This window comes from Protopterus annectens, chromosome 2.part0 (genome assembly GCF_019279795.1).
Source record: "Protopterus annectens isolate FY-2018-M chromosome 2.part0, PAN1.0, whole genome shotgun sequence".
Lineage (NCBI taxonomy): Eukaryota > Metazoa > Chordata > Ceratodontiformes > Protopteridae > Protopterus > Protopterus annectens.
The window spans coordinates 158,674,892-158,746,980 of NC_056728.1; positions in this window are offsets into that span (position 1 = coordinate 158,674,892).

The window sequence follows — 72,089 nt, forward strand, 5'->3', positions numbered from 1 at the left end:
TAATGGCTAGTAGCTATATATTTTTAAATGTTAAATCTACAATTTTTATAACAAAAATATTCACTTTATGTAAACGTTGAAATTTCTGTATTGAATTATGTCTTTTCATTTTTGTAACATTGTGACAAGCCAGTTGCAAATATCATGGAACTTATCTGTAAATGTTTAATTAGCTGTATGAACTATGTCCTTTTGTAACATGTGAAATGTAACTTGTAATTATTGTGGAGTTTTTCTCCTCGGGCCTCCACTGAAAATGGGCTCTTCTTGGCCCAGTGGACTTCCCTGGTCATCAAACTTAAATAAAATAAATAAATAAATAAACGAATAAATAAATAAATAAATGAAAGATTAGTTGATTCAACGGTAAATTTCTAGATTGTAGCATTTGGGATAGGTTTGAGTGAGAGTGATTTGGAATAGAACTTGGGGGTATGGTGGGTGCAGTACTGTCAACAGAGGTTGGGAGTGAAAAGAAAGGCTACTGTTTGGATAAAGTATGAGATAAATCAACCATCTTAGATGTCTCTTTGATTAATTGTAGTGGGAGAAGGCAGAATTGGAGTATCAGATTTATCAGTTGGTTGAGTGTGGACAAATAAACTTTAGGGTTTGTTACAATTTGTTGCCTACAACTTAATAGTAATTTTTTGCAAGATTTGGTTTAGTTTGTGTGGTGCTTCTAAGGTGTTTATAGTGCTGACGTAGAGCTATTGTTTGGTTTTGCTTCCAGGTTTTCTATGCTTTAGCCCTCTCTTTCATGAGCTGTTTAGTTGCTTGTGAAAGCCAGGGTGTTGGATTTGATTTAACTCTTTTTGTTGTGATTGCTGCTTGTTCATTTAGTGTATTAAGATAAGTTGAATTGTACAGAGCTACAGCTTCATCCAGTTGATGTGTTTGTAGCACTTCTCAGTTTACAGATTTTAACTTTAAGATGAATAGGCCTTTATTGTAGGATGAGGGATTATGAGCAAGGTAATAGCTATATTGTTTTTGGTCAGATTTATGATTTCTTACTGAAAAAATAGGTAAGTGACTGCTTATGGTACCAGGAAGGGAACCTGTAGAAATTATTTATTTGGGGAGTTGATAAGAATCTACTCTAAAGCAGAAGTGCTATTAATAGGTGTATTATACCTGGTGGATGTAAAGATAAGGTCAGTAAACCTATATAGGCTAATTAGCCAACACTGTAACAGAACCAGATAAACTGAAAGTGAATCACTGCTCGTACGAAGGATGTATAAATATTTTATTCGAACCCAATCACGACAACAATTCCTGGTTAAGCGCTTTCAACTGTACCACAGTCTTCATCAGAACATCTAAGAGCTATGACAACTTTCTATATATACTCTTCTCCTAATTGCTTAATGACATAATTAATTTGAAAAAATCGCCAAAAAGGCTTAAAGATACATTTCATGAACTTCACATATATAATATAGACCTATCCAAATATATATAAATAATAACTAAACATTTCCATATTTGATATTATCATGTTAAATCCCTACACTAAATAATGCATATAAAAACATTCTATACTATATACACATATAAATATACATCTAAATACTCATAATATTGTAATATGTAAGGTAATACATGAAAAGTTTATAGACTAAAATGCATATAGGGTGATACATGAGCCACTTCATGTAAAGGTGTATAAGGAACATATGTATAGTATATACCCTAATGTTATAAGTAGAAGATTTAATCTAAATATCAAAAAAGGGGGTTACACTAAAAACATCCACTAAAACTGTAAAAATTGTGCAAACATCATCATACATCTATAATATAATAACAATAATTATAAATATAAATATTAAACTACTATCATAAACATTTTTTAATAAATACAAATACCTATAACCATCCTATGCAAGTGCTAAAAAAGGTTTAATGCTGATAAATTCATTTAAACCTGGTGTTCTTGTAGAGTCAGTTAAAATTTGCCATCTACTCTCGTATTGTGCTAATTGCATTTTCCAATTTCCTCCATGTGGTGCACAAATCACTTGATCGATTATAGAAAACACAAAACTGTGGTCATTACCCTTTTCTAAGATGTGTCTATACAATGCATTTTTAGTATCACATTTACGTATTTTGTATAGATGTTCATATATACGCTTTTTCAGCTGTCTTTCTGTCTTTCCAATGTAATGTGCATTGCATTTTTTACACATCGCAATATAAACCACCTGTTTCATGTTGCAATTACCTGTCCTACATTTGATGATAGTGTGACAGATGTCATCCAACTTAATAACCTTTGCTAGGTTTATGTGTTTACATTGTTGGCAACTTCCACATTTAGATGTACCTTTAAATATATCACTTACTTCCATTTTGCCGCTAGCTCTTTCTAATAAATTTTTTAAGTTTGGGGCTGTCTTAAATACACATTTCGGTCTCGCTCCTAATATTTGTTCAACATCCATTGTGGTTACTACCTTCCAATGTCTTTCTAAAATTTCTCTTATAATATATGTACTGGGAGTATATGTAAGTATACATACCCTTCCGTTGGATACTCTTTCTAAACATATCTGTTTGTCCATTTTATAACATCCCAACAATGGTTTATACTTAATTCCCCACTCTTTTTGTACATACTTGATAACATCAAAAAACATATTTTCAGGATAGGCTCTGCTAATGAATAGATCCTTGATAACATTAAGCTCATCCTCCATGATACACTTAGTGGAAGACATTCTTGCTGCACGTATACATTGCCCTTTAATCACATTTTTGAATACGTATGGGGGGTGGTTACTATTATAATGGATATAATCATTCAAGAATGTAGGTTTTCTATAGATTCTTGATGTAAAACCTTGCCCGTCATGACTCAATAATACATCCAAATATGAAATTTCCTTAAAACTATAGTTATATGTAAATTAAAAAAAATCTACAGTATTATTCAAAAATTCCATAAATTTATGTAATCTGTCCACCGATGCATTCCATAATATAAAAATGTCATCCAAGTATCTGGCATAATATGCAATATCTTGAAAAAATTCACTCTTAAATACATGTTCTGACTCCTATTCCAACATCACCAAGTTTGCGAAAATGGGAGCACACGCTGCTCCCATGGCCACTCCCTTTGTCTGCCTGAAATATTCCCCTTGGAATAAAATATAATTATGATCAAGTACTAGTGACATCATATCACATATTAAACAAATTTTATCCCATGAAAAATCTGTATACTTTCTCAGACTCTTCTCAAAACAATCTAAGCCCGCCTCTTTCGGAATGCTGGAAAATAAGTCAATAACATCCACAGTAAGATAAATCAAATTTGGACTCCATTTGTCATCAGTAATTTCTCCCAAAAATCTCCATGAGTCCTTCATTATATGTGGAATGTTATTGTAAATTTTCTTTAACCATCTATCTATCAATTTGCCAATATTGAATGTTTTAGACCTAGATCCTGACACTATAGGTCGGAACAGTGGATGTTCTATTGATTTATGTACTTTGGGTATACCAACCATCTTAGCCAACACCAGGTAATCTGTTTTCAAAAAAGAGTATGTATCATTCGATATTCTATTGTCAATAAGATATTCTTCTATTATTAAGTCTATACGCTTATGTCGTATATTGATTTGATTTATGGAAATATTTTCGTAATTACCTGACTCATATAATAGGTTATGTATGTCCTGATAATATTCATCTGTATAAAAAAGGGTGAAGTGCATAGATTACTTGTATTAGTTACTAATTTAGTAACTAATAATGGCGAAGGAGCAGAGTCTCGTGGGTCCATGGAGGTTTTGGTATCCAAAGACGTTCCTTTACGCCTTTGCTCCCATTTTCGCAAACTTGGTGATGTTGGAATGGGAGTCGGAACATGTATTTAAGAGTGAATTTTTTCAAGATATTGCATATTATGCCAGATACTTGGATGACATTTTTATATTATGGAATGCATCGGTGGACAGATTACATAAATTTATGGAATTTTTGAATAATACTGTAGATTTTTTAAAATTTACATATAACTATAGTTTTAAGGAAATTTCATATTTGGATGTATTATTGAGTCATGACGGGCAAGGTTTTACATCAAGAATCTATAGAAAACCTACATTCTTGAATTATTATATCCATTACAGTAGTAACCACCCCCCATACGTATTCAAAAATGTGATTAAAGGGCAATGTATACGTACAGCGAGAATGTCTTCCACTAAGTGTATCATGGAGGATGAGCTTAATGTTATCAAGGATCTATTCATTAGCAGAGCCTATCCTGAAAATATGGTTTTCGATGTTATCAAGTATGTACAAAAAGAGTGGGGAATTAAGTATAAACTATTGTTGGGATGTTATAAAATGGACAAACAGATATGTTTAGAAAGAGTATCCAACGGAAGGGTATGTATACTTACATATACTCCTAGTACATATATTATAAGAGAAATTTTAGAAAGACATTGGAAGGTAGTAACCACAATGGATGTTGAACAAATATTAGGAGCGAAACCGAAATGTGTATTCAAGACAGCCCCAAATATGAAAAATTTATTAGAAAGAGCTAGCTGCAAAATGGAAGTAAGTGATATATTTAAAGGTACATCTAAATGTGGAAGATGCCAACAATGTAAACATATAAACCTAGCAAAGGTTATTAAGTTGGATGATATCTGTCATACTACTATCAAATGTAGGACAGGTAATTGCAACATGAAACAGGTGGTTTATATTGTGATGTGTAGCAAATGCAATGCACATTACATTGGAAAGACAGAAATACAGCTGAAAAAGCGTATATATGAACATCTATACAAAATACGTAAATGTGATACTAAAAATGCCTTGTATAGACACATCTTAGAAAAGGGTAATGACCACAGTTTTGTGTTTTCAATAATCGATCAAGTGACTTGTGCACCACATGGAGGAAATTGGAAAATGCAGTTAGTACAATACGAGAGTAGATGGCAAATTTTAACTGACTCTACAAGAACACCGGGTTTAAATGAATTTATCAGCATTAAACCTTTTTTAGCACTTGCATAGGATGGTTATAGGTATTTGTATTTATTAAAAAATTTTTATGATAGTAGTTTAATATTTATATTTATAATTATTGTTATTATATTATAGATGTATGATGATGTTTGCACAATTTTTACAGTTTTAGTGGATGTTTTTAGTGTAACCCCCTTTTTTGATATTTAGATTAAATCTTCTACTTATAACATTAGGGTATATACTATACATATGTTCCTTATACACCTTTACATAAAGTGGCTCATGTATCACCCTATATGCGTTTTAGTCTATAAAATTTTCATGTATTACCTTACATATTATAATATTATGAGTATTTAGATGTATATTTATATGTGTATATAGTATAGAATGTTTTTATATGCATTATTTAGTGTAGGGATTTAACATGATAATATCAAATATGGAAATGTTTAGTTATTATTTATATATATTTGGATAGGTCTATATTATATATGTGAAGTTCATGAAATGTATCTTTAAGTCTTTTTGGCATTTTTTTTCAAATTAATTATGTCATTAAGCAATTAGGAGAAGAGTATATATAGAAAGTTGTCATAGCTCTTAGATGTTCTGATGAAGACTGTGGTACAGTTGAAAGAGCTTAACCAGGAATTGTTGTCGTGATTGGTTTCGAATAAAATATTTATACATCCTTCGTATGAGCAGTGATTCACTTTCAGTTTATCTGGTTCTGTTACTATATAGGCTAATGACATTAGAAGGGTATTACTATCTAAGGTTTCAAGTCAATATTTAGGTCACCTAATATAATATTCTCATGTGAGGGAAATTCTTCAGCGGTGTCTATGTTATTACCAGAGGAATGTAAACTTTAGAATGTTAAGGAACATTTTGGAAAGTTCTGTCACAACTTCATCTAAGAAAAGATCATTTAGATTTGCCATTCACAAAGTTGTATATTAAATTGCAAGGAAAGGGCTACAAGTATGTCAGCTTTAAAAACTGGGGGAGGCTGAAGTGATAGGTTGAAAAATTAAGATTATTTGTAGATATTAGCCACCCTGCTCCATTTTTATAGGTTCTGTCTAGTCTTAACATGTTATAAACTTGTGGTATTATAGCATACAACTTGTATCTGGCAAATCTATAACACCATCACTTAGATGATGTTGTTACAGAATTCTCCAAAATGTTCCTTAACATTCTAAACAATTTAATCCCCTCTAGGAACAAAGTGTGTAAAGGCCATACCAGTCCTTTGGCTATCCAGAACCACAAAACATCTAATGAAACTCAGAAACAAGGCCTGGAACTCCTAGATAAAAAAAATAACAAATATTTCAGCAACTCAGAAATCACACCAAATAACCAAATCAAAATAGATAAAAAAATACTTCATTAACTTACAGTATTGCTGCATTAACCAAACATCTTAAAACCCAAATGCATTCTGGTCAATTATTAAGAAAATCCTCAACCAGGCCATGCTACCTAACCTGACCCTCTAGTGCCCAACAACACAGAAAACACCACCACACTCTTTAATACACACTAAATAAACTTAGTTACATCCCTAATCAAACACCACACCCCTGCCATCAGCCCCTCCCTCCCCAGCAACTGTGACTCTGCCCTGCTCTCACTGTAATCCGTTCCTACCTCCATGATTAAAAACAATCTCTTAAAACAAAAATCCACCAGTCTAGCAACCAACAATCTTCCCACTTGAACATCTAAAAATGGCCGATGAGGCTAGAGTCCATTCCATTTCCATACTCATAAACTGGTCTATTACAGAATCTATATCCTGCTACTACATAAAGGAGGAAATAACACAAACTTAGTAATTACTGCCCTATTGCTATCCTGTCCCCTTTTCTAAAATTCTTGAAAAATTCATTTAATCACAGCTATCCTATTACTTCACCAAAAATAACTTCCACTTCCCCCTCCCAAAATGGCTTCTGCCCCATCATAGCACTACTACAGTCCCCTGTATTTCACTAATACTACAACTACCCATAGTAATGATGGAACATTAGTAACTGCCCTCTTTCAAGACCTTTCCAAAGCCTTCAACACAGTCTCACACCCCATCCTACTACAAAACCTCCCAATTCTAGGATTTGTGAAACAACAACCCTATGGTTTAACAGCTACATTGCTAACTGATCACATGCCATAAAATGGCACAAAGACTTCTTCACTTTCCTCCAAATCTCCACCAGTATCCACCAAGAGTCCATTCTTGGTCCCATTCTTTTCAACATCTTCATTAATAAACTCCCAGATGCCTCAACATCAGCCACAATAATGCAGTATACCAATGACTCCACCCTCATATGTAGTGTCCATAGCAACCTGCAATAAATCACTCAAGAATCTTACTCCTTTACTGCAGCCTGGCTAATTGACTCACAATGTTTTCTTAACCCTAGAAAGAAAAAGAAACAATCTCTTAACCCCAGAACACTGCTCAAACCAGAAACCCTCCTTTGATATTCTCTTAGCAAGTAACATTAAAACTGACATTGCCCCACATGCTAAACTGCTTGGCATCAGCATTGACAGCAGCTTAAAATTTGACTACCACATGCACCATACAGTAAAGACAACTCACCAGAAAGTTGGGTTTCCTATACAGAGTCAAAAATTACCTCACAAACCCAAATAGAAAGCACTTAGCCTCTACCCTACTCTTCCCAACACTACTCTACTCAGCCCCAATTTTCACCAGTTTACAAGTCTCCAAACTTTCCAAGCTTAAACAGTGCTATTACAAAATAGCTATGTTTGAAGTTAATCACTCACACAAATCCAGCCAATGTCTAGCACTTAAAGAACTAAGCTGGCTCTAAATACTGCAATTACTATCTTACTCCCCAATTTGTGATTACTCATAACCTCATGAATAAATCTACAAACTGTCCATCCCTATCAGCTTGAAACCAGCCATACAAACCAAACAGACCCTCTTGCTGAATCCAAATAAAGCACCTCTTTGTCACTAAATCCAACAATACAGCTGGTGACAGTCTGTTTTCAAACTGCATCACCAAAACATGGAGCAAGAAACCTGCTTCTTTAAAAATAGAGAAACCTCTCTAACATTGTAAATCGAAGCTAAACTCACACCTTCAAAATCTCTGGGCCCTGCACTAACCCTGGATAAATACCCTCTAGACTAAACCATAATGCCACACATTTTTCTAGCCTTCATCTGCTTCTCTTTCATTTCTTTCTCACCCACTCACCATAACTAACCACTCCCTTTCCTTCTCACTTCATCTTCCTTACATTCACCTATAGAATCTTTCCCCATCTCCTTTTTTATTCACACTTTCATGCCCTTCAAGTCTTTTCCCTCTTTGATCAGTCTTTAGTCTACAGCACCAACTGGTGACTAGCAAAAAAAAAAAATCTGAAGCATAAAAGGATACTGCTTTTCTGCAACTTTGTCTAATTTATGTCTTAATTGTGAAACTGCTTACTGAAGTATACAATGCTACCGGTCCGTTGAAATTTATGTCTGTATATTGTAAACTGTCTCTGTGCCTTATCGTACTATCTGCAGTGAATCCATTACTATGCAGACATTTCAAAAAAATATTGAATGACTTTTCCGTACCATGTCTTTATTCACTAGACCATTTATACACTTGTAAAATGCTGTTTTTATATACTAGGTATAAATCTCCCTTCAAGGATGTATCATTTAGAGCTTTTCTCCCTGGACATCTACTGAAAAGGGGACTCTGTGACCAGTCTGACTTTCCCAGATAGCAAATGCAGTTAATAAATACATAAAATAGATAATGTCAAGTTTTTAATCATATGCTGCTGTAATACTAATCATGCAGGAGTGTTGTTAAACTAAACTAGGGACATAACTCAGGGAAGGGGGCGACAACAGTGCATGCTTCTGTTAAACAGACTAACATTATCTTTACATTGTCTTGAATACTGAATGCATAGAATTTTACACATTTAATTCGTGATTAATTTAAATGCTCATTATAAAGCCATTTTATGAGCACTTATAGCACTGAACCTTTGAGTGGAGCATAAAATAGTTGAGCTATAAAAGCATCTTCTGGCAACAACTATGCCACATGTTTTTGGTAACAGGCCATTATCTAAGCTACTTAGTACTGTTACATGAACTCACAAAGACTGCACTCCTTTAAAAGAAATGGGGATAATAATAAGATACCTAGTTAAAGCAGACATTTTAATATACATTCACAACAATTACCATCATACAACCTGAAAATCTATGCAGTGGAACTTCCATCTGTTCATTTTAAATGGGTTTGTTTCACATCTTTTAATTGCTGTTGTAAAATACAAAGGCACATCCATTGCTTCACAAGCTAATGGCACATTGGTTTATATAATTCTTTCTCCACATGACTTTATATAATGCTGTTAGTCATGCAATGTAGTGCATAAGATTTGATGTACACATGTAAAATGACATGTATTCTCAGTCAGTAAGTGGGCATTCAGCATTGTATCTTCCGGCATTCCAAATGTGGTGCATAAGATGTGACATATACACCTAAAATGGGGACATTTAGCATTGGCCTTTCAAACCTTCCAAATGTAATGCATAGGATGTGATGTGCCCAATCAAAATGATGTGCTCTCAGTCAGCAGGTGGGCATTCAGCACTGGCTCTTAACACCACCCTTCCCAACGTAGTGTAGAAGATGCTATGTACATGTGTAAAGCTCCTGCGTGTCATACTCCATGAGATATATTGTGCTTCACTGGTTGCTTACCTAGAAACTAAGGGAACTCCTTCTACAAAAAAAGTGCATTATTGGATCATTTAGTGTTCATTTCTAAACAACTAAACTATAGAAAGGACCCTCTTGTAGAATTAAATTCATAGGATCAGATAGAAATGAAATTGGAATATAGTTCCAACTCAGTATTATATACACCCTCACACAGAAGGGGCTACACCACAAGGCTGCTAATATTGTCTTCCTCTAGCCGCATGATGTTGTACTTTATGTTTAAGAGGATGGATGGTGTTTGCCCCAGTGTCTGTAAGAGCATGTGCAGTTATAGTAACAACCCATCAGTAAATAAATATATAACTATGTAAGTGTGGCCTCAGAATGTATATACCTGTATGACGATAGGTCAGAAGCAGAAAAGAAGGATGATGTATAAATCCCATATCTTATAAAGCATGACAAACAGCTGAATATTTACTCCTATATATTGCTCTCAATGTATATAGGCTAGTTTTTAGGTACAAGTGAAAATGTGTAGCTCTGCATTAAAAAGGTGTAACATGAAACATTAGTCCTGCTGCTGCACTACTGCTCTCACAGTAACTTTCTAAGTCACGCTTTAACAAAAAAATCTGTGAAAATCTCTCTGTAGAAAATAGGACTGAAGCATTCACAAATTCTATTAGTGACTTTTTGCCATGTGCCATCTGTCTAAATAAACTTCACTGACATATATTTTAGCAGATTTCTTTTTAGTAGGAGATGCTTGTGTCATTTTTAGGAAATTACTCATAATTTGTACTCTCTGAAAATAACCTCTTTAAGGGACTGCGACTGTACCATTGTCCCGTTCACTTAGTAAGTACCTGTCTTCAGCTCACATTTAGTCATACTTTTCTCTATAGTCATTTATCAAGCATTTGGCTTCAAATCAAATAGACAGCACTTCAGTGTTTCCTTAGTGAAAGGAAATCAATTAACTTGTATATGCTTTCCAAAAACAAATGAAAAAATTGCTTCAGATTATTGTGCTATTCCTGATGAATCGCTAAAAAGTGAGCTATTCTATTTTCCCCAGTCCTATCTTACATGAATTGATAGTAATATAAGTTGATCTTATGTTAATAAGCGCATTTGATTTCCATGTATGTGTAGCAGAACTATCCTGCTTGCTTGAAAACTCAAAATATGTAAAAGGAGCTTGTCATCTACAGGGCTATAATACACTGTCATTCAAAGCGTTAAAATCCTGAATGCAACAGTATGTTTCTTTGTTAAATAAATACATACTAACATTTATGTAAGTAATTATTATGAATTTGACACTTGTCCATGCAGATTTTTATCTTATTTCAATAAAGAAAAGGAGGATGTTTTTCTGACAAAATGGTCTCAATTTATACCAAAGACTAAAGCTCTGACCTGTCATGAGCTCCTTTCTGTGTCTAAATAGAGGGCTTGATTCTTTCCTCTTTCATCTGCCAGGTGTGCGACACTTAACTAAACAGTGTGCCCAGGTCACCCTTGAAAAGGGGCAATTGTATTCAGTGGAGTTACCCAATCCACACATAGGTAAAATAAAAATATTAATAAAATAGGAAAACTTCAGTGTATGTACTCTACTAGTAAGAGTTCTTTGTTTTTTTCTTCTGTCATCTCTAATTTTCTATATAAGCATCTACATAAGTAATGTTTCTGCGATTTCCACTACACCGACATTGTGGTCATTCTGGTTTTGGCAGGTATTTCAACAGGTACATATTGAAAGTGGCATTATACTTAATGATCTGCTGAATTTGTGCCTTGTATAGTGAAACAGTTACATCCTTGGATCTGGATGCAATACCTTTACTAGCTATGGGAGGAAAAAGCACTTTTTACAACAGTCGATATATGGTGTTCATTGTTGACATAGGTTCCTAGATCTCTAACTATGGAATACATTTTTAGTGGTGTCTTATCAGTATAATAGTTACAAGGGGACTCATGCTTGCCAAAGAATATGATTAAACATTTATTTGCATTTCATTTTAGTCCATGATTTGGATGCCAGCTATTTGTTCTGCTCAGGCTCTCTTGGAGGATCTTAGTGTCCTCTAGGAAGTTTATGACTGCAAACTTGGTCAGCCACAAACCTTAACATTAGCTTGCACCTCTGAGATATAAATGCTAAAGAGGAGTGGCCTAAGGTCTGGACCCTGGGTACAACACTAGTGAGAAGTCACAAATTCACCACAGAAAACAAAAAAATCACCACTGCAAGCTGTAGAGTCAGTCAATAAGTGATTGTTATCTCCAAATAAGTCCAAAACTGCTGTTCATAAAAGCAAGCAATATTTATTGTGGAACACAAAAAACTCGAACAACTGGGAGTATTAGTAACTGTATTAAATTCTGGGATGTCAGTTTAGTAAAATTGCTTACATGCCCCTAATAAGACCTATAAAACAATATGGAAATAGTTTATGTTATTCACTTATTAAACCAGCCAAAAGAAACTGGAAAGAGCATAAAGTAGATTTATAAAAGTCATACCTCTCAACTTCTTAACAGAAGAAATGAGGACAAAGGCTAAAATAGTGGGGAACAATGGCCCAAAAATAGGGACGGATTTTAAATATTGCTATTATAAACTTAGAAAGTTGCTAGAATTATAGGATTTGGTTAGTGCACATTTTCTGAAGGATACGAAGTCTGAAACTCAAATGAATATCATTATTTAGTAACTTCAATCCTCAGTTATTTCTCAGAAAATCATAAATTTTATGAGGAATAGACCAAAAATATGAGGAAAAAAATCTGTACATTCTGCGGAAATCTGTACAGTTAAGAGGTGTGATGAGGAAATCTGTTTTCTATTCAATGAAGACAGTGAAGAGGTAGTGTGATTTAAGTCCATAAATCAATTTGTGACTCCTTCTTATGGGAATGCTTTGAATTGAATTGAAGTAAGAGCTCTAGCTCATCCTGATTACTAGGAACCTTCTAGAAGAAGAAGAATGTCATATCCATCTGATTGCCAGAGTCAGAGGATTGGAGGACTGGAATTCCATACCAAAGATGGTTACATGCAGTATCAGTATAAGTTCTTATAAAAGTGTCCTGGGTCAGTTTTTTGGAGGTATCTGTTATGAACCTTAAGACTTAACAAAAAGAGTAGTCTATTGTATTATAATGTATAACTGTACATCCTACAAATTGAAGATCACAAATTATCTACAAAATGTACATAATATTTGCTTTTAGAAAGCAATGCTGACCACATACCTATCAGGCAGACACCATTCTAGTAAATTTAGGAATTCTTCTCAACAACCTATAGTTAAAACCATGGAGTGAGTGATTGGCTTTTTAATTCTGCATTGCCTAGCTTTGCTAATACCAGTGCTACCATTTAAGTAAAGTAGATGATCGAAAAAAAATTTGAACAAATATGACCTCTTTAGTGAAAAACATTGCGCATTCAGATATGGTTAAAATACAATGACAGCAATCTGGGAAGTTACAGATGTGAAGCCATGGGAAATAAATACCTATGGATCACATTATATTTTGAATCTAAGTGAGCATTTGAATCAATTATATCCTTCTGAGTTGCTTCTAACTCCTAGATAGCCTAGTACCAACCTATGAACCTATGAGACATGGAGGAGCTCTCAGATTATGTAACACAGGCAGGTATGACCCTAGCCCTTAGCAGCATCCTACCATCACCCAGAATGATGCCGCAGTACAAGGACAAAATGATTGACTTCAACAATTGGCTAAGCTTCTGGTGCCATTCTAAGGGGATCCAGTATCTGTCTGCCTGGGACGACATGGTCAACAGACCATGATGCTTTGCCAGAGATGGCCTGCACCTGTCACCCATCGGATTCTGGATACTGGCTAAGGGTCTTGCCACCCCTATAGTGCCTTTTTTAGGCAAGGTTCAAATGACAAATTCACCACCATAACAGGAACAGGCAAGCAAAAACTGAGGGTAATGCTACTCAATGTTAGAAGTCTAAATTTCAAAATGTACTTACTCAAGGCACTCCTTAAGATGGAGAACATCGATATCTGTGCAGTGATTGAGACCTGGTTCAAGGCTCTAGAGAGTACCCCTGCATTACCAGGCTATAACTCATACCATACTTTTCGGCCAGTTAACCTGGACCAGAACACCAAAGGCGGAGGTGTGTCCATATTCATTAAGGATATTCACACCTCCAGGCTAGTTGCACAGCATAATGCATCTGAGGTTATCCAAGTGCAACTAACTTTGGGCAAAACTGCAATCCAAATTGTAGCTTGCTACAGATCCCCCACCATACCCCAGGATTCCCCCTCCTCTTTTCTTGCTATACTGGAAAATATTAGGGTTCAACCAAACACCCTAATAATGGGTGATTTCAACTACCCTAACATTAACTTGGAAAACTAATCATGTACCAACTCCTTTGCTCAACGCTTTCTGGAATTCATAAATTCCAATGTCTTGGAAGAACTGATCCAGACCCCCACCAGGGGCAACAATATCCTAGACCTAGTCATTACCAACATGAGTGACCGGTGTTCCACACCTGAAGTCAACTCCTCTTTGGTCAGATCCGACCATAAGCTAATCAACCTAGATATCCGCATCCCACCATTAAGGAAACCATGGTAAAAAAATTCTCCAAAGCCAACTTCATGCTTCTTAAAACAGAAGTGGTGAACTTCATGACACCCATGCAGATGGACAATACAGTTATGACTACTGAATCCTACACAAATGCACTCTATAAGTGCTTACACAAGCGCATGGATTGTGCTATCCCAAACAGAACCAAGACGTGATCCTCCAAAAAAAGGAAGCCAATCTGGTGGTCCCCTGCCATAAACAAACTCTACAACAGAAGGAAAAAACTGTTGTAAAAGAGAGTAAAATCTCATGAGTGGAGGAGCCCTGGTCAGCCTTAGTAAGAAGCTGAGATCCCTTATAATATCCTACAAAGCTAGCTACAAAAAAAAAGTGCCACTGATTCTAAGGGCAACCACAAAGCCTTCTATAGCTATGTCAATAATCTCAGTGGCAACACCCAGATCTGCTCTGAGTTACAGCACAAGAGCATGAAAATTACAGAACCAACTGATATTGCCATCCTGGCAGATAGGGTCAGTGCTAACTTTACCCACCTCTCACCCCCTAAAGGGCCCATATATTTACAGGAAGAATGCAGAGTCCCTGTAATCACATCTATGCAGGTAAAAGCTGCACTCTCTAAAACAAAAAACACATCATCCATGGGAACGGACAACATCCCAGGCTGCGTTTTACATGAACTTCAGAATGAACTGGCTCCCCACCTAAGCACCATGTTCAATCATAGTCTCACGTCAGGCTTTGTGCCAACTGAATGGTGCACAGCAACGGTTATCCCACTCCACAAAGGGGGAGCCACCACTGATCCTGGGAACTATTACCCTATTAGCCTGATAAGCCTGGTCTGCAAGGCCATAGAGCGTATCATCATGGAATTCATAAACAAAGACATTGGTAACCTCCAAACTTTGGAACCCACCCAGGTGAGGTTTGTGAAAGGCAGACCATGCCTTCTGAACCCGATTGACATCTTTGAGGCAGTCACCCAAGCCTTAAACGAAGGTAAGGTGGTTCACACAGCCTATCTTGACCTCACCAAGGATTTTAACACCATCCCTCATTCTGGAATTATAGCTAGACTCACTAAACTAGGTATAAATCCCTATGTCACAGGATGGGTTGCCAACTGGCTCACTGACAGAGCCCACACTGTAAAAGTTGCAGACTCCAAATCTGACTTCAAACCAGTAACAAGTGCAGTACCACAGGGTTCAGTCCTGGGACCTCTCCTGTTTGGTATCTACTTCTCTGAAGTACAGGCTAACACAGAAGGCCTCTGGCTAATGAAGTTGGCAGATGACTGCATATTAAGAGCCATAGCTGAGTCCCCAAATGATGTGGACATCCTACAGAAGGGCCTCACTGAGACAGATGCCTGGTGTCAGAGGCATGGCCTCAAGCTCAATGCCAAAAAGTGCATTGCTATCCCCTTTGGTAAAAACTCTGTACCCATGAACTACCATATAAACGGCAGTCTACATAATGCCGAATGTGTGATAAGAGACCTTGGGACCCAGGTGGACAGCAGTCTCTCTTTTGATAATCACATCACCACAGAAGTCAGGAAATCCTTCTATGTGGCACACCTCATCACAAAAGGGTTCTCATCCAGGAAAAAAGAGGTCATTGTTCACCTCTACTCGGCACTCATTAGACCCATTATAGAGTACAATGCCCCTTTTGGAATGTATCTCACAAGACATCTGCAGCAGCTGGAAAGGCCACAGAAGTACCTCACAAAGGGGATTACTGGCCTCAAACAGATGCTCTACACTCATCATCATCATCATCATCATCTTTCGGCTTTTCCCGTTAGGGGTCACCACAGCGGATCATCTCTTTCCATTTCTTCCTATCCTCTGCATCTTGCTCTGTCACACCAACCACCTGCATGTCCTCTCTCACCACGTCCATAAACCTTATCTTAGGCCTTCCTCTTTTCCTCTTACCTGGCAGCTCCATCCTTAGCATCTTTTTCCCAATATACCCATCATCCCTCCTCAGCACATGTCCAAACCAACGCAATCTTGTCTCTCTTGCTTTGTCTCCAAACTGTCCAACATGAGTTGACCCTCTAATATACTGATTCCTAATCCTATCCATCCTAGTCACACCGAGTGCAAATCTTAACATCTTTAACTCTGTCACATCCAGCTCTGACTCCTGCCTTTTTGTCAATGTCACTGTCTCCAACCCAAAACAGATGCCCTACACTGACCGTCTCAAAAAACTCCAGCTTTACTCTGTAGCATATCGCCTACTCCGAGATCTCTGCCTAACATATAAAGCTATGTTAAACCCAGAGCTATTGGACATGCTACAACTAAAGAAATCACAATCCCTTCGAGCTACACGCCCTATGGACCTAAACCTTGTCACCACAATAAACAGGACATGCTGGAGGGATAGATTCCTGTCCCAGAGACTTCCTATACTCTGGAAGAAGCTACCCAGCTATGTCAAGCAAAGTTCCTCATTAGCACTCTTGAAGAAAAATCTTGATGAGTGGATGGGAAATAGGAAATACACCCTAGGGATCACTTCTGTGGCTCTGATTGACAAGGGCACAGGAAATTAACTTTCTTGGGTGGCATAAGCCAGGGAACTTTGTTGGCTAGGCTTACTTAGGCCCTTGGGCTGATAGCCTATTACCTACCTATGAACCTATGAACATGTATGGTTCAGTCTCCCTCAAGGAACCATTGTGCTTTGATAGGCAACTGGAACTGGTGTAGTAAGGTATATAATAGGAACCATGAGAGGGGTGAAAAGACCAGTGGGGTGCCTCAAGGCTCCATCTTTGGACCCTTCCTATTCAACATCTTTACAAATGATCTATATACCTCCTGCAAACAATCTATAGTAGTCCAATATGTCGACAATTCACCTCTTATCTGCACATCCAACAATATCACTGACCTTCACACACTCACCCAGGACACCTTTCTTTCTGTAGAAAAATTGCTTGCTGAAAATCTTCTTATCCTAAACCCCAAGAAAACCAAACTTCTGTTATTCTTCCCCTGGACTCTCTCTCACCTAAAGTTGGACTTTCTTATCTCATCCTCTAACACCACCATTCAATGTGACTCCCACACAAAACTTCTAGGAGCCATCATTGATGATGAACTTAAATTTAACCTACACATTCTTCAAAGTATAAAGAGAACTCACCAAAAACTTGGTATGGTCTACCGAAATCTTAGATTCCTAACCTATGATGCCAGACTGTCCCTGTCACAGGGTCTTCTTTTCCCCTCCCTACTCTTTGCCACCCCTATACTAACTAATATTCAAGCAGCTACCCTGGCCAAACTCCAACAAACGTACCACAAAATAGCAAGGTTTATCACAAACTCCCCTTATAACTCACACCACTGCATCTCACTCAACTCACTACAATGGCTGGAACTCCCACAACAACTTCTACTATCTCAGTTACAAACTATTCATTCCATACTTTATAAACCATCTTCATGCCCTGTCCTGTCTTCCTTGGTATCTATCTACACACCAACTCGCACACTCCGGACATCTAACCAACAACTCCTTAACATCTACCAACCAAAAAAATCTATTGGTAGATTACTTTACAAATCCACCCTATCTCAGGCATGGAATAATCTCCCATCCCAATTACGCTCCATCTCACACCCTTTACAATTCAAGAAAGAACTCAAGCTACACTTTTTTTAGAATCAAAAGTTGTTCCTGCCATGACCTTACCTAGCTCCACTTTCTCTCTGTAGTGCACTCTTCATTATAACTTCACAGCACACTTTCTTCTCATTCCAGTACAATTTCTGTTGTACCACCATAAAATACATTCCTCTCTGTATCCTATTTCTCTCACATCTACTTTTCGCCAACATCTTTTTTCAATTCTAGACACTCTTTTCACCCCTCTCATGGTTCCTATTATATACCTTACTACACGAGTTATAAAATTAGATACTTACACCACTCAAACATTGAAAAAAAAAAACTTTTTTGTTTGGTGTGCCTTTGTAATTACAGAATATATTTGAACTTGTACTATTTTAGCCAATTAATGATTGTTTTAATCTCTTATGCATGTCATTATTGTACTCTTAACTGACATGTATACTTAATATCTCTCTGTCTGTAATTGGAGCTTTTCTCCTCTGGTCTCCACTGAAAATGGGCTCCTAGCCCAGCTGGACTAATGCGGTTAACAAATGTCAATAAATAAATAAATAAGTAAATAATAAATAGGAGCTTTCCATTTGTGATATCCACAGAGGGCAGGCAGTTGTTGCAAAATAAGGTATAATTTATCTGTAGTACCTAGTAACTGCTAGAAGAGCCTTCACCTGCCTTTTATTGAAGACTAGAGGCCAACATTTTATGGCCTCTGATTTTTCTAGTTTTGGTCTTGCCGCCCTTCATCTTATAATGTATTCCAAATACTTGGTTTCCTCTATTCCCACTTTACTTTTCTTAGCATTCGCAGTCATACCTGCCTATCTTATAGATTTTCTCATTCAAGCCTATAACACCATTTTGAATATTTCTAGTTAACACCTATAGCTCCTCATGGCGTCTAGATCTTTTTGAGTTCTGATTTTTTTAATTAAGTTACTTATCAGCTAATAATAGGCAGTATTAGAAAGGGAAAGGAGTTGCTAACAAAATGACATTAAGGTTGTTAATCAAGCATGATCTGCAGTGGAAAAATTGAATCACTGTTTACCACTTATTATTTATATTTTTATATTTATACTCATATTTTTCATAACTGAGAAATGTACATGCTATTGATGGGTATGGTTTGATATGTCACAGTAGGAGACTGGAAAATTCATTGTTAATGTTTATTTATAGGAAACTATGTCAGAAATATTGCTAGTTGTTAGTATTTATGAAAAAAATGTTTCCATATGCAATCAATACTGCAAAATAATAAATGACTTACAAATTGTTGCATGATATCAGGTGAAACCTTAGATATTGTGGAATATTGTCACTGATATTTGCAGTGTAAGTTGCACATCTTGAGAGACATTTGGCATTATTATGTTGCTAATTATAAAATCAAGCATACATTTTTTATATTTCTGCAAATATCTCAATAAATATATACCTAGAGAGTAATTTCTTGTGTCATTAAAAACTTATGTCTGATTAAAAAAGTGTTTTAACAATATATGCTTAGGTTGTACAGTTCTCAAGATATAACCGTTTATTTGAGAACATTTATAAAAAATATATAATTTGGGATTTGTGTGCATTATAATATATTATAGTATTTATGGAATGTCTATGAATGTGCTGATTATTATCAGTGTAAACAATACTTCTTCCTGGTAACATTACTATTTGTGTAGTTTTAAATAGATTTTATTCTTCACAAAATATTTACATGTTTTTATCTTATACATTTTTGAGTTGATTTTTCAGAAGATGCTCTGGAATACCAGGATGCTTGTAGGGTGTTAGAGGTGTGACATTCCACACGACATAGGTTTTAATGAGTTTTAGAAAATGGGTGACCACTACATCAGCACCTTGACTGGAGAGCGAATGTTTTCCAGTAGGTGTTAATATACAAATAATGCCCTCTGGAAAAACAAGTCCACCACTTCTTGGCACCGTATTAATCTGCAATGGATCTCAGACTGAAAGAAAGTTGACGGCTACCATTATTTTGCACTCACTAAGCAGCTCATTTGCTAATAAGCGAGTATAAAATTAAAAAAAAGAAAAAAAATCAGGAAAGTGTTTGCATGTGTGTGTCTTTATGTCTGTGTACGTGTATACGTGCACGAGAATGTGAGCGAGATCGATAACACCATTATTTTAAACTCACTAAGCAGCACCTTTGCTGTTTACTGAGTGTGAAAGTAAAAGAAACATAAAAAAGAAAGAAAAGTGTGCGTGCATGTGTGTTTGTGTATGTACTTATGTTTCTGTCTGTGTGTGTGAGTCTATGTGTGCTTGGGTGAATGAGAACAAAAGTGTGTGTGTGTGTGTGTGTGTGTGTGTGTGTGTGTGTGTGTGTGTGTGTGTGTGTGTGTGTGTGTGTGTGTGTGTGTACGCACGCGCCATATGCATGTATGCATATGAAGCATGAGAGTGATTGATAGTGGCAGCAGAAGCATTTAAAAGGTTTGCATACTTCTTGACCTCTTAGCTCAAGGTATCTGGACACAGCCTAAAATAAAGGAGGTACAATGGTTCAAACTAATAACAGATATTACTCTTATATAACTACAAACTTGCTTGAATAACAGGATTTGTGTTAACATGCATTTTCTGAACCACAGCTGTGGTTCAGAGTGGTGGTAAGATTGAGAAATGGCAGCACGAGTTAAGAGGTTTGCATACCTCTCCACTTCTTTGCCTTAAGAAATTTGAATAGACCCTTAAATAAAGGGGGCACAAAGACTCAAAAATAGGAACAAATAGATATTGTGCTTATAAAATTACAAAGTTGCTTCAATAGATAAAAAGCAACCTGACAATGTTACTAAAACAAACAGTTTGCTTTTGTACCATTGTCAGGTTCCTTTTTATCTACTGAGATTCTACTTGTGAACTGGGACTTTACTCTATATTTTGATTCTACTTGGAAAGTTGCTTCACTAACAGGATTTGTTTAGCATGCATTTTCTGTGGGAAATAAAGTCTAAAACTCAAATGTTTGTCATTATGTAGTGACGTCAATCCCCAGTGACTGGAAACAACCCACAGATTTTAGGACTAAGGGACCCCCCTCCCAAATAATAAAGTAAATATTTGGATATTTTTTTTGAAAACATTATATTTTGGAGGTAAAATACTTCCATCACCATTTACATATACTACAGCAAGTTTGAAACATTAGGCAGAAGAACTGCTTTACATTAAAAATATATAAAAATATAGTAAAACAAAACAATTTTACAGGCAACCTATTGCCTAAGCACAACATTGCCCTCCAAGGTATGTGTTACTGAGTAAATAATGCCTTTCCAGTAACACACAGCCTGCTGGGCATTATTGCTTGTATAACACAACTTTCCATTTTTTGGTAAGTGAGACCTCTAAATGGATAACCATATAATCCAGGTATGCAGCAGTGCATCATAAGTGGAGGATCAAAACTTTATCCATCAGTCTCTGAATTGTAGTTGGAGCTCTGCGTAGTCCATGCAATAACACGGTGCACTGAAAAAAAACTCATTGAAGATTATAAAATTTGTTTTTTGCATACTGTATAGTAGCGACTGGTCCCTGGTATTCCAATCTGCATTGTTAACTTTTCTTGTAATAGATTTAAGTGTTTCATTGAACCTCTGTACCAATCCATTGTTCTGCAGATTATAAATTGACATTTCCAACTTTTCATTCATTACTACTATATACTGATACTCCTTACTAGTTTTTACTAGTGTCCTTACATTAGCCATGGAAATATGTTCAAATGGCACTTTCATAAAAGACATTGGGGTCAATGGACTCTTAAATCCAGTATTTGGCTGCAGTTTTATGACATTCTGTACAAAAAGCATATATAGTTTCCATCTCTTTCATTATGACTGGTCAGTAAAATTTAGGTGGTAGTCATGCCTTAGTTTTGTCTATGAGTTGATGCAGAATTTCCCCCTTTCTTTACTTTGATCTACATAACAGGTCATCTTTTAAAACTAAATCACCTACGCTGTAATGGAAATATTATGTTCATTGTCCTACTTAAGGTATCATCTTCCAATTACTTCTTTTTAAGATTTATGTTGCTTATCTTTAAAACCACTGATTCAAGGTTATGTTCCTCACTGATGGGTCTTGAGGTGCCCAAAACCTGGACACTCCAGCTTCTTCTGTGTCCTCCATTATTTTTTTTAACGTTTCTACTATCAGAACAAGTCTCTTAGGAGTTCCCTTTTTTAGCTTTCTTTTCTGATTGAACAGAAGTGGGTTTAGAACTCAGGATTTTATTAGTTGTGTCATTTATGTCTGCTGGTTATGTCTTCTGTGTTCCTGATACTTCTTGTAAGTGTCTCTGCAGACCTCTGACTTGTATTGATTTATATGTTAGAGTTTTTTTTTAGTCCACCTTCAATTCCTATGCTGACCTCTCTTACAGGATTAGGTTTCTGTTACTCATATCACTGAAGCATATTTTTGTTAGAATGCAACATCATTTTTACCATCTGATCACAACCAGATTCTTGCCACTTTTTTAGCTTTTATTTTAAGTCCTTTCTGGCTTTGATTCTAGACCTCTGAATGAATGCTATCCCCCACTATTCTTTCTTATACTTAGTGGTCATATTGACATGTTGTGTACCTCTTTATGACTAAGTATGGATTCCCTATTCTTTCACATTTTCTGTGTTTTTTCATAACAGAGAAAATCTTTTTCTGAGTTATGATATCATGAATCAAATTAGGGGTTACAGCTACAGGATGTAAAAGCTTTCCTAAAACCTGATGAATTGTTGCATGCATGTTGGGATATTCCTTTTGATCACCATAAATGCATATAGTGTCCTCTTTTTGTCTGTTATTAATCTTACTGGGTGAGTTAGAATATGATCTCCTTCTGTATGCTGTTGCCTCTAAAAGAAAAGCATCTACCGTTCAAACAATTTCAAATGCTATATGTAGATTAATAACTCTCTCCCACAGAAAGGAATGCCACTGCAAAGCCTTTGAAAAGCTAAACGGTTACCTGTGTGCAGAAATTTTACTCACCTATCAGCTGTTTAAACTTACCCAGAATGAGATCTTTCCTCCACTAGCCACCAGATTATTCAGAGATGCAGCAACATACTTTAGAAGTCTTCACCACTTGGGTCCTCTGCTCTCCTTCTAGCCGCATCAGACTAAGCTTTGGTGTACAAACCATTCTTTTCATCCCTTGGTCTTAAACTTTGTGACTCTGTCATCTTTTCTTAAAGACCATTCTTTTTTACCCCATTTACCAATCAGATATGTACGCGCATTACAAAATATAATATAACTGCTCTCTCTGGTCATATAACTTAACCTCCTCCTGTCCTACTTCCCTCCACATAGCTTGATCTGTCTCTGTTATCCACCTCATTTCCTCTCCAGAATTTAACAAGGAACTTTAAATGGGTTTTCTTGAATCTTTAGAACTTGGCTCATTTCCATACTCCGTACTCCCTTTTATGATACAACTATGTCTGTGTATATGTTATCTATTTACTCTATTTATCAGGATGAGTAATGATATCTATATCTTTCTATCTTCATATATATATATATATATATATATATATATATATAGAGAGAGAGAGAGAGAGAAAGAGGCATATAAATACATGGATACACACTTAAGCTTCCATCCTCAAGATTTATATTCTCTATATTAATCAAATAGTCACCTGTCTTGAAGTCTTTCTACAGTGATTTATTACCATACTCTATCCTAAGGAACCAATACAAGGATTTACTGCTGTACATTGAAGTTGGGCGTTGGGCTGGAAACTCGGCACCATAAAAATCCACTGCCAATCATTAGCGGACTGGAGTTCCGCTGCGGCGACCCCTAACCGGGAAAAGCTGAAATACATTACTATCCTTTACAGCACTCAGCATTCTGGCAGTCATTTTCAAAGCTGTGCCAATTTTCTGTCTAGTTGCTAATGTTAGTTATTGCTAGCTAATCCTATGTAGTGCATGACAAATGACCAGTCACAAAGCAATCTGTTTGTATTTCTGGTATTAGTGGATTCTATCTGAATTCTTAAGGCTGCTATTCAACCTATTACTCAGTGTCTTTTGAAGTTTTTTTTTACTCTAATGATTCCTGTTAACCTGTATTAAAATTCTTTGATATTGAACTCTACTGCAGTATTATAATCAGGCCATCCCTCATGATAGTGGCTAGTTCTGCCAGTCTGATGTAACGTTCTAAATTTACTTAACTTTTGTTGACAAGGCTAGGAGCCTGTTTTCACTGGACATGTGAGGTGATATTTATATTACTAAGGGAAATTTGGTCAGGGCATCAGGGAACTCCCCCTACTCTTTTTGGTCACATAGCCAGAGGGCCTGAGAATAGAAGGAAGTGTGATGGAGGAAGGAGAGGAGGACTGTATTTGAGGTAACACATATGTACTGAGTGAAGCTGCTGTGTTGGTCAAGATGTAGGAAGATGAAGTTTTGAATATAGAAGTTGAAAATGATGTTGAAATGGACATAAATAGTGTAGGTAGTGATGTACCCACATTAGTATAACTGAATTAAAGCAAGATGGTTTGGGAAATGTCGCCCTAAAAGAAATGACACAGGAAGCAGAACCAGCTGATGTTAGTGCAGTCACATGGCTGGCCATAGTAGCTGGGGATTTATTAGAGAAAGAAGAAATTTTGTCTGATTTAGTAATGGTACAAGGAACTAATAAAAAATATTTGCAATTTAAGAAAACTGGTGAGAAAAGAAAGACACCAAACTGTGAGTAGATATGAGATTGTGACTAGAAGCAATGTGGGATGGGGACCCGCCTCCACCCCCACAGTGTGTAAAAGGGTGAAAATACTTTGCAAGACAGAAACCTGTTATTAGAATAGAAACATGGAATTGAGGATGTTTGGGACAATATTGCTAGCATGCTGAGTTTTCCCCCAAAGGACATTAAGAGTGTTTATACGGCTTGGTAATAAACCTTTTGCAGAAGTGTCTTTTGAAAATTATGAAAAAGCTGAAAACTTCATGATGGCATTTGAAAAAAAATCTTTTTGTGTACACTGGAATGAGTATGTAATAAGTAGTCATGAAAAATTGTTTTGAAGAAAACTAAAATTGCAGTTTAGCTCTGATGACATTGATGAAAGTCAGACTAAATGTTTTTGAAAAGAACTGTAAAAACTGTATATGAAATTAAGAAATGTTTTACTTAATGGAACCTGTGGAATGGGGCATGGGATATATTTTAGTGTGCTTTGAAAATAATAATGATCATATTGTTAATTTACCTACTTCTGTCATGACTAATGGGGGAAAGTATGTTAAGATATTTGGGAGATCCTAAAATCTGTTTTCAATGTGGGAAAGGAGACCACTTAATTATTGCACTAAAAGGCATTGTTTTCAATGTCCTGATCTTTTTCAAAACATTCAATTAAACATTGTAAACTTTATTGTAGGAAATGTAGGGGTGAACATCATTCTGGTTTGATTGCAAATTAATTGAGATGGGAAAGGAAAAGGATATTCAAGAAGAGAGTGTCCAGGTTGTGGAAAGTGAAAAAAAGGTAATATAGAGAGCGCAGATGAGGAAGTAGTGAATATCTATGAAAGAGATGGTGGAGGTGGAAAAGATGATAATGATGTCATAAAAGAAAACAGATTTGAAGTTTTAGAAAAAAAAATGAAAGAATGAGAAGGGGAGGAGATGTGTACTATAAGAAAGAGGGTGAGAAAGAAAAAGATAAAATTGCAGCATAAAAAGTTAAAAAAGCTAAGAGATAAAGTTAGAGTTTTATCATTAAATGTAAACAGTATTATCAGTGTAAAGCATAGATGTGAGCTATTTAGTAGATGTTAGATTGTTAAATGAAAAACAAAGGCAAACAAAATCAAAATGGAGACTCTACTGATAGAATAAAACCAATAATCCAAAAAAAAAATCAGTTCGAAGAAGACTGCAACCACTCGCTTTATTAACATTAGCAAATTACAAAATAACGTTTTCGTCAATGTTATTCCTTGACTTCATCAGGAAAACAAAGGCAACAAGCTGGAACAGTATGGGGGAGGGAAGAGATTATTTGGAGTTATGCATGAGATACCTATTTTTGACTAGCTGTGTTGTTAAAGAAAAACATTAAGAATGTGGTTGATGTTATAGTGGTGAGGCCTGGGAGATGTGTTATATGTGATGTGAGGAAAGGGGGTCAATTATGAAGAGTGCTAATGGTATATGTTTCTACAGCACTTTGACATACAGTTTGTTCAAAGAAATAATAAAATATATGCTGCCTATTGTAGATACTATTGTGACAGGGGCCTTTAATTGTAATCTGAGGAAAAAAGGAAGGGAAATTAAGAAAAGTGAATGAATTAGGATGTTTAAATCTAGGAACAGCAAGAAATATATATATATATATATATATATATATATATATATATATATATATATGATTTATATATATATATATATATATATATATATGATTATATATATATATATATATATATATATATATATATATATATATATATATATATTTTTTTTTAGAAGTTATTTTAGAGTTGATATCATTTTATGTTTTCAGAGGGAAAAACAAGGACAGACACTATAGAAATCTATTTTTCAGATCACTCTGTGATTATATCTGGTTTTCCAAATGTAGAAAATCATATACAAGAGTGGAAAGGAAATATATGTTTATTTGGTTAAGTGGGTAAGGAGAGATGGTTTAAGAAGAAAATAAAAGAACTTTGGGATGGGATTGAATTTATGCTCCCTTTCTATAGGACTATGACTGAATGGTAGAAGTATTTTAAAATGAAATTTAAAAAAAGAATATATAGGGGGGGGGGAAATGATGTTTTGAAAAAGTAAAAAGGAAAGGTATAAAAATTAGTGGAAGAATATAATGAAAGTTTGTTATTGAGTGGGGAATATGTGCAGGACATAGTAAAAGAATTATGTCAGGAGAATGAGAGAGAGAGAGAGAGAGAGAGAGAGAGAGAGAGAGAGAGAATGATTTATAAGCAAAGATGCATGTTACAAGGAAAAAAGGAGGTTGTTTCCTCCTTGTTTGGGAAAAAAAGTTAAACTCGAAGAGAAATCTGATTCAATAAAAAATGAATGAGATGAAATTGTATATAAAATGGATAATAATATCTGTGTAGTAAAAAGATATGTGTAAGGTCTGTATAATAAAAGAGAATTGAAGGAAGATGTAATTTGTAATATTAGGGAAGTCACAGAAAAAGATAGAAAAGGATTAAATAAGTTTAACTAGGGATAATTTGAATGAAGCTTTAAAAAGTATGAAGAGAATGAGTGCTCCTGGACCAGATGGTATAGAATATGAGTTTTATGTAGAAATGGAGGAACAACAGAAGTATTGTTTTTCTTAAGGTTATGAAACGGGGTAATAGGAAAGATTTTTAAAAGAATTTATAGAATACAAATGGCCAGTAACATTAAATGCAACTGCAGGTTTGGTTTGAATGATTCTTTGAATTTTAAATGTTTTATAAAGAGAAAAAAGGTCTATGACTTTTGAACACATTATTAGATTGAACAATGAGGATAATGCTTTATTATTTGGTATAAACGGACTGTTTATTTTGGTTATACAGTGTGATGAAGTATCATGCCTAGTGACTTTAAGGAGAGAAAAACACTTACTTGTGTTAATTAAAGGAGTTTTTTATGTGGATTTAATTATTGGTGTTCTTTGTTAAATTACTATGGTGACAACATTTTTTGGTTTCTTTTTGTTCTTTCAACATGCCTGTGATAGATGTTCCACTTATCATGGAAGAAAATGAGGATGTCATTTGTGAGTATTCATCCAGTTTAAACTTTACCAAATGGAGGTACTGCCAGAAAGATTAAGAATGCTGCAAATAAGTCCCAAAACATTAACAATGATGCAAATAAGTCCCACAAGAAGGTAGTAACAGTGAAAGTGCACAAGAATTACATCAACAATAATGGTGCTATTGAATCTCAGTTGCATAGTTTTCCACCCAAACACTTGAGAGAGAATTTTTTAACAGTATTTTTCCCAATCCAATACTCCACTGTGATATCCATCCTCCACCATTTATGGACAAAAACAAATGTATAGAAATTAAGTTAAACAAAGAAGAAATATTTAAAGAAGAAGAAGCTCTGGTATTAAAATATAGAGTTAACCAGTGGAACAATGTTTTCTTTAAGGCGTGTTTGGATTCTGACAGAGTGTTGATGGGTCTTCATTTTGATTACAAACCTACTGGCACTTTGTTGTCAGAGGAGCTTAACCTTGAATGGAACAACATTAACCATCAAGAAGGTATACAGTTAGTTAAATTACTCATCAAAAACAATAAACATGAACATAAAGTATTGCTAAACAAATTAGATGACAACCATGATAACATGACATTAGCATCATCTCCCTGTGAAACTGAGCTTAAGTGAGTGACATCAGAACTGAAATAATGAATCAAAACCAGGTTTTGTAAGGCATAAAAACAAGAAATTACTTAGAGATGTGGAGGATTATAAAAAGTTGAAACATTTTTTTAGCCCTGTGCCTTTAAATGTGGAAATAGAGTATGTTCACCCTGAGACAGAGGCCAAAGTAGAAGAGTCAACACATTTTAATGGAACAGATTTTTTTAGAACACATTACCAGTCCAAAGCCTATAAAACTGAAGTGGTCACTATGGCTGGCAGAGTTGAATGAGAATTGCACAGTAATGTATACATGAAAAGAAGATAAGTGGTGTCAGAATGCAAATGTCCAGAGAAGAAATCATTTAAGTAGATCAAGTAAGAGGTATAGTTAGCAAACTGTTGAAGTTTATCAAAAGAATCTGAGCAATGAACAATTTATCTGGGCAGAGATTGTTCAATATGGGTGAAACAACAGACAGAACTGCAACTACAACAACAACAAGAAAGTACTACAATGGAGACAGAGGCAGAGGTAGCAATACAACAACAAAAGTTAAAGATGTCCCTTACGGTTAAAATGTTCAACTTGTTTAAGGTTTTAAATACCTGTGAAATCAGTGTTTTACAAAAAGGTTTCACTTTTTTGTCAAGTAGAAGAGCAGATATCTTTACAACTATTAATGAATGAAAATATTTTACAAAGAAGCTAAACTTGAAGTTAATATAGAAAGATGATCCCAAGGCTACAGAATACAGCATGTTGTGTAAATCAAGTGTATTTAATTAACCTTTACACCTGGTTATATATTCATACAAAAAATTTGTAAACCAGAAATTGGATCTTTGTTGAACAAACCAAACAAATGAAAGTTTCACAGTTTAAGTAGAGAAGAAATAAAGGTTTTAATCAACATGTCTGAAGACATTAACATCAGAGTAAGGAAAGCAGACAAAGGGAGCAATAGTTATTATGGATATAGAAAAACATATGAAAAGAAATGCTCAACAATACTTTATTTTACAAAGGAGTGGAGAAAAGAGAGCTTTTTTTAAAAGTATAGACAGGCAGAGTTGGCTTTATGAAAATCTTTTGGAAGGTAGAATTTCAGTTTACATGTATAATTATTTCACAGTGGAAAATCAATGTTTGGAACATTGCTGTCATTCCTAAAATACATAAAGACAATAAAGACCCTCAATCGGGACATACAGTCTGTGTGAAGGTATCAAAGTTTGACCTTTGTCAATTTTGTTCAGATTTAGCCTTAAAAGAAATGGTTTCCAAATTACCTTCACAGGTAAATGATTCTTTCCACTTTAAAGATAAAAATGAAAGGACTAGAAGTTTCAGAAAATGATTATTTGGTCACTTTGGAAGTTAAGTCTTTATATACTGTTATCCCCCCAGCATGTGAGAGTAGAATGGGGATACAATAAATTGTTGAAAAAGAGAGTATGGATTATGTTTTAACTTCCAATTCTTTTGTTTGCATGAGTAATTTTTATCTGCAGTCAATGGGAGAGGCCATGGGAACTACAATGGCACCAGATTTTGCAAACGTGGTCATGCCCCAACTGGGAAAATCAATATTTATGCAAAAAATGTGATTTTTCATTAGTGAAAATGTATGTTCATCATACTGATGATATATTTTTAATATGGGTAGGAAATTAAATTGAATCCATTCATTACAAATTTAAGTAAAGGGAATTAATTTTCAGAATTTTCCAGTGCTTAGAGTAAGTATACATTACATTTTTAGATGTAGAAATGTACCAAAGTGGCAAGAAGTTACATATGGAAATTAGTTATAAAAATGCAGCCGATACTTTGTTATTGCATTTCAAATTATGCACCCCACATGTCAGTAGACTGCAGAAGAATGTATTACAAAGTAATAATAACAGCAAAAACAGGGAAATAGAAATGTCCAGGTGTTTTAACAACAGTAAACGTTGGCAGTTCCATTTAAATGCCCACAGCCATCCTGGTATTTATGAATATAGCTCTATTGTTCCATTATTAAAATTGAGAGTCACAAAATTGTTATGCATTTTGTTTCCTTTTATATAGTTTTCTTAATTTTACTAACTATATTCTTCAAGTACTCAATCATGTTTGCAATTTTTGTATCTGATTGGTTGTTGTTTCTTTATTGAAACTGTAATTTGTGGAATTATGTCATTTCTGATTACGTCCAGTTTTATAGATGAAAGTGCTTAACAGATTTTTTTATAATAAAGGCTGTTGTAGTATACACCTGTGTGTTTTCCTTTTGAGGTGACTACTGCATGGATTTACTGGTTGTTTTTATATCAGAAGTTTAATTCTCTTGTTAGTTTACTGGTTGTTTTTTGGCAACCTTCCTCTTTGGCCTTCCCATGACAGGTGTTTATGCTTCTACTAGTAATTGTTGAGACAGCTTTGATTCAGCATTTTTTAGTCTCCTTTCAGATATGAGTCAATTGAGTTACTATCCCAAAATTGTAGTGAAAAGTCTCTACAGTTACAGAATAGCAGCTTTAGGGAATGTTTGAAACTTGACATTGTTTTTCAAGGGTTGCAGACATTTAAACTCTCAAATGGCATAATGAACACATCACCCTTATATCAAGAATATATAGATATGTTGAACAGGCATGGCTTGAAGACCCATATGTTCCTTATCAACAATAATGAACTTGTTTTGGATTCCCTAAAGGAGGAGGTCAACAATTTCAATCATAAGGTACTTTCTGACCTCCTTTTCCCATCTTATCAGCAGCTTTATGAAGGGACTTTTGTACCTATTCCTAAACAGTGCACAAATACTGTTTCTAAAAAAGGGACACATTAGGAGAGATTTGCAACAATATTAAAAGAAGGTTGCATGTCTTCCTTTTCAGAAGAAGGATAGTTTGAAGCATAATGGCAATATTTCCATTCATGCTGCTATAGGAAAAACTGTTGCTTTGAATCTCAGTCCTCAACCTGTGGAGAATGTTGTTCCTTCTAGCCCTCTTTTTTATGGAGGTCCAAGAGACTAGCCCAGGGAGCTCACAATATGAGGGCTCCCATGAAAACACATTATCAATTTCAGATGCCCCAAACAGTCCAGTACCACATATCCTCCCCTCCAGTTCAGAGAACTTGATGCTATTGACCTCAAGGAAGGAAGAACACTTAGGAGTTGCCATTCAGACTAGTCATGATAGAATGTTAAATAATTGTTTTGGATACAATATCTGTAATTACCAGTGGAGTCTGGTGACTTCAAATCAAAGGGGAGATGCAGGAGACAGCTGAATGGGTGAGGCCAATGAGAAAGGGTGTGGCCAACTAGAAAGAGGTGGGGCTATGCTCAAAACCACAAAAACTGAGACTTTAATTAAATATGCTGCCCTAGGGGCCAGACCATCATTATGAGAGTCCAATCAAGACAAAATGAAGTGGAGAAGAAAAAAATATTTCAATGCATTGGCTACATGACAGCTTACTTAACATCTAGATGGAAACAAAAAGGCTGTGAGGCATGAAAAAATAAATTACTTTTTAAATATATTACTGGAATGCCAGTCAAAGTCAAGTATAAAAAAAACAAGCAGCACTCAACTCAAACCACTTCTTCTTGCACTGCAGTTCTAATTATAATTTATATTCAGCTTTATAAAAGTTCCAAGAAACTGCTGAAAGTAGCAATCTCTGTGATACCCCCACTTGTAATAATGTTTCTAGACCTGCTGTCTGACAACAACTATCTACTTGTTTCATGGGGAAAACATGATCAAAGTAAAAAATGAACAACAAACAAGAAACAAGCTCAAGAAAATTTGCTTAAAAGATTACTGCACAGGTTATGGACCACACATGATAGACTGGTATTCTCTTTAGTTTAATGAAAAAGCTTGCAAAGACGACTGCAAATCTCCAACAAATGTAATGAGCTTCTGAAAATACTGTAATCCTGTCCTTTATTACAAATACTGTCATATGCATTTCAATACCTAAGGCTTATACGTTATTTAGTTATGTAAATATTCTCTGCATGGCAAGAACAAAAAGGCTTTCAATGTTGATAATTATTTAACAGCATGCTTATTATAGCTTACTTGCATCTTAAATCTCAGACAAGCTTACCCGATGGTCATTAAAGCATTGCTAATTAAATACAGAGCAACAGGCACTGCAACAACATACAGTTTCTAAATAATAAGAAACATAAATCAACAGTATAAAAATATGACAGAAAACCAGAACATTCTGCAAAATCAAGGACAGATGAAAAGCCACTGTAGTACTTGTGTCTGCCTTGGAATGGGGGATAATCTGCACACTTACACTGCATAACTGCTCCTTGTCTTGCTTGGACACATCCAGAGTCACTACATAGGGGAGTGGAGTACAACAAGTACGTCACAATTTGAAATGTCTCTGGCTGACTGTGATGACCCTGACACATTTGTCACACCTCTCAACCTCAGAGCAAGAAATCTGGACAAAGCCATAAATAGAAGTGGGACAAAGGCCCAAAAATAAGGACAATTTTTAAATATTGCTCTTATAAACTTAGAAAGATAATAGAATAGTAGATCTTGCATTAGTATGAATTTTCTGAAGGGTATGAAATCTGAAACTCAAATGTCTGTCATTATTTTTAACTTCAGTCTTTAATGATTTGCCAAAACTTTGCCAGAAAATCACAATTTTATGAAAAACAGGCCAAAAATGTGATGCAAAAATATAAAATAGCCACCTAATACAGGTGGAGGGACCCATTTTAATATTAGTACTGTTAAGTTGAGCAGCTGACAAAATAAGATAATCTACATGCATTTCTGAAATAAAAGTAATCTACAGCTCTGATCATTACAATTATTTATTAATTGTAAACCCTCCACATTTTCTTCCAAAATTGCCATTTTGTGGAGGGATTATCGGGGGAGAGCAACATTTTCAGCCAAAATCAGGGACAGTTGAAAGGTTTGAATATACGTAATTCTATAAAGTGATTTATTTGCACATACCTCTCAACCTCTTAACGCAGGAAATCTGGACAATGCCAAATATATTGGGGGAACAAACAAACAGTACTAAAAATTGCTCATGTATAAACTCAGACAGTTGATAGAATAAGAGGTCTTTCTTTAGCATGCATTTTTCTGAAGGATGCAAAGTCTAAAATTCAATGTCTGTCATTATTTACTGACTTCTTTCCTAAATGATTTGCCAGAAAACCACAAATTTTTATCAGGAACAAACCAGAAATAAGCAAAAATCTATTCATTCTGTGAAAATCTGGACAGTCAAGAGGTATAGTTCAGCTGGGACTGTCAGTGAGTTTGCTGCCCTTACCCCCTCACAAAATAATATTAGAATGGGGCCTCTCCCCTGCAGCCTGTTGGCTATTTCACCCCATTTACCATAAACACTGTAATGTGCATACTGCTTTTCTTTTAAGATGATTTGGATTTCATTTAAAAGTTTTCTTTTGCATTTTACAGCACAAACACTAATAGACATCTGCTAAACAAAGCAATGCAGTCTCATAATGAAAATAGACGTAGCATTAAACGTCTCTGCCCTTGAAACTCACATTCATTGAAACAGCATTGAAACCCACATTCAAAGAAAATACATCTGGCCAGTGGCAGATAAATATTAACTTTGGGCTTTTTTCAAATCATAGGCCCCTTGCACACAAAGCATACATGTGTTCTTTGATACACCTTCCTGATTGTATTAAATTATATTCCTTGTATAATACAGTACAGTTGTTAGAGGGAATTTTAAATTTATTGTTTTGAACATTTCCCAGTAAACAATAAAACAAAATGCATGCACCAATAATGACAAAACTGCGCAATTCAGAACATTTCCGTCATAAAAGTCTACTCAAACTTCTACAATCCACTAGTATCAGTAAATATGCACAATCTCTGTAGAAGTAAAAGTCATCTAAATAATTCCACATTAAAGAGATCTGCAACTAAAGAAGAGGTTGCTGCTAGCAAACAACTTTACATTTCATTGTTTCATCTACAAATAAAATGGCTGTTGCCCTTGAGAAATAAATTGCCTATGTTACATTAAAAATAATAAGCTAGCAATATTGCAATAGGGAATGGATAGCAAACTGACAGCAGGTTTATAGTTACTAGGTATCTCTGCCAAAGAGGACATTTTCAGGGCTGCAGCATCCACCTCCTTTAAAAGTACAACACAGTACAGTATCAGCAATGCCTCTACATACTGTGGGAGTAGAACTCATAGCCTTCTGCTTCAACAGCAAGTATACTACATGTTGTGCTATTAATAACGCAAGCAGACTCACCATAAGAAGCCATAAACTTCTCTTCCCCTGAAGCTGTCAGTTCCTTGTAAAATCCACTCAACACTCAACAGTATCTCTCAACTTTGCAGCACAAGAAATCTGGCAAAAGACAAAATTTATTGGGGGGGGGCAAAAGCCCAAAAACCAGGGACACATGTTAAACATTGCTTGTATAATCTTGGAAAGTTGCTAGAATAAAATTATGTGTTACCACCATGCATTTCACTGCCAAGTCTTGAACCCAGGTCCTTGTGTACTACAGTCATAGCAACATACCACAACTGCTTCAGGCACAAGGTAAGTCAGTCTGCTTAACAATAAATGAATGGGGTAGAATGTTCTGATAGCATATCTATGGTACTGATACAAGTATGCAAGGGAATGGGGTGGCTTACTGGGATAGCAGCAGACATCTGACAGCTATGTGGGACAGCAGGAAGTGTATGCCTAGTACTGGCTTATCCACACTATGCATTACCACCCTAGTTGACAAATACCAATACAGTATATGTGGTGAGCCAAATAACTGGGGAGTCATAGGTGACATGCATGAATGTCAAACTGGGGGTCCCATACTCACCCACAGCCTCACCCAGCAGATCAGCTGTAGATAACCATAGAGAAATGTCTGGCAAAGGCCCCCACATGGTGACATCCACGAAATTCCCACCTACAGACTTACACAGTGATATCACAGCAGGTCCGGCAGTGGCAGTATGGCTCTGAAAGGTAAGAAGTCTGAAACTAAAAATGTTTATGCCACAACAATCTGACCTGTGATTGATACTGTTATGCCTGTAGTCTCAAAGATAGGGCACACCACTATGCTAAATGGGACCAAAATGTTAAGCAAATATCAGCACAGTCTGTGTACATGTGTATTGTTTACAGATGTGTCACCCCCCCACCCATAGTCCCATAGAAATGCAGTAACATGTCCCTAGCCTTAAGCAGCATCCAGCTGTCAACTAGAGTGATGGCTCAACATGAACAGAAAGCAAATGTCAATAACACCCAGTCAACTTACTGGTGCCATCTGAGGGGTGTCCACTGCCTGGCAGCCAGGGAACATATGATCATCAGAATGCACTGCCTTGCTACAGATGGCCTGTATCTGTCACACCTTGCATCCTCTGGCAAATGCCAATGCCTCAACCACAGTGCCCTGTTAGGGAGTGTCATGAGGCCCATAACACCAACATAACACAGTCTACAAAATGCAAAGAAAGGTCATGCTGCTAACTGCTAGGAGCAAACCTGCCAGCCTCAGAGAGCCAGAAATCTGGGCAAAGCCATGAATAATCAGGTGATAAATGTCTAAAGAGAAGGACATCATACTGCTCTAATAATGTTAGAAAGTTGATTAAATGATAGTATTAGCATGAAATGTCTGAAGGGTATGAAGTCTGAAACTGGAATGTCAACTGTCAATAATATCTGACTTCAACCCTGAGTGACTTGCAAAACACTTTTCCTTGAAAATCACACTCATTTGGGTAACCAACCAGATATACGAGTCATGAATATGGACACTCTGTGATACTCTGTACAGTCAACAGGCAGGGCTAGGAGTCTAAACATGGTAATGCACTCATTGCAGGCAGTCCTAACCCTGGAAGATGGTGACATGTCTGCACCCACAGAATCCTGGCCCACAGCCATGGGGAGTGACATTCCCTTCCCTTCCCTGATCACTCATCCTATGAAACATCTTGACCCCAAAATGTGGCCAACCAAGCCAAATGAGGTGAGCCATACATATATGTGGGAGACACACACAACTCCAGGCTGGTCAAACAGTCTGACACACACAAGACCCTCCAAGTGCAGTCAACCTTTGAGAAGACAAGTACTGGTAACTATAGGCCAGCATATCTGACCTAGGACACCCCCCACTCATATCTTATCCCCTACAAATCTATCTGGAGTCTGCCTGTCACCCTGATCCTGCCTGAGTTATATTACCCAACCATGGACTGAAAATCAGACCATGCCAGAACAGAAATGCACAGAGATTCCACCATTGTAATATATCACCAAGGTGCTAGACCGTTTCCACAGCTCCAGCAACAACTGGTTGTAGGCACACCTCTCAACAGGCTGGATTGTGCAAGAATGCCTAGCCTTTGGCCCATAATATTGGTGTGTGCATCATCCATCCTGTATTCCTCTGGAGGTATGTCATGAGGTACTGAAACAATACATGACAGTGTCAAACATCATATATGTCAGATGTATGCTAAAACAAATCCTGTAACCCTAGCAACCCATACATTAAAGAAATAGTCACAATCACTATATGGCCCATTGTCTCCCCATTTTGATAGGCTATCTCCAGATATCCTGCACCAACAGGTTGAGAGATATGGCTATAGTACAAAACAAACTGTACTGGAGTACAGCAATCCCTGGAATGGAGTCCCACATTTACTATAGAAGGTCACACTGGGCATGCTCATCCACTTAGAAAATTGTCAGGATCTAGGAATTAACAGGCCTTTCCCACCCAGTGCCCTTCCCATTGCCATATTTTGGTAGTCCTGAAGATGTCTGTCACCATAGAATTCACTTTCATTAGGCCTCAGCCCTATACGTTTTGTTGTGCATGCGATAATGGTGTAACGCTAGAGTACAAATAATCTAGTTAGGTAGGAGTTCTAATCTACATACTGGCAGATGTTAAAGTGTGTGTGTTTTGTGTGTGTATGTGTGTGTGTGTGTGTGTGTGTGTGTGTGTGTGTGTGTGTGAGTGTGTGTGTGTGTGTGTGTTTATAAGTTAAATATTTTGGGTCCATTCAAACCCAGTACACTTCCCATTGCACTACTTTAGCAGTCCTTCAGATAACAGTCACCTTAAAAGTACCTTGTAGGAATTCTAATTTCAGTCCTGGCAATTGTAAAAGTCTGCATGTGTGTGTGTGTGTGTGTGTGTGTGTGTGTGTGTGTGTGTCTGCATGTGTGTGCATGTGTGTGTGTGTGTGTGTGTGTGTGTGTGTGTGTGTGTGTGTGTGTGTGTGTGTGTGTGTGTGCGTGCATGCACGTGTGTGTGTGTGTGTGTGTGTGTGTGTGTGTGTGTGTGTGTGTGTGTGTGTAAGTTAAAGATTTTGGGTCCATTCAAACCCAGTACACTTTCCATTACCCTACTTTAGCAGTCCTGCAGATATTAGTCATATTAGAAGTCCTTTTTGTCAGTCCTCAGCCAATTGACTAGGCTTCTGGTGTCAATTAAAGGGGATCCAGTGTCTATCAGCCTGGGGCAACATGCTCGACAAGCCACTCTGCTTAGCTAGAGATGGCATGCACCTGTCACCCTTAGGCTTTCGAATACTGGCCAAGGCTCTTGCCACCCCAATAGTGCCTTTTTTAGGCAAGGCTCAAAAGACAAACCCACCGCCTTAAGTAACACAAGTAACAAAAAACTGAGGGTAATGCTACTCAATGCCAGAACTCTAATCCTCAAAATGCACGCACTCGAGGCACTCCTTAGTATGGAGAAAACTTGATATATGTGCAGTAACAGAAACCTGGTTTAATGCTCCAGAGAGCATCCCAACACTACCAGGCTACAACTCATACTATACATTTTGGCCACAAAACCCGGACCAAAATACAAAAGGCCGGGCGTATCCATATTCATCAAGGATACCCACACCTCAGGTTAGTGGCACAGCATGATGCTTCAGAGATCATCCACGTGCAACTAACAATGGGCAAAAAAGCAATTCAAATTGTAGCTTGCTACAGATTACCCACCATGTCCCAGGACCCCTATTCCACATTTCTAGAAACACTGGGAAACATAAAGGTTCTACCAACCACCCTGATATTAGGTGATTTCAATTACCCAAACATTAACTGGGAGAACTACCAAAGTACTAATTCCCTTGCCTAACATTTCCTAGAATTTATAAACTCAAACACCCTGGATCAACTGGTGAACACCCCCACCAGTGGTGACAACATATTGGACCTGATCATCACCAGCATGGGCGACCTGTGTTCCACACCAGAGGTCAACCCCTCACTGGTTAGATCTGACCATAACTAATCAGTCTGGGTATCCACATTCTGCCCCCACCCCGGTCAAATAAACCAAAGTGAAAAACTTTTCAAAAGCAAACTTCACGTTACTTAAGACCGAGGTGGAAAGATTCAAAGCCCCCATGCCAAAGGATAACGCTGTCCAAGCTGCAAAATCCTTTACTAATGCACTATACGGGCACCTACAAGAATGCATGGATCGTGCTATCCCAAGCAAAACCAAGACTCACTCCTCCAAGAAAAGGAAACCAGTCTGGTGGACCCCTGCCATAAACAAGCTATAAAATAGAAGAAGGAAACTAGTACAGAAAAGAGTAAAATCCCAAGAAGGGAAGACATCCCTGATCAGTATCAGCAAGAAACTATGATCCCTCATAAAATCATCCAAGGCTAGTTTAAAAAGAAAAATTGCCAAGGACTCCAAAGATAACCACAAGGCATTCTTTAGCTATGTCAAGAATCTAAGTGGCAATTTTCAGATCTGCTCATAGTTCGTGCAGAATGGCACAAAGTACACTGAACTGACTGATATTGCCAACATCCTGCCAGACAAGTTCAGTGCAAACTTCACCCCCAAAAGGGCCCATAACCATACCAGAAGAATGTAGTGCCCCTGAAATCACAGACAATCAGGTTAAAACAACCCTCTCCAAAACCAAAAACACAGCATCAATGGGACTGGACAATGTCCCAGGCTGTGTCCTACATGAGCTTAAAGATGAACTAACCCCTCACCTAAACACACTGTTCAAACTCAGCCATTCCACAGGCTACATGCCCATAGAGTGGCACACAGCAATGGTTATTCCACTCCACAAAGGTGGAGCCACAGCAGACCCCATGTACTATCTTCCTATAAGCCTGACTAGCTTGGTCTGCAAGGCTATGGAGGGCATCATCATGGATGTCATAAACAGAGGCATTGGGAACCTCCAAACACTGGACCCTACCCAGTTCAGCTATGTTAAGGGCAGATCATGCCTCCTAAACCTGATGGACGTCTTTGAGACAGTTACCAAGGCTATAGATGAGAGAAATGTGGTCCACACAGCCTACCTAGACCTCACAAAGGCCTTTGACACCATTCCTCATTCAGGTATTATAGACAAGCTCACCAGCCTGAACATAAACCCCTACATAAGGAGATGGGTTGCCAACTGGCTCATGGACAGAACCCACATGGTAAGAGTTGCGGTAGCTAGGTCTGACTCTAAACCGGTTACAAGTGGTGTTCCCCAGGGCTCAGTCCTAGGACCCCTCCTGTTCGGCATATACGTCTCAGAGGTACAGGCAAGCAGAGAAGGACTATGGCTGACCAAGTTCACAGACAACTGCAAATTAGTGGCTATAATTGACTCTCTGGTGGACACAGACATCCTCCAAAAGGGTCTCACTGAGACAGATACCTGGTGCCAAAACCATGGCCTCAAGCTAAAATGCCAAAAGGTGCATAGTCATCCCCTTTGGAAAAAACAAAGTACCCACAAACTACCACATAGGTGGTAACCCCCTAAATACGGAAGACGTAATAAGGGATCTGGGGACCCAAGTAGATAGTAACCTCTCCTTTGATAATCACATTGCCAAAGTAGTTAGAAAATCCTTCTATGTGGCCCACCTAATCACAAAAGGGTTTGCATCCAGATCAAAAGAGGTAATTGTGCCCCTCTATGCCTCACTCATTAGACCCATCATAGAGTACAATGCCCCATTTGGGATGTACCTTACAAGACACCTGCAACAGCTAGAAAGACCACAGAAGTGCCTCACCAAGAGGATCAGTGGCCTCAAACAGATGCCCTATGCAGCTCGACTGAAGAAACTCCAGCTGTACTTGGTTGCATACTGCCTACTAGGAGGTGATCTCTGCCTGACATACAAGGCCATGTACAACTCAGAATTGATGGACATGCTCCACCTAAAGAAAACCATATCCCCTCGAGCCACACGCTCTAGGGATCTAAACCTCACCACAACAATAAATAGGACATGCTGGAGGGATAGATTCCTGTCCCAGAGACTTCCCATGCTCTGGAACAAGATTCCAATCTACATTAGGCAGAGCTCCTCGCTAACCCTCTTTAAGAGCAACCTTGATGATTGGATGGGAAACAGAAAGTTTACCCCAGGGATCACTTCAATGGCTTTGCTGGACAGAGGCACAGGGAACTAAGATAAGGGGGTGGTGAAAGCCAACACATTCCAGCTAGGCTTATAAATGCCTTCGGGCAGATAGCCTAGTACATACTTATGAACCTATAGGCTCTGTGGTGTGTGTGATAACTGCGTAACACTATAGTACAAATAACTAGTTTGGTAGGAGTTCTAATCCCAATTCTGGCAAATGTGAGTGTATATGTGTAGATTAAAGTATTTTGTGGCTTTTCTCACCCAGTGCATCACCCATTGCCATACCTTACAAGGGCTGGCGATGTTCCTCACCTTAGAAGTACCTTTGGACAACCTTCACTGTATAAGCTCTGTGGCGCATGCAATAAATGCATAACACTATAGTAGCAATAAATAGATAGATAGGGGTTCTAATCTCAGTCCCGGCAATTTTGTGTGTGTGTGTGTGTGTGTGTGTGTGTGTGTGTGTGTGTGTGTGTGTGTGTGTGTGTGTGTGTGTGTGTGTGTGTGTGTGTGTGTAAGAACAGTATCTTGTGTGTGTGGGGGTTGTTGCATTTGTGTGAGAACCATATCCACTGGGGGGGTGGGTTTTGCTACTGTTTGGTGTTGCCAACCCAGTACATTTCCCAGTGTCCACATTAAAGGTCCACAGTTTTCATCCACTGTAGAGGGACCAGTAGACACTCTGCAGCCCTATAAGCATTGTGCCATGTGCAATAACTATGTGACAATATGGAATAGATAAGATATGCAGCCTATCTAATCCTTGGATATCATTCCCCACTCAGGAATCATACACAAACACACTCAGGTAGGCAGCAACCCCTACATCAGTAGGTGGCCTGCAAACTGGCTCACAGACAGAACCCACAGTGTGAAAGCAGCGGACTGCATGTCAGACTGCTGAACAATCATGAGTCGAGTCCCACAGGTTACAGACCTGGGTCCCTTCATGTTTGGGATCCACACCTCTGAGGAGTAGTCCAATACGAAGGTGCCCTAGCTGACAATGTTTGCAGATGACTACAAGGTGGGTGCTATTATTACCCCCCCCACATGAGGTTGACATCCTTCACAAAGGCCTCTCTGAGACCTATGACTGTCAGAACCCTGGGCAAAAGCTCAATGCCAGGTGATGTGCTGCCATCCCCTTTGGGTACGACATGGTTCTAAAGTAATACATTGATGGTAGTCCACTGAACACTGAAGTTGCTATAAAGGAACTGGAAACCCAGGTTAACAGTGAGCTCTCTGTTGACCAACACAATGCCACTGTCTTCCAAAAGTCCTTCCATGTGTCACTTCTCCTGACTATTTCCCTGTACTCTCCCCTCAGTAGGCCAATCAATGTGTACTATGGCCCATTTGCCATGTACCCCACTGGACACCTGCAACAACAGGAGAGGCTGCAAATGTACCTCACAAAGAGGATCTTAGGTAATACACACTTGCCTCATATAGACAGACGCCAACAACTCCAATGAATCTCTGTCTCATATTGGCTACTTAGGTGCGATCTCTGCCTGATATACACAGCCATGTCTGACCAAACCCTGTCAAGAATGCTACATCCAAATAAACCAATCTTTCCACACAACATGCCCCAGATACCTCAACCCCATCCTCACAATCAACAAGACATGCTGGAAGGACAGGTTCACAACCCATAGACTGGCCATGCTATGGAATAGACATCACATACATGTCAAGCAGAGCACATCACTGGTCCTCTTCAAGAGAAATCTGGAGGAGTGGATGGGGAACAGAATACTCACTCTGGAGATCACTCCAGTGACTATACTCAGTAGAGACACTGGGAAGTATTGTCACGTGGCATGATGCCAGTGTATTCCCATGGGCTAGCCTTGTAAAGCCTCCATGGCCATTTGCCAAGTACACACTTATGAATCTTTGAACCTATGGATCTCAGTACTGTTGTGTGCATGTGTGTGTGTGTGTGTGTGTGTGTGTGTGTGTGTGTGTGTGTGTGTGTGTGTGTGTATATGTGTAGGTTACAGTATTTTGTGGCCCCTCTCACCCAGTACGTCACCCATTGTCATGATTTGCAAGGCCTGGTGATGTCCCTCACCTTAGAAGTACTTTTGGACAAGTGTCACCCAATAACCTCCATGACATGTGCGATAAATAGGTAACAATGTAGTAACAATAAATAGATAGGTAGGGGTTCTAATCTCAGTCCTGGCAAATGTGTGTGAGAGAAGAGTATCTTGTGTGTATGTGTTTGTGTGAGAACAACATCCATTGCATGGGCATGGTTTCATATTTTATGCCATGGTTCTCACAGTACACATTCCTAGGTCTACTGTATGAGGTCCACTGTTCACATCAACAGTAGTGGTATCTGTACACACTCTTCAACCCTATAAGCCCTGTGCAACAGTATGGAATAGTATGGTATGAATTACAAGATAGATTGGTCTGCTAATGTCAGTACTGGCAAGCATATGTGTGTGCATTGATGTGTATAGCAGTGGTTGTGAGTGTGTAGACTTGTATGTGACACTATTATGAGTACTAACCCACCCAGTACACTCATCATTTCCATACCTCATAAGGTCACATGATGTTATTCACTTTACAGGTACCTTGTAACACTCATCACACTAGTAGTCCTGTGCCACCTGCAATAATCGCATAATAGTGTGGTACCACATCTTGATGGGTAGGGGCTCCAAACACAACACTGGCAACTATGATCCTGTGTGTGTGTGTGTGTGTGTGTGTGTGTGTGTGTGTGTGTGTGTGTGTGTGTGTGTGTGTGTGTGTGTGTGTGTGAACAGTATTCTCTGTGTATTTGGTCCTCACAATATCCTCTGGGGTTGAGGGCATTAGCAATCTGAGGTGTGTTCCACCTACCACACTTACCGTTGTCCATGCTACTAGAGCTGATGTCAACCACCATAGACATATATACAACCCCAACCCCTCAGCCCTATAAGCTGTGAGGCACATGCAAGAACTGTTACACAGACCTGGAAAATGTGTGCAGATACAGCTGTACCTCTGCAATGACATGGTCGATGTGTTACAATACTGGCATACTCCTCATTGGTGATGTCTGCAGGGCCACATCCTGCTGACACACAGACACCTGGAGCACAGACAGAATACAGCATGTGAGAATACATTCAGTGTTACTAACACCAATAATGCATTTGTATGCACAAAGTCATGCCATATGGATGCCCTGCACATGGGGTATTTTGTACAGCTGTGGGCTTTACATGACAGGGTGTACAGTTCACCATCTCTGGCCACAGACACAGGAACTGTGCCTGTCATGGGTATCACCACCACCACCCTGGCTGAGTCCAGATATAGCACTACTCCCCAATGGTGACTGCTGCCTGCTGGATCCGCATCCCTGTTGGGACCAGCCAGGATCACATTTCCATGGCCTGCTGCATCATGGCATGGACAGCACACCCCCTTCAGTAGTGCTGGTGGTACTGCCAGTATGAGAACGTGATGGTGCATGGCCACGTAGACTCTCAGCTGATTGTGGTGCTGCTCTACATCCATGTAGCTGCTGGCCATCATTCGCCAAATGCTCAAACACAGATATTCCATGGTCAAGGAGTATGAAGGTCTCCCCCCACCATCTATCCATAACATCAGTATGCTCATGGATGGCTGCAGTGAGTTCATGAATATCTCCATGGACACCAGGGATGTGTTCATCCACGACCCTGCGTATATGTCTGGTGTTACGTACATTATGTGCCTGTGCCTCCATGATGGCCCGAAACATGTGTCTGGTGACTGTTGCTGTGGCACTTGCAACAGGGGCATGCTGGGCTGCAATCCTCCTCTGAGCAGCCCTGCCCATCTGCCTTTGTGGGACCTCATCAGCACTCTGGCTATGGCTAGTGCCTGCACCCTTACTTGCCATAGTCACCACAGTAGCCTGTTCCATGCCTCTGCCCTCCAGCTGCCCATTATCTATGGCCACTGGTGACAGGTTATTTGTGGGCATTGTGACTGTGTGCGGGGATCGGGTTGACAATAGTGGGATGCCAACCAGTGGCACAGATTCAGCCCCTGACAACCCTACATGTGCCTCAATATGAGTATCATCATTCTCAGAGTCTGCAGAGACACTGACATCAAAATCAGAGCAGGAGGGACCTTGGCCACCATTCACACCTGTGAGGGAAAAATAACATATGTAAATTACTACCGGCACTATAAGGTTCACCTGTATAGTACTGTGGCAACTCCTACAGAACTTACCTCCCAACTCTACAGGGTTTTGCTGAATGTCTACATGTGGCTCATATGTTTGGTCTGTTCCTCATAGCTCCTGTGTTTGTCTGATACATTATTGGGCTGACCTTTGGATTGGTGCCACTAATTAATGTCCTAATCTGAGGTGCAGACTGCATAACCTGCAGTACATATATGTTAAAACAAAGCTGGTTACTCAAACAACTTCCCAAGCTTATAGTGGATATAATAAGTATACACACACCCATTAACATGCCAGCTTTTTGTGATATATCACGAGACCTCAGAAATCAGGTCATAACATTGCCATCATTTCATATGACATATAATCTGTGCAATCCAACTGAAGAACATACACATCAGTTAAAGGTAACATATGGTAAATGAAATAGGTACAATAGGCTGGTTGCATGAGTGTGCACACCCTTAAAGTAATACTCTGTTAAAGCACATTTTGATTTAATCACAGCATTCAGTCCTCTTGGGAAGGTGTCTGTTAACATGGCACATCTTGACTTGCCAATGTTTGCACACTCTCCCTTGCAAAACACCTCCAAGTATGTCAGATTGCAAGGGCATCCCCTGTGCACTGCCCTCTTCAGGTCACCCTGCTTATATCCTATTGGATGTAGGTGTGGGTTCTGGCTGGGCCAGTGCAGAACATTGTATGTGTTCTGGTGAAGCCATCCTTTTGTTGATTTGGATGTATGGTTTGAGCCATTGTTGTGTGGAAAGGTGGAATTCCTCACCATCTACAGCTATGTGGCAGACACCAGAAGGATTGGAGCCACTAGGGACAAATGTTTGGAACTGTTTATAATAGTCTCCAACCTGGCTACAGCCCCAGTTCCAGCTTGTGAACAGCAGCCCCTAAGCAGGACACTGCCATCACCATGCTTCACCGTGGGGGTGTTGGTGTTGTGGTGATATGCAGTGGTGTTATTGCGCCAAACACACCTGTCAGAATTGTGGCCAAAGAGTTCAACTGTGGTCCCATATTACCATAACACATTTTCCCACCTGCTTTTTGGAGACCTGATGTATTATTTTCAGACTTTTGCCAGGCCTGGATATTGTTTGGTGTGAGGAACTTCTGCCATCTTTCAACCCTACCCTATAGACAGGACATATGGAGACCATGGAAGATTGTTGTGACATGTAGTACACACCTATTACTTGCTGGAGATTCCTGCTACTCTTTCACTGTTGCTGTAGGGCTCCTGGCAGTCTCCCTGGCCAGTTTTGGTCTTATATTATCATAGACTTTGGTGGGATGTCCACTCCTTCGCAATGTCACTGTAGCCCCATATTTTCACCACCTTTTGATGACTGTCTGCCCTGTGTTCCATGGTATGTGCAATGCTGTGCAAATGTTTTGGTACCCTTCTCCAGACTGATACATCTCAAATATGTGGTCTCTTAGCAGCTTTGTTATGCTCTATGTGAACCATGGCTGTTGTTATAGAAGGCAACTGGGTAAATGTTAGGATAATCCTGGTAGGACAGCTGACCATCCTTTGCTGTTAATCAAAGAGGTCTCTGTAATTGATGGCAAGTGTGTACCCAATAAGATGTATTACTGTAGTTATATCAAAAGCTGCCTCAATACAGTAATAACTTCAGCCTGTGTACACATATGCATCTAGGTTGTTGCACTATTATATGTCATTATTGTTCCCCTAACATATTTATTTGCTTTACAATTGAATTGTACAGGTTAGGTCACATGAAAGGTTGGCAGTATTTTGAACTTGTCTGTTGTGCTCTCATTTTTGTATATCACAAATACCTAGCATTCTAACAGGTGTGTACACCATTTATATGCAGTGTATACCATTAATGTATATAATATGACCCTAGTTTTGGGCCTTTGTCCCCCCCATTTTGTCAGTCTTTGTCCAGATATCCTGCAATGACAGGTTGTGAGGTATGCTAGAGATATGTGACATTTCCTGCAAACAGGCCCCTATGATGACCACCATGATGCAATGCAGTAAACACCACCACACATGAACATGCAGATATTGCCAAATGGCTGAGTGTAACAGTTGTGTGCAAGGTGACATGTATTAACTTTAGCATGCCTGGGGTACTGATGAGCCACAACATGAAAATCCCATACTTACCAGCTTCAGGCTGCTGTCCCATGTGCAGACCAGAGGGACCTATGCAGTTGAGAGATATTGTCAGCAGATTCACATTAGGCACTGGTACAAGACGAATTCTATGTTTCTGCACAGGTACAGTACACACTATGATATTACACAATTTGCTGTCCTTCACTATAGATGTGCACTTGTGTGCATTACTAAACCCTACCCAGTAATCAGTTTTGCACTCACATATGCATCTATCGACTCTATAGAAGACAGTTTAAATGCTACCTCATTAGACTTATGTACACTTTGGCCTTACCTGGATGCTCCTTGCCTGTTGCCTGGGTGCCACCCACCTCCACAACTGCTGTTTCCCATGTTTGAGGTTGCATGGGGGATACCCCATGGTTGGCAAGGAGCTCCTCTGTCACCATAAGTGGGGCCTGTGTGGCTGGCCCCCCACCAGTAGCAGTACGGTCTCTCGCTATAGCAGTAGCCTTTTGCTGGGCATGACATATCAGGTCAGCTGCTCTATGCCTGACCTGATCGTATGTGTATCCATAGTGGCCCATGATGTTTACTCTGTGGATGATCTCATCCCACAGGGCAGTCCGCTCCCACAGATTTTGTCAGCTACAGCCAAAAAAGAATGGCACAGTTTAAGATTACAGCTTCTGTGATGGCTGCTGTCTCCACCTGGAAGACATAAACAGGGAAACACATCACAGGATCTCAGACATTGCCCAGAGTTCTTTACACATGAATATGGACTATCATTAGCCACCAGTTACAAACACATCATACCCCTGTACCTAGCAACACTGTATGCACCTGTCATCCTTGGGATTCCGGATACTGGCTAAGGCTCTTACCACCCCTACAGTGCCTTTTTTAGGCAAGGTTCAAATGACAAATTCACCACCATAACAGGTACAAGCAAGCAAAATCTGAGGGTAACGCTACTCAATGCTAGAAGTCTAAACCTCAAAATGCATTCACTTGAGGCACTCCTTAAAATGGAGAACATCGACATCTGTGCAGTGACAGAGACCTGGTTCAAGGCTCCAGAGAGCACCCCTGCATTACCAAGCTATAATTCATACCACACCTTTCAGCCACCTAACCTGGACCGAAACACTAAAGGTGGAGGTGTGTCCATACTCATTAAGGTTATCCACACCACCAGGCTACTTGCTCAGCATAATGCATCCGAGATTATCCAAGTTCAACTAACTCTGGGTAAGACCACAATCCAAATTGTAATTTGCTACAGATCCCTCGCCATGCCCCAGGATTCCCACTCCTCATTTCTTGATACACTGGAAAGTATTAGGGCACAACCCAACACCCTGATAATGGGCGATTTCAACTACCCCACCATTAACTGGGAAAACTACTCATGTACCAACTGTTTTGCTCAATGTTTTCTGGTATTCATAAATTCCAACACCTTGGATCAACTTATTCACACCCCCACCAGGGGCAGCAATATCCTAGACCAGGTCATTACCAACATGGGTGACTGGTGTTCCACACCAGATGTCAATTCCTCATTGGTCAGATATGACCACAAGCTAATCAGCCTAGACATCCATATCCCGTCCCCACCCCTATTAGGGGAACCATCATAAAAAAATTTCCCCAAAGCCAACTTCACGTTTCTTAAGACAGAAGTGACAAACTTCAGGGCACCCATGCAGACCGACAATAGAGGTACAACTGTTGAATCCTACACAAATGCACTTTATAAGCACTTATACGAGTGCATGGATCATGATATCCCTAACAGAACCAAGATGCTATTCTCCAAAAAAAGGAAGCCAATCTGCTGGTCCCCTGCCATAAACAAACTCTAAAACAGAGGAAAGAAACTGTTTCAAAAAAGAGTAAAATCCCATGACTGGAAGAATTCCCTGGTCAGCCTCAGTAAGAAGCTAAGATCCCTCATAAAATCCTCCAAAGCTAGTTATAAAAAGAAAATCACCACTGATTCTAAAGACAACCACAAAGCATTCTATAGCTATGTCAGGTATCTCAATGGCAGCCCTCAGATCTGCTCTGAGTTACAGCACAATGGCACTAAATATACAGAACCAACTGATATTGCCAACATCCTGTCAGATAGGTTCAGTGCTAACTTACCCCCCCCCTCACCCCCTAAAGGGCCCATCTCTATACCGGAAGAATGCAAAGTTCCTAGAATCACATCTGCACAGGTAAAAAACACACTCTTCAAAGTCAAGAACACATCATCCATGGGACCTGACAACATCCCAGGCTGTGTTCTACATGAACTAAAGAATGAACTGGCACCCCACCTAAACACCATGTTCAATCATAGACTCATCTCAGGCTTTGTGCCCACTGAATGGCGCACAGTGACTGTTATCCCACTCCACAAAGGGGGAGTCACCACGGACCCTGGGAACTACTGCTCCAATAGCCTAAAGAGTCTGGTCTGCTAGGCCATGGACTGTATCATCATGGAACTTATAAACAAAGACATTGGTAATCTCCAAACTCTGGACCTCACCCAGTTCGGGTTTGTAAAAGGCAGATCATGTCTCCTAAACCTGATTGACTTCTTTGAAGCAGTCACCAAAGCTGTAGATAAGGGTATGGTGGTTCACACAGCCTATTTAGATCTCACCAAGGCTTTTGGCACCACCCTCCACTCTGAAATTATAGATAAACACACTAAACTAGATATAAATCCCTATGTCACAAGATTGGTTGCCAAATGGCTCACTGACAGAACCCACACTGTGAAAGTAGCAGACTCCAAATTTGACTTCAGACCAGTGGCAAGTGGAGTGACACATGGTTCAGTCCTGGGTCCTCTCCTGTTTGGTATTGACTTTTCTGAAGTACAGGCTAATACAGAAGGTCTTTGGCTAATGAAGTTCGCAGATGACTGCAAACTAGGAGCCATAATTGAAACTCCTAACGATGTGGACATCCTACAAAAGGGCCTCACTGAGACAGATACCTGGTGTCAAAGCCATGGCCTCAAGATCAATGCCAAAAAGTGCATTGTCATCCTCTTTGGTAAAATCTCTGTACCATGAGCTACCACATAGGTGGCAGTCTATTTAACACCGAAAGTGTGATAAGAGACCTTGGGACACAGGTGGACAGTGGTCTGTCCTTTGATAATCACATTGCCACAGTACTCAGGAAATCCTTCTATATGGCACACCTCATCACAAAATGTTTCTCATCCAGCAAAAAAGAGGTAATTTTTCCCCTCTACTCGTCACTCATTAGACGCATTATAGAGTACAATGCCCTTTTTGGTATTTACCTCACAAGACATCTACAACAACTGGAAAGGCTACAGAAATCCCTCACAAAGAGGATTACCAGTCTCAAACAGATGCCCTATGCAGACCATCTAAAAAAACTCCAGCTTTACTCCATTGCATATCGCCTACTCAGAGGCGATCTCTGCTTAACATACAAAGTTATGTCAAACCCAGAGCTGTTGGACATGCTCCACTTAAAGGAATCCCAATCTCTCTGAGCTACACACTCTAGGTACCACCTTGTCATCACAATAACCAGAACATGCTGGAAGGATCAATTTCTGTCCCAGAAACGTCCCTTAGGGGTGGGAGGATCGCATAATGGTTAAGGTGTTTACCTTACAAAGAGAAGGTGCAGAGTTTGATTCTCACATGGGGTAATTGGCTAGGCTTGAAATGGCCCACAAGGGTAGTTAGCCTAGTACTGACCTATAGTCTGGAACAAACTACATATCTATACCAAACAAAGCTCCTTATTAGCACTCTTCAAGAAAAATCTTGATGATTGGATGGGAAATAGGAATTTCACCCCAGGGATCACCTCTGTGGCTCTGCTCAACAGGGGCACAGGAAAATAATTTTCTTGTGTGGCGAAAGCCAGGGTACCTTTTTGGCTAGGTTGTATAGGCCCACCTATGAACATGCATTGTACTCCTGGTCCTGATGTGTCGTGTTCCCCCCAATGACAGCCAGTACATTGCATAAACCGCCATTCATCATTCATGTTTGTGTAGAGGGGTGACAGTGGCCATGTTCCTTGTAGATGGGATGTCAATGGTGTCAGGCTTTGCTTGCATACAGTGTGTAATGGAGCTGGAAGCATATGCCTGGGTTCATATAGGATGCAGACAGGAATGTTATCAGGCCCCAAGGGGACTTGCTTTTGTTAAGTTTGATTAGGCAGTTTGCACCTGATCCATGATGATGAGGGGAGGGGTGCATGTGCTGTGCATATACACCTATGCTGATGGTGAGCTGGGGGGGTGATGTTTGCCCTAAACCTGTCTGCAGCAGGTTGGCTGTAGCTATGGTGTGTGTATGTGCTGTGAATGACCACCTTTACAGGGTGGGTTGGGTTGTTACCTTTGAGACTGCAGACATATGTGAAGATGGCCTAGTGATTGCCCTTAGTGGATGTGTCCAATTAGTACTCATAGTTAGCTTACAGTAATCCACCTGTGACCTAATATTCTCATTCAGACAAAGGTTGACATGCTGCCCAGTTGGGGCCTGCTCCTACTTTGCCCTGCACAGCCAATATAGCATCACATTATGCGCTTTGTGCATTGTTGCTGTCCAGCAAAGGGGTTTACTCTACTTTGGTGGAATCAGGTTTTACAAGTAAGGTATTGCTGAGGCCATACAGCTATGTGGGTGGTCATATATCTGTTTGTAGGAGGCATGGACACAAGGTCATAACACAGTTGGCCACCTCTACAATTTCAGCGTGATACTCATGCTTACTCTAGTACCCATGTCTGTATCAGGGCAATGACAGCACCAGTAGCTGTAGAGGTGTAACTCTGTTGGATGCACAGAAACTAAGGATACACACATGTACAACATGTACAGCTTATTTACCTGACATTTTGCATCCCATGTCAGTTGTTATGAGGCAGCTAGGTACACCTATCCATACATACATATGCACAGGTAATACCTGCTGTACATTTCTGTTCAATGTCAGTATGACACACTGTAATTACAGTCTTTCTGCTCAGTCAGTCAAGTCAACCTGTTAGGGCAGGACATCTGGAGAATACTGCACATACATGGTGGGCTATGGGCCATAATTAGTGACACTTTCTTCATATTGCTGTAACACACATACGTCATTTGATAGTGCAGTAGCCTTTGCATTCACAGACATAAACTGGATGATGTGTGATGCTCATATGGCAGGCAGAGAGGAGAAAGGCTAGGAGTGTGGTAGTGAGGGTAGGAACTGTCAATGTTTGAGTATAACTGGTATGGGGACAGAGCTAGCTGATATGATGGACAGAGGAAAGGTGGATATACTGTGTGTGCCAGAGACCAGATGGAAAGGGTGTACATCTGTGTGTATCGGAGTCTGGTATAAATAGTTCTATCATGGTGTGTATGGGAGGGGAACTGGTGTAGGGGTTAACCTGAAGGAACATTATGCCAAGAATGTTTGTGGTGGTGATAAGAGTGCCAGGTAGAGTGATGTTTAGGAGACTGGAAATTGATGGTGTAATGATGACAGTTGTTAGTGCATATGCTCCACTAATTGCATGTGTGATGGATGAGGCAGACGTACTTTGGTGTGGTTAGATGAAGTGATGATGAGTGTACCCAAGGGTGAGAGAGCGGTGATTGGAGCAGATTTCAATGGGCATGTTGGTGAAAAGGACAGAGGGGAGGCAGAAGTGATGGGTAGGTATGGTGTTAAGCAAAGGAATGCAGAAGGTGAGATGGTGGTGAAGTTTGCAAAAGAGGTTGGACATGGCTGTGGTGAATACGTAGCTTTAGAAGACCAAGGGGTATATGGTGACATACAAGAGTAGAGGAAGATGCACACAGGTGGATTATCTCCTATGCAGGTGGGTGTTTGAGTGGGATTAGTAACTGTAAAGTGGTGACAGGGGAAAGTGTAGTTAGACAGCATGGAATGTTGGTTTGCGAGATGATGTTGGTGATCAAGAAGAGGGGGGAGTGTGAGGGCAACACCATGGATCAAATGGTGGATACTGAGAAAGGGTGATTGTGAGGTTGAGTTCAGGAAAGAGTTAAAACAGGCAGTGGGTGGCAGTGAAGAGTTAGCAAATATCTGGGTAACTATGTCCGAGCTGGTAAGGGAGCTGAGTAGAACAGGGCTTGGTGTGACATCTGCTACACAGAGGAAGGAGGACAAGGAGACCTGGTGGTGGAGTGAGGAAGTGTATGGGAGTATACAGAGAAAGAGGTTGGTCAAGGAGAAGTGGGATTGTTAGACAGATGAAGAAAGTAGACAGGTGTATAGTATAGGGAGATGGGGTGCATGGCAAAGATAGTGGTGGCAAAGGCTGAAGATGGGGCATCTGTAGGGTTGCATGTAAGGTTGGACACCAAGGATGGAGAAAAGGACGTACTGATTGGCTATACAGAGGCACGCAGCTAGGAAGGATGTGCAGCAAATAAGGCTGATAAAGGATAATGGTGGAAATGTACTCACAAGTGAGAAGATTGTGTCGAGCAGGTGGAAACAGTACTTTAATGGGCTGTTGAATGAAGAGAATGAGAGAAAGAGAAGGTTGGATGATGTGGGTATGGTGAATCAGGACGTGCAGCAGATTATCAAGGAGGAAGTAAGGATAGCTATGAAGAGGTTTAAGAATTGGTCCAGATGACATACCTGTGGAAGCATGGAGGTGTTTAGGACAAATGGCAGTGGTCTTTTTAACCGGATTGTTTACTGTAATCTTGGAAAGTGAGAGGATGCGCGAGGAGTGGATAAAATGTCTGGGTACTGATTTTATATATATATATATATATATATATATATATATATTTTTTTTATATATATATATATATATATATATATATATATATATATATATATACTCTATATATATATATATATATATATATATATAGATATATATATATTTATTCCTTTTTTGATATCTATACATATATTTACATAACAATATATATGTATATTCTATATGTATGTTTTATATGTATAGCTCCATATATCTGATATATATACTTTTGATATTTATCTATCTCCATACACATCTATATATATATATATATATATATATATATATATATATATATATATATATATATATATATATATATATATATATATATATATATATATATATATATATATATATATATATATAGATATATAGATATATATATATATATATACACTAAACATGACTGATTCTACCGTGTTTGTTCCCTACTATTCTATACCTGTAATGAATGATATATTTGTCAAAAGCAGCATTCGTTATTACAGTTCAGATGGTGTAGTGATAATCTGCTCTGACTATTGTGTACAGGGTCCTGTGTTCAACACTTGGCAGGGCTGGTTGTTTTGTTGCTGGGCAGAACAGTGGCTGATAAATACAGAGTGATTAGGGCACTTTTAAGCAGTTGTAAGTGGGTTTGCATGGGTTTGCGTGATGGTAAGCGATGCCAACACACAGTTAAATGGGACACTGCTTAATCTGTGTAGGCATTGCTTAGCGTCATGCAGACTTGCTTACTGCCACTTATTGCTGTTTATTGCTACTTACTCCTGCTTATACCTGTGCTAATTTCTTTAAAAGAAAAGAAAAAAGGGGTGATAGGAAAGTGGTTGAAAGGGGGCACACAGAGGGAAAAACAATATGAAAGATAGCTAAGGATGTGCAGGACAGGTGTAGGGAAGTTCCATAGCTGCCCATTTCTGATACAGCAACAGCTGTGCATTTGTACAGAATTTGGAGGTGAATTTGGACACTCAAACCCCTTTTAGAGGGGTGAGGACAACAGTAATGTGCTGTTAAGCCAATTAGACCAGATTACATGTGCAACATGGACAGCTATGTATGGGGTGACATTATTTTTGGAACAGATTGCCCTTTTTTATAAGGTAAGAGTGAGATGTTGGGGAAGGATAGTAGGTGCATTTGGGGAGGTAAGTTGGGTAGGAAGACAGACAAGACAGCTGACATGGATGGTATACGACACATGTGGGGGTAAACACTTTGGATGGGGAGGGTGGTTGGGAATCAGATGCACACGAGCCTCCATATGGTTACATTGGGACTGAGGTCCACACCCATGGGGAGTCACCACTGCACCTTCACACCCTCAAAGGTGACTGTGCTGTGGGCTGGGCAGGAGGGGCAGGCTGACCCTCAAGATGTGCCAGGTGGCCCTCAGACTGGTGCAGCTGATCACTGTACTCTGAATGGAGGACGCTGCACACCAATCCTTGGACCTCACTGTGAGTGATGGTCTCCTCTTCTTGCCTGCTGTTGGGTGGGGACGAGCCCCATCCCCTGAGGCAGTTCCACCTGAAGGGCCAATGGAAGAAGAAGGCCTGGGTTGGGTCCCAGACTTCCTGGGGCCCAGTGCATGGCCAGTTGAGGTGGGACAGGTGGATCCGCTGGGTTAGTCAGGAACAACACATTTCTGGATTAGTTATAACAGCATGCATGGGTGTTCCAATTGACCTTATAAAACATAATTGAAACAGTTGCATAGCAAACAGAACACATGCTTATATTGAACCACAGTAGGCATTATAACAGCATGCAAGTTACATTGATAGCAACAGGCCACCAATGATAGTATTTGAACAGGGAACATTAATATTCAAATGGTTCAATATTTGTATAACAACAGGACATATGTCCCAACAGTAGGTTTGGAGATGAACATACCCATTTAATGTGTATGAAGTATTGCTGCAGATAGGGTGGGGGAGAGAGGGGGGGTCAATTAACAACTGTCTATGCTTCAGTTTTCAACAACTGTACATATCATTACTCTACTCATTACTCTCTATGGCTGACCTCACTGTATATCTACCTATGGCCTGGGGATGGACAGTGGGATTGTTGTAAACAGTGTATTGGTTAAGCCTTCTTACAGCTAATGGACACATTTCCTTACCTGTCAGACATGTTGAAGATATATGTGTTAACTCTACCTGACTGTTTCTACACATATATATTCTCATCTTCACAGATATATATGTGACACTGACAGGAGTGCCCAGCACTCATGCTTGGGGGTTGTGGTACTGACATACTCTACCAGGGTTTCTATCTGTCTCCCTGGTTATTAGCAGTAGTGACCATTAGGCATGACTGTGTGACAGTTGAGGAACATGCATCGAAACAAAGTGCTTTGGTATGTACTTATCTTGCTGTCATTTGCAGCCTTGGGGTTGGACAGTGGATATGTTGAACACAGCGTGTGTTGGTAAAACCTTCTTACAGCTATTACAAACATTTCCTTACCTCGCAGACCTGTGGAAGTAATTTATGTTAATACTACCTGATTGCTTATACAAATATTTGCATATTCTTGTTTGACAATATGCATTCAGCATACTGCCACTGCCAGGATTCAAACCATGCCTGTTTGTGCAAAAAGGTACACCACAGCTGTGTTTCATCACAATGAGCTACCGAGAAACTGCTGACTCATGCTTGGCTATTTTCTCCCTAGTACTCTCTGGTTTGCAAAATTTGACCTTGTAGTTAGACAAATACAGTAGGTAATGACAACTGTACTGCAATTTTCAGATAACAGATATGTGTTAAGTTTTCAGTAATAGTTGCATAAAACAGTTATTTTCTACCAGAAACAAATAACTATGCAGAACTTGTACACATTTATATTCTTACCACAACATGACAAAGTAAACACAACAGTCTGGGTTTTTTATTTTTATTCACTGTTAAAGAGACCTTTATTCACCTGATAACAGTCCTTTATTCATTGCACACAGTACACAGTTTACCTACTAGTTGTTGACAATCTGCTGGTTTCTATGTATTTACCCTGAATACTGCAAACTAGATTTATATTCATAAGCCTCTCAGTGCAGCCTTAGCAGCCTGCTAGCAGGTGCACCAATATTTGCAGCCCTCTCATCTGCAGCTGTACAGAAGATAAATAAATAATTCTGCATACCTATTGATTACATACTCAGGCTGGACTTTGCAGAACACTAACTGATACTGATACCTACACACTTCAGGGACATTCCTTGCCTGTGCATCTTGGTTACACTAGTCCAGGAGATCCCTATTCCTATGCTTCAGGTCAGCGTAATGGTGCCAGACCTGGTCACCAGTCCAAGAGATACCAGTAGCACTGGTGAGGTCATGTGCGAGATGGTCGCAGGCCTCTGCTTTGTATTGGGAGCCCTAGTACTGGTCCTGCAGCAGTCTCCCTTCATGGTCTTTTACAAGGAGTCCAACCATAATCCTGGACTCCTGAATGCCTCAACACTGTACCCAAAAGCGTACACCCTCACCACCGCCAATCTTAGTGCTTGCAGTGATCAGCTACAACTGGTTATGGTTGTATTCCCACCTGCAGGGTTTAAATAGGGCTGGATTCCTGCCCTATGCCGTGCTTGGCTGATTTTGAATAAGCTGAGCTAAACTAAGTGACATGCAAACCCGCTAAGATAAGCATTGCTTAAAGGGGTAGATGCTAAGCATTGCTTACCAGTGTGCAAATCCACTTAGCTATGCTAATTATTGCTAAGCATTTAGATTTAAGGAATGCTTACATCGGCTAAGCATAGCTGAGCAAAATTTAGTGTTGTTCAGCTTTCATTTTATGGGCTATCAGGATTGTGGGGTTGATTCCTTATTAATGACATGTTATGATATGTATGTTTACCTTCCATAACATCCCCCATGTGCTTTCATTACATTATATTATTGTGTGGCTATACTGTATGGGACACTTGTGTTTATATGGGTGTTTCACATCTCTACTACACTGACACTTCACATTTGGACCTGCTACACTACCCTGTTTAACAGATATATATTATTTATTACCTATTCATAAAAAAGATATTTTAGTGCTGCTTTCACATATAAAAATGAATGGACTGTATTGGGGCTTGAACCGTGAATGACTGCATACTAAGCAAAAGCTGCAACCCCTACACTATCTCTCTTTGGGTATTTTGGCTGTATATTTCTATTTAGCTCATTTGGATGTTTAAGCTATGTTGAACACAGCTGTGTGACATGCATGCCCTCTCAGTTATGCTTAAACTTTAGTGGGGATGGGAAAAAAAATATTTGTTTTATTTGTCTTAGTTTAGGGATATGCACATAGCTAGCAGTTATACCTGTCAACCTCTTACAGCATAAAATCTGGACAAAGCATAACATGATAGGGGGGGACAAAGAGGGACAGATTTTAAATATTGCTCTTGCAAACTTAGAAAGTTGATAAAATAATAGGTTTTGCATTAGCCGTGACATTTTTGAAGGATATGGAGTCTTAGACTCAAATGTTTGTCATTATTTAATGACTTCCCTCCTCATCTCTTTGCCAGATGAATTCTGCAAAAATCTGTACAGTTGAGAGGTATGCAGCAGTGTCCACAGACACTATTTTTGTTTTCAAAGTGCCATATGGCACTTCTTGAGTGCAGGGGGCATGCTTACTGTATGAGCACTGGTTGGACATGCCCCCTGCACTCGTTATTGGATCATGTCCATGTAGGTTATACAGCAGTAAGCCTTCATGAATAACCAAGGTGCTCTGTTGTGCTGCATGGGCACAAACCACTCTGTGCAAGAATAGACTTATTCTTGCATGGAGGTTTATTAAGTCCCAGGGAGTGTTTATGGTAAATGGGCAATATAGCCAAGTAACAAGACATTGGAATGGCTGTGGGGGGGGGGGGGGCATTCGACCATGATTTTGTGAGGGGGGAAGGGTGGCAAACTCAAAGACAGCCTCAGTTAGTTATACTGCTCATCTGTCCAGATTTTTGCAGAATGAATAGATTTTTGCTTCTTATTTTTGGTTTGTTCCTCATAAAATTTGTGGTTTTCTAGTAAATCATTTAGGAATGAAGTTACTAAATAATGACAGACATTGAGTTTCAGACTTCATACCCTTCAGAAAAGTGCATTCTAAAGCAAGATCTGTTATTCTATCAACAGCCTAAGTTTATACAAGGGCACTTTTTACTTGTTCGTCTTTTCGGCTTTTCTCGTTTAGGGGTTGCCACAGCAGAACTCCGGTCCACTAATGATTGGCAGTTGACTTTTATGGTGCCGAGGTGCCAGCCAAATGCCCAACCTTCAGCAAAGGCACACCCATTCACACATGTCTTTCAGAGGCCACTCGACCATGGGGAGGACATGCAGACAGCGTATGCTGAAGGGAAGTTTGTTCCAAGCATGGGCAATAGAGTGTTTTTAGAGTAGTTTGCCTACAGGCTTTTTTGGTTGGTAGATATCAAGTAGCTGTTGATTTGAAGTATGAAGGGACCAGGGTGGAGTGTACAGAGAGATAAGGGAAGAAAGAGATGGACAGAGTGAAGGTTTATAGAGTATCGAGTAAAGCATGTGAAATTGATAGAGTAGAAATAGTTGTGGAAGTTCAAGCCAGTGTAGGGAGTCTAATGCAGTGCAGTGATGTGAGTTATATGGGGAGTTAGTGATGAATCTGGCAATTTTATGGTAGGTTTGTTGGAGTTTATTCATAGTGGTGGTCTGTATGTTGGTTAGAACTGGAGCTGCATAGAGGAGGGTGGGGAGGAGGAGTGATTTTCCCAGGCTGAGTCTGGTGTTAGTGGTGAGATATTTTTTGTTGTGATATAGTAGCCCTAGTTTTTGGTGAGTTTTCTTTATAAATTGAAGTATGTGAAGGTCAAATTTTAGTTAATCATCAATGATGACTCCTAGTAGTTTGATATGTATCTGGTAGGATTGTAGTGTTGTTGAAAGATGTTATGACAAAGGATGATTTGTGGTGAGAAAGGGAGTGGGGAAGAAAAAGTAATAGTTTTGTTTTTTGGGGGTTAAGAATGAGTAGGTTGTCTGAAAGTCATTGTTCAGTGTAGGTTGTCTGAAAGTCATTGTTCAGTGGTTAGTAGAGCTTATTGGGTTTGGGTGTGTAGATCAGGGATGTTAGAAATAGATATAAGTGTGGAGTCGTCAGCATACTGAATAAGGGAATATTCTTTACAAGAGGTGTGCAGATCGTTGGTGAAGATGTTAAATAGCAGGGGTCCTAAGATGGAGCCTTGGGGTACCCCAGTGGAGATAGGAAGAAAGAGAGAGCAGGATGAGAGCCATTTGATGGATTGTTCTCTGCCAGATAAGTAGCTAGAGAACAAGTTGAGTTTGGGGGGTTAGGGGAAGTTTGGCAAGTTTGGCTAGTAGAATAGGGTGAGAGACAGTATCGAAAGCTTTGGAAAGGTCAAGGAAGAGTCAGGAAATGAGTTTGTTGTTATCTAAAGCTTCAGCAATGGTGTGAGAGAAGGAGAGGAATGCAGTGGTAGTGCTATGATGGGGACGAAAGCCATGTTGAATAGGGGTAAGTAAGTTGTGGTTGAGGAGGTGTTTGAGAAGTTGGGTGTGAATTCATTTTTCTAGCAGTTTGGAGAGTGGGGATAGAACAGCGATGGGTTGATAGTTGTAAGGGTCAGTGGAATTCCCACTTTGTGTAGGGGGATTGTATAGAAAGATTTCCATAGAGTAGGGACGGTAGATTTGAGAATAGATCTATTTATTAGTATAGTTATGGGATAGGCAATTGAGTCAGCAGCAAGTTTCAGAAAGGAGGGAGGTAGGTTGTCTGTGGAAGGAGAGCACAGTTTGAGCTTGTGCAGTAGAGACTTGATATAAGCTATGGAAACTGTCTCAAAGGAGAATAAATGTGTGTTTTGGGGATTTGGAGGGTTGGGTATAAGAGTAGAGTTAGAATTGGTGGTTACAAGATTTTGGATGGAGGAGATAAGATTTTTATTTAGGAGGGAAGCCTTTTCCTCAGGGGATGTGTTAGGGTAGGGGGAGGGAATGGTGGGCCTTCCAGGGTATAGGATGTTGTTAATAGTTGACCAATATTTGTGAGGGATTGATTTGTTGTTGAGCTGAGAGGAGGTGTAGTATGTATTTTTGTCATTTATAATTTGTTTTTTGGCTAGGTTTCTCAGCTGTCTATATTTTGTGAGGAGAGGTGCCTGTTGTGATTTAGTCCAGGCTTTCCAAGTACTATCTCTTTGTTTCATAAGGGACTTAGTTTCTTTGGTAAGCCATAGGGCATGTTTAGATTTAACTCTGATCTTCCTGGAGGGTGCTAGGTACTCAAGAAGATGTTATTGAAAGTAGTTACTGCATCATTCAGGGGGAGCTGTCAAAGAATGGACCAGTCTATACTTTGGAGGATGGAGTTGAACTGGGATACATTGAAACTAGATAGTTTTCGACACTCTTTGATTAGATGGGGTATAGTGGTATGGGAGTTTTGCCTTAAGACAGAGGTAGGAAGATGGTCACTGAGAGAATTGGGTAGGGTGGATGGATTGTGATAGTGGTGGGGGGCATTGGTGAGGATCCAGTCTATGGTGGAGCTAGATGTGGAGTTCTTGGAGAAATGAGTGGGGGAAGAGATAAGTTGGTGGAAGCCATGTAGGTGGATACTATGTTGGGGAGAGTCAGTGGAGAGTTTAGACCAGTCTATGTTGACATCGCCGAGTATAAGGGTCTCATAAGGTATATTGTCAAAAAACCAGGATAGGATATTTTCAAGAATAGGTAGATTGTTACCAGGAGGTATGTAGATGGTGGCTGTTGCAAGTTTTTTTGTGAGCATTGAGATGGCAGTTAAGGATTATGATCTCTACAGGGAGGAAGTCTGGAGATGGGGAAGGGTATGGTGAGAGGTTAAGGTTGTTAGAGTAAAGGATGGCTACACTACCCCCTTTTTTGGGTTTGTCTATCAGAGTGGAAAATGTTATAGCCAGGGGGAAGAATTTCATTGTTTGAGATTTGTGGCTTAAGCCAAGTTTCAGATAGGGAAAGGATATTGGGATATTATGAGCTATCCATGAGTGAAGTTCAGGGATCTTATTTCTTAAGCTCTGGATGTTAAGGGAGTATATAGTTAAGTATTTGCATGGAGAGGGTTTTTGTGACTGAGGTTGGGTAGTCTTAGAAGAGTCCAGAGGGGACAGTGAGGGGGAGGTTTTGGTGGGAGAGAAGGGGGGGGGGGAGAGAAGTGGAGGGGCCAGGGTTAGGATGGATGTCATCATCATGTAGTAGAATAGTAATGAGAGGAAGGTGTGCTGTGGGGTTGAAGTGGATTTTGAGTAGTTTTGATTTTGCCTTCTGTGAAGGTTTAAGAATTTGTAGTAAGGATAGTTTATGAAGGCTTGAGGTAGGGATATTAAAGAGGTTTGGGGAGATATAGAGAGATGGAGTAGATGCAGGGGAATTGTATGATTGAGATGTAAGGGAGCATATGTATGGGTTAGAGAGGTGAATATGATAGGAGGTACTGATTGAGAGTGAAAGGAGTAGTATAGATGGTAGCAGTAGATATTGCATGTTAGGGGAAGGGGTGTATTAGGTAGGAAGTAAGTGGGAGGAGAATATGATGTAGAGGGATTTATGATAATAGGCTTACCAGGGATACATTGGTGGGAGTGGTAGTGGGAAGGAATTGGAGTTTTATTTGCTAGTTATATGGGAAGGGGAGGGATAGATAGGTATAAAGGAAATTGTCATTGGGGTGAGTGGAAATGGGGGTAGGGTAGGGGAGTAAAGCGAGCCCGAGTGTAGTGAGGGCGAATGGAGTGGGGCTACACCCACAATGAAGGACTCAGAAAACAATCAGGGAAGCAGGACATATATGAGACAAGGAGAGATAGGGGTTATTAGGTAAGAACAGATGTATCTGGGCTGAAGATGGAGTAGGAATGTATGGGTTAGGCACCTTTAGTGAAGCAGCAGGAGAGTAGTATATAGGGAGGGAAGAAAGTAATGGCAATAGAGGCAGCTTTGTTAGAGAGAAACAGATAGAGAGAGCGTGTTTGGTAATCAGGTGTGGGCAATTCAGTTTACGGGGTGGCTGTATGCAGAGGAGTAAAAAAGGATTAGAGGGAGGTGGGGAAACAGATAGAAAGTCTGGTAGGAGGAAGGAGAAGACTTCGGGGTGTGGTCACCAGATGAGATGCAGCCGCCACAGGGGTAAATACAAGATAGTTGTTAGCAAATATCTTACACAAGTGAGGTGTACATACTTAGATTGTGTCACACTAGAGAGGCGTATACACAGAGGTTCTTGGCCGTTGGTAAGTTCCAGCTAATGTGGGCCAGTGGGAGGCAGGGATGCACAGATGGCTTGACTATATCTGAAAAAAAAATGAGACAAGGTAAGAGTTAGGGGAGGAAGGGAGGTAAAACTGTTGGAGCATAGGAGATAAGACTAGGTGTTATGGAGTTGGATATGAGGGTGTTTATCTGTTTGAATATGTAGGGTGTGGGGGTAGTACAGTGTGTGAGAGTTAGGTCACTGAAAATGTTGGTGTACACTATAATGTTATAAAGTGGATGGAAACAGGTTCAAGTTGAATGAAGGGTAGGTCAGTTGATTGCAGAGTATGGTTGGGGGGTAGGTGAGCAGTAGTAAAAGGTGATGCAACTATCTAGGGCAGTGCAGTAAAAAGCAGTACAATACATTGAATGAATAGCTTTGACAAAGATATACAACAGATACGTATACACAAACAGCAGCATTTCACATGGTATGGAGGTTCCACAGGGACTACCGTATACAAGTTAGTCTTAGGCTAAGTAGAAAGCACATATTTAGAATTGGTAGCTTAAGTTAGCAACAAACCATCTAGCAGCAGGCATGGGCTATACATACAATTGGCAACATTGACTGGAGAAAATCAGAAATCTTGTTCTGAATAAGAGTAGTAAAAGTATGGTAGATTTTTATGTTTCTTTTTTAAGTTTAAAAGAAACATACATTTAACATCCTAAAAAAGGGCAGTGGGAGAACACTGTCGACAGCTGCAGCAAACCACAGATAGATAATGTGCATTAACTGGGGAAGGGGGGAGCCATTACGAAAGAGTAATGAGGGAATAAGAGCAGGAGTAGTGTTCCAGCACGTAGTAAAAAAACACCAGGAGCACTTCCACTGGGGCTTGTAACTGCATTGAAAACATGTGTCAGCCAGCATTACAGGGAAACTGTATTAAAACTGTAATAAGTAGGGGTGTAAAAATGGCAGTCTACTCTCACAGCAGGAGTTTATAACTGCTTAGAAGGTGTAGTGCACATTATGTGGAGAGAAGCAAAAGCCAATATAACTGTATCACTAAGTGGCTTCTAGGGCACATGTGCTAGAGAAAGGAAATATTTGCAACCATAAGCAAAAAAGACAAGGGATATTTAGAAGAGGGAAATAAATGCAGATAGCTGTGTCATTGAGTGAATCCAATGACTTTTAAGCTAAATGCAGACACTCATAATACGTTGGAATAGGGCAGAAAGGTAGTAGGGGTAGGGTACCCAAAAGCAAAACAAAGTAGCATTTAGCACTGATCCATTAGTTGGAGGCACACAGTTAACTAATTCAAGCCTTCAGTCATTGCTATAACATCAACGCTTCCATAATTACGTTGCAGAACACACTTTAAAATTAGTTCAAGCCTTCAGTCATTATTATTACATCAACGCTTTCAGAAATACATTGCAGATAGCATTTAAGCACAGTATAAACTAGCGTAAACAGGTCGCATAATATATCAATGTTCTAATCCTCTTAAAGCCACTAATTTTAACAAATCAAGCTTAGAAAGTCACAACTCATGAAGTTTCAAACAATTGCAGTGAGAAAGGCTTTACAGTTACATGTGAATCTAAACAGCTGTTCCCTTAGTGCACGATTAGCGTGTAACATATAGTCATACTTTTGTTTTCTTTCAATAACAGTATGTACAATAGGGCTTACCTGTGGAAGGCTGGGATGCACCTCAGGACCGTTTGTTTAGGTGGAAAGAGAAAGTAAAGATGGCGCCACAGTAAAACGCACCAAGGCTCAAGGGGCACACAGGATTATGGGTAATCATGAAATTACCATACTGGGGGGAGGGACAGAGAAGCAAACAGTTATGATAGATAGATAGGGGGAAGGCAGAAGAACAGGGAAAATGTAGAGGATACTGGAAAGAAGAATAAAAACAAAGGCAGAGGAATTACTGAGGGACAGATGCAAAAGGAATCAGAATAGAGTGATCAAAGGGTCAGTGAAATCACTGAATAGAGGTAGCAAAGACAGAAATCATTAGGTGGCAGAGAGAATAGCATTTATTAGTCATAGAAATAGGCAAGGATGATAGAGAGAAAACAGGAAGCTAGGAAAAGGTCGCCTGGGCTTTCTACACCCGCAAGGAAGGACTCAGAAAACAATAAGGGAAGCAGGACGGATATGAGAGAAGGAGAGATAGGGGTTATTAGGTAAGAACAGAGGTATCTGGGATGAAGATGGAGTAGGAATGTATGGGTTAGGCACCTTTAGTGAAGCAGCAGAAGAGTAGTATATAGGGAGGGAAGAAAGTAGTGGTAATAGAGGCAGCTTTGTTAGAGAGAAACAGATAGAGAGAGCATGTTTGGCAATCAGGTGTGGGCAATTCAGTTTAGGGGTGGCTGTATGCAGAGGAGTAAAAAAGATTAGAGGTAGGTGGGGAAAGAGATAGAAAGTCTGGTAGGAAGAAGGAAAGGACTTCAGGGTGCGGTCACCCATTGAGATAAAGCCACCACAGGGGTAAATACAAGATAGTTGTTAGCAAATATCTTACACAAGTGAGGTGTATATACTTAGGTTGTGTCACACTAGAGAGGGGTATACACAGAGGTTCTTGGCCGTTGGTAAGTTCCAGCTAATGTGGGCCAATGGGAGGCAGAGATGCACCGATGGCTTGACTATACTTAGGTTGTGTCACACTAGAGAGGGGTAAACACAGAGGTTCTTGGCCATTGTTAAGTTCCAGCTAATGTGGGCCAGTGGGAGGTATGGATGCACAGATGGCTTGACTATACTTAGGTTGTGTCACACTAGAAAGGGGTATACACAGAGGTTCTTGGCCATTGGTAAGTTCTGGCTAATGTGGGCCAGTGGGAAGCAGGGATGCACAAATGGCTTGACTATACTTAGGTTGTGTCACACTAGAGAAGGGTATACACAGAGGTTCTTGGTCGTTGGTAAGTTCCAGCTAATGTGGGCCAGTGGGAGGCAGGGATGCATGGATGACCTGAATATACCTCAGGACCATTCGTTTAGGAGGAAAGAGAAAGTATTTCATAAAGCATATGACAGTATTTGTAATAAAGGACAGGATTACAGTATTTTCAGAAGCTCATTACATTTGTTGGAGACTTGCAGTCATCTTTGGAGGCTTTACCTGTAAACTAAACAGAATGCCAATCTATCACGTGTGGTCCATAACCTGTGCAGTAATCCTTTAAGCAATTTATCTTGAGCTTGTTTCTTGTTTGCTGTTCATTTTCTACTTTTGATCATGTTTTCCCCATGAAAGAAGTAGATCGTTGTTGTCAGGCAGCAGGTCTTTTTTGGATAAGTGGTTTTTGTTGAGTACTACTTGTTTTTTTATACTTGATTTTGACTGGCATTCCAGTAATGCATTTAAAAAGTAACTGGTAATAGACAATAAAATCCACAAACTTCAAGCTCCTTCTTTACTTTGAAAACTTTAATTTTAGATTTAACTTTAAAACAGCAAAGAACAAGTAAAACCACAATAAATCAAGCACTTTCACCCAGGCTCTCCCAGGCTTTTTCAAGACAAGTTACAAGCCATTTTCTTTGACCTTTTATACAAGAATGTTATGTGCAGTCATGTGATCAATTAAACATTTAATTATTTAATTGTCACAGTTAGTTAACTCTTTGTTTCCAGAAAAAATACTTTTTAAAAATCTCCTGTGTGCTGATTATGTTGAATACCTGAGTAAAGAACTTCTAGCAACATACAGTTCTTAGTTTCAATATAACAATAGTTTAGTTTATGGTGTTAAATGGCTAGAAAACCTTTAAGTTGTTTGCATATTTGCATTTTAAGTATAATAATGTATAAACCAAATTTAAAAAGTAACTTATTTTTCCATGCCTCACAACCTTTTTGTTTCCATCTAGATATTAAGTAAGCTGTCATGTAACCAATGCATTGAAATATACACTTAATTTTGTCTTGCATGGACTCTCATACTGATGGTTTGGCACCCAGGGCAGTGTATTTAATTAAAATCCCAGTTTTTGCTGTTTTGAGCCTAGCCCTGCCCCCTTCTAGTTGGCCATACCCCTTACCATTGGCCCCACCCAATCAGCTGTCTCCTGTAACCCCCCCCCCCTTTGATTTGAAGTCACCTGCTACCACTACTGTGGCTGTGGCAGTCCGATCCCCTTCCACTTTACTGTGGTTACAAACCACATACACTTCTGGGCATCTGCACGCTGATGCCTTCTCTTCTTAATCTGGACTGGTTTAACAGCAGTCTGGATTATTTTTTTTTTAAACCCGGTGTGACACCTGTGCATTGGCTCAGCAATCAATGAGCCTCAATCCTCACCAGTAACACCAGTGAGGGGTGTCCATATAGGGAAAGGATAATAAATACTCACAGTAAAGTACAATTTCCCTTAAGAGCACACAGAGATCACAGTCAGTCTGGGGCTGGTTTCTCCCTTTCTCTCCATGTCCCCAATAAGATTCCCCACTGGCACAGCTATAGGGTCCAGATCTCAGCCTAGTGGGCAAGCTAAAACCTCTAGCACCCTCTCTGTCCAACCAGTGCATTGTGCCCCTGCTCAAGTAGCTCACACACACACACACACACACACACACACACACACACACACACACACACACACACACACACACACACACTTTGTGATGAGTTATATACAACCACACAGACATTCCTGGGGAAGGCTAGCACAGGTTCTCCAGCTGTGCCCCTGTTAGCCAGACTATATGGTAGTACCACTTTCCACCACCCACCAATATTCATCAGCTACTAAAAAGGCCCTTAACAAAGGGTGTCCAATTATTACTGTACAATAACATTTTCATTGAGGAGATTGCCATTTGGAGTAGATTCCTGGATGACTGCTGGATGGTGTGGAAATCTGATGCTACATACTTGGGAGAATTTGTGCAATATTTCAATGAAAATAAATGAGGGATCCATTTCACAGTCAATTTTGATAGGAAATGTATTTCCTTTTTGGATGTGATGGTTAGCAAACAAGATGATGGTACCATTCAGAGCACAGTGTATAGAAAGCCATTTCATTTTAACTCCCTTCTACATGCATCCAGCTGTCATCCAGGACATATTGTTAAAAATATTCCTAAATCCCAATATATGAGGATTTGATGCATATGCTCTACAGAGGAGGATTATGTTCAATCTAATGAAGATCTTACCAAGAGGTTTATGGAATGGGGATATTTGGCCAACAATTTGATTCCAACTAGTGATATAGTTGGTAAAATGCCCAGAGAGGATTTGCTAAGTTATCGGAGCCATAATCCCAATAGCGGATCTAAAATTAGATTCACGACCACATTTGGTAGGAACATTAAACAATTGACTAATTTGGTCCAGCGACATTGGGACATTCTGTTATCTGATGAGTATTTTGGGCAAGTACTAGACAATAGATGTGCCTTTTCATTTTGTAGGGGTTTCACTTTAGGGGGACATTTCAATTTTTATAAAAAACATCCTTTTTCTAATGAGAAGATCCAGCATACATTGGATGGCACAAGATTATTTGGATGTTTCCCCAGTGAACATTGTAGTTTTTGCAGATATGTCCTCAAAACCAAGGAATTTACTACTAAAACACCAAACGTGTTTTTGAGATTCAGACATTTGCCAATTGCAGCAGTAATTGTGTAGTATATCTGTCTGTTTGCCATTGCTCTGCTTTTTATATTGGACAAACATCTAGAGCTCTTAAACTGCGGATTTCTGAACATTTAAATAATATAAGAAATAGGGTTGTTACTAATGCTCTTTATAAAAACACTTTGGTTCACAATATGGCCAATTTTCACTTTACTGTGAAAGGTTGGTTGGTAACCCTAGATTTAATAAGACTAGTTGGCATGAATTTCTAAATAAAAAAGAAAAGGCATGGATTATCAGACTGGGTGGGCAGTTTCCCCCTGGTCTGAATGAACATTTGTAAGGTTATATGTTTGTTTTTCTATATGGTTAATTAAATACATTATGTATGAGTATATGTGTATATATATCTATCTATATATATATATATATATATATATATATATATATATATATATATATATATATATATATATAATATATATATATATATACATATATTATTAATGATATGTTCATTTTTGCCTTAGATTTTTGAAACAGTTGGAGGGGTTAATTGCTGGAAATTTTGTACTGGTGATGAGGGTGATTGCTCATATATATAAAGGAACATTACTGGTTGCTTGATCACATTGATAAAGGCTTTTGGCCAAAACCGGTCTGTGTGTCAAGAATTAGGAGGTTTTTGGCCTTCATAATATGTTTTTATGTGTATTATCATAGATCAAGAACAAGGATAAGACTTAATAAAGTTTTGGATCTTTGTAAGGTGCTGGCTGTCTTTCTTTTATGTTTCCCCAATAAGACTCCCCACTGTCACAGCTATAGGGTCCAGATCTCAGCCTAGTGGGCAAGCTAAGACCTCCAGCACCCTCTCTGTCCAACCAGTGCTTTGTGTCCCTGCTCAAGTAGCTGACACACACACACACTTTGCGATAAGAGTTATATACAACCACACAGACATTCCTGGGGAAGGCTGGGACAGGTTCTCCAGCTGTGCCCCTTTTACCCAGACTATACGGTAGTACCACTTTAAACCACCCACTAATATTTATCAGCTACTAAAAAGGCCCTTAACAAAGGGTGTCCAATTATTACTGTGCAATTATATTATTATCCAAATGGTAAGTCCAAATGAACAGTCAGGGCTTATTGGAGTGGCTTGGCCAGTATCACTATATACATGTACTTTACTCTAGAGTTTATATAATCTCTACACAAACCAGCCACAGCTGAAAGGTTTAAAATATTTAATAATAAATAATAAAAACACGACAATACTTCTTACTACACAGTGCTAGTCAAGAGTTCAGAGATCACAGAGAAATACTTAAAATAATACAGTAGAAAAATTCTGACATCAATATAGAAAAAAAACTAATCTAATCTTCCTAGTTCCTAGCTAAATCTAAGAGAAAACACAGTTCTAAAATAAACTTACATATAGAGGAAGACAGTGCAGATGATGTTGGATGTTCTGAAGACAAATGTTAAATTCCCTTATTCTTTCTGTCCTTAAATTGATAACAGAGTACCACTGATTCATTTCAGATTACATCATTTCTTTCTGTTTCCCAGGCTAACAGAAGCTCAGAGGTTAACAGCCCTTTTGATCTTGCAGTTAGTCAGGAAGCCAGAGCAATAAAGGAAATTATACATGTAAATTCTAGCCATTAATTCTGGCCTCAAAACTAAACTCTAGACATCTCGGCTCTGAGATTTAGATCAAAGAATTTCACAATGCTTGACTTATCAGCTTTCTTATAGCAGAGTGCACTGTTGTTACATTTTTTTCAGTTCAACATCCAATACAGTCCTCCCTCTAGGCATCTCGGCTCTGAGATTTAGATCAAAGAATTTCACAATGCTTGACTTATCAGCTTTCTTATAGCAGAGTGCACTGTTGTTACATTTTTTTCAGTTCAACATCCAATACAGTCTTTTCACATTTAAGAGAGCAAGCCTGTGGTTTACATTAATATTTACAAATGACAGAATTATCTGCAAAATTCTATCTAGCTAGGCTGGCAGCCTTCACTTATCTTCACACCCGAAACTCAGACGCATGCACAGTTCGAGTCACTTTAACAGTGAGTCAGTTGGACTCACAGCTATGCAGCCAGTATACAATAGTATACTAATTAGCTTATTTTTTTTAATTCTTTTTCTTTCTTTTTATAGCTGGAGGGCTGCAGTCCTGCAGTCCAATAGCACGAGCCACCCCTGGTAATTACAGTGACATTTGTTTGACTTCGATGCACTTTTCTTTCTTTTCAAGAGGGTTCACATTTCCTCCTTTTTGTTCCCTAGATGTGGTGGACACATTAAAGGAGCTTAGGTTATTTACAAGGAAGTTAAACTTGAGTATATTATTTGATCATTCATTTTTGGACTGTGACACTAAGGTTTAGAGGAAATAAAAGTTGCTTCAATCCCCCCTTCCACCCTTTAGTTTCAGCTTTTGAAAAAGCAAGTGAAGCTGACAATTATGAACTAGCAAGATAATCTAAGTCATTCTGTTGGTACAATTTATCAGCTATGAGAGGGAGATTTTGTGTCAGCACACCAGGGTCAAGTCATTGCATATCATGAAACCTGATAAGAGTGGGGTACTGTTTTGCATGACAGTATTATGTATTCTTCTGGTATGTTTAACTTATTACAGGGCACTTCTACTTATTTACCTGTTTCTAGGAATGAGTTCCATATTGCTTACTGGGAATTTGATTTATTTGTGTAAAATTGTATTCTAAAACATGTGTTTGATAGAGAACTTTTCAATTTTTTACATAACCCTCATCCTCGATTGGTACATGAGTAGTTTTCCAAGTTTATGATGGGGTAGTTGAAATCACTCATAATTAAGGTGTTGGGTTGTACCTTAATATTTTCTAGTATCTTAAGAAATGAAGAGTGGGAATCCTGGGGTATGGTGAGGGATCTGTAACAAGCTGCAGCCTGGATTGCAGTCTTGCTCAGTGTTAGTTGCACTTGGATAATTTCAGATTCATTATGTTGACCAGCTAGCCTGGAGGTGTAGACATCCTTAATGAATATGGACATGGCTCCAC